General features: G+C 42.2%; 5 protein-coding genes across 5 annotated transcripts; 3 read left to right on the plus strand and 2 right to left on the minus strand.

Moving 5' to 3' along the window:
* Positions 1-1398: 1398 nt before the first annotated feature.
* LOC117469510 (olfactory receptor 52D1-like) lies at positions 1399-8105 on the plus strand. The gene is made up of 3 exons (XM_034113938.1): positions 1399-1671; positions 5602-5607; positions 7425-8105. The coding sequence occupies exons 1-3, from the start codon at positions 1399-1401 to the stop codon at positions 8103-8105; spliced, it is 960 nt and encodes a 319-aa protein (XP_033969829.1).
* A 4392-nt stretch (positions 8106-12497) lies between these two features.
* LOC117469511 (trace amine-associated receptor 3-like) lies at positions 12498-13574 on the minus strand. The gene has a single exon (XM_034113939.1). It carries the CDS (start codon positions 13572-13574, stop codon positions 12498-12500), a length of 1077 nt encoding a protein of 358 aa, XP_033969830.1.
* Positions 13575-28526: 14952 nt separating this feature from the next.
* LOC117469512 (olfactory receptor 5B17-like) lies at positions 28527-29477 on the plus strand. The gene has a single exon (XM_034113940.1). The coding sequence runs from the start codon at positions 28527-28529 to the stop codon at positions 29475-29477; it is 951 nt and encodes a 316-aa protein (XP_033969831.1).
* Positions 29478-34401: 4924 nt separating this feature from the next.
* LOC117469513 (trace amine-associated receptor 3-like) lies at positions 34402-35478 on the minus strand. Its single transcript, XM_034113942.1, has one exon. It carries the CDS (start codon positions 35476-35478, stop codon positions 34402-34404), a length of 1077 nt encoding a protein of 358 aa, XP_033969833.1.
* A 14959-nt stretch (positions 35479-50437) lies between these two features.
* Positions 50438-51388, plus strand: LOC117469514 (olfactory receptor 52D1-like). Its single transcript, XM_034113943.1, has one exon. The coding sequence runs from the start codon at positions 50438-50440 to the stop codon at positions 51386-51388; it is 951 nt and encodes a 316-aa protein (XP_033969834.1).
* The last annotated feature ends 951 nt before the right edge of the window (positions 51389-52339 follow it).

A 52339-nucleotide genomic window follows, 5' to 3' on the forward strand; every position in this document is an offset into this window, starting at 1 on the left:
GGACAGAAGGTGACAAAATGCTGACTAATTTACGGGTTTTAGGACTCATTCCTGCATCATTACATTTATATTCAACAGGCAAGTTATATACAAATGTAAACCTCGGTATAGCTGTTATAAATAGGCCAGAAAATTTTTTTTTCTTCCACCAGGCTGCAAACATGTTTGTATAGGGTTAGGGTTGGGCCTTTTACCATGGGGGTCTATGGGGATTATCTCACTTTCAGAGCCCTAAAGTGACCATTTAAAGATAACCGGAGGTTGCTGCTTGGTCAACACACGAGCAAACCCCAAGATATTTAGTCACTTAGCCACCCTTCCTGCCAATATCTTGAATGAACCTTCATTAGATACACATAATGAAGCTTCATTGTTGCCAAGTTACCATTGACCTATCAACGAGCGATGCACCAAATAAAAGTCTTCACTTCTAGTCGAAGGTGGAGGCAGGACTGTGTCTAAGCAGCTGCTGTTAGACATTGTGCTTATTTAATGAATGTACATTCACATATCTTTTATTTACTGTAGCAGCTTATAGGATTTCTCAGTGTTCAAGCTTCCTTTGAATGTTGGTTTACCCCAATTTTAACCAGCTACAGTTTCATTTCTCATGTCTTGTTGGTGTGTTTGTTTCTACCATCACTTTAATGCATTATATGAGAATGTAAAGTGTTTTTTTGTTTGCCATCCGTCTGTCCTGGAAGAGGGATCCCTCCTCTGTTGCTATTTCCTTTCACATTTTCTCCCCATTTCAAGGTTGTTATTGGAGTTTTTTCCTGATCTGATCTGAAACCTGTTCTATGTTGAGCTTAAAATTAACACTTTGTCTTTGCAGAATCAGTGTCTATGTTACTGTCAATAACTCTGCAAACATGTGTCTTTTGTAGAAACGACTTTCAGGTACAACTCTTCATTGTGTAACTTCATCAAATCTTTAAATACCATTTTAATCTTTAAAAAAAAAAGGTGAATCAACCATTTTATGAACTAGATAGATAGTACTAGGAGCAGTGTAGATGTTGACTTTGTAGACATATGAGAATGTAAAGTTGTTTTTTGTTGCTAATAGCATATGTTACTGTCAATAACTAACGACCTTCAGGAACAACTCTTCATTGTGTAACTTCATCCAATATTGAAATACCATTTTAAATTGAACTATTTCAATTTACGTGAATCAACCATTTAATGAACTGATATAACAAAAATAACCAAATGTATGCGTCTTATTTACAGTGAGTCATTGTTATTGTGATGTGAACACATTTAGATTCAGTGTGGTAACTTTATTAAGACTTTTTTTAAAGATCTTCAGGTACATGTCTTTGATTTTCTGCAACTGTAACTCTATATAACTTTGAACATATAAAAGTCTGTATTGCTACATGATATAAAGCTATGGAAAACAGCACTTTTGGTAAAGACATCCTGATCCTAGAAGGGTTCAATATCCCCTCCCAGTCTTATATTCCTTCCTTCATCCTCCTCCTAATCGTATACATCTTCATCATGGTGTCCAACATTGGCCTGGTGGTGCTGATCTTCAGGAGCAGCGGCCTCCACCAGCCCATGTACCTCCTGCTGTGCAACATGAGCATCAATGATGTGTTCGGGGCCACCGTCATCATCCCTCATGTTCTCCGGGGCCTCCTGACGCCGGACTCGCAGCGGGTCATCCGGTACAGATGGAGCCTCTTATTTTGGACCCCAGCATACAGCTTCCTGCCGACTGCCAGCCAGTTGCCAGCCAGTTGCCTGCCAAAGACCAGTATTCAGGAATGTTAGGCCCTCCCACTATTCTCCAATTTCAGGGTTTAACCAGGAGATGGCGCTATATATTAAATAACTAAGACTTAGTTTTTCACAATAGAAAATGCAGATATTATATAAAAAATTAAAGTTAAAATCTTGTTTTTAATGCCCCAAGAGCAATAACATCTTGTCACAAGCTTTTTGGAAGAAAAAGACTGACTCAAGAGACCTGTAGTTGACTAATTACAGGCCTCAATAAAGTTCTGCCATTGGTTGTGAAAAACAACGGTGGACATAGTGGAAAGTGAAATTGACATTGTCGAATTTAATAAAAATACAAAATAATGTATCTGTGTACGTGTTTTACTATGTGATCTGCACTTATCAAACATCTAATTAAGGCGAGACACCCCAGGTGAATAGGGTATTTTTAACTTAAAGATATCAGCTAAATATTTCTCCAGTTAATTACTTACAATAAGGCAATTGTTTTTTGTATTACAAGTTTTCTGAAATAGCATGTTTAAATATCCAAATGAACCATTATCTCATGAAATATGCGCATATTTTAACACATTTCAGGAACCGAAATCTGAACTTTGGATAAAGCCAGGATCAAAATTATTGTTTCATTTTGTAGTCATATTAGTATCTAAGGCTTTTACAGAAGGGATTTTGGATATCTCTTTGTATCACTCCATAAATCAGAAAATACTGTCAACAGCCCTAAAATATCAATTTTCACCATGTTTTTAGGTATAAAATGTTATATAATTCAGGCTATGAATTATATATGACCAAACCCTTCTGTAAAAGCCTTCATAATATTGATAGGAATATAACTTGAAGGTTTGGTGTATGTAACTGCTGAGTGATTCTACAATTTAGGGTACATTCCATGTCCATTGATGTCCATTGATGATAATTATAATTATTCTAACTATTTTCTTCAAAAATATCATATTTTGCCTATTATTGGAAAGCATGTTATAATATCACACAAACATTATGTGCATCCTATGCTTTATTTAGCTTGAAATGTGTCATGGTGTTCTTAAATTGTCAGTTTTTGCTATGTCCGTTTTTCAGTTGAGGGTGTCTTGGATTCAAAATAATGAATAAAAACCATTAAAGTAAATTTAAAAAATGATTCATTTATTTCAAAAGTCTAAATACTAAAGAATAATAACATATTTTTAATTGATTTCCCCCTTTAAATAATTTAAATATCTTAATATATGAATGTCCGCAAAAGTTCTGTCAACTATGTTACTAACAGAACTTCCCCCTTTAACTCAAAAATTGTTTGTCCCAATACCATGTCACCAGCATCACATGATGCCATGTTCCTCTTTGGCAGACATTTTGAACACACTGTGGTGATTGTCCTCTACATTTTTACAATATTTTATGTATAATAGCACATGGTCAATTAATATACTCATTGACAATCAACAATGTTACGTACATTGTTATGGTTTACAATTGTTTAATGATTTTAATTCAATTATATGTGCAAATGTGATGTTAACCTGTTCAAGAAAATGACATGTGGTCATCCAGGCAAGGCCTACCATTGAAATGATGGGTCAAAATAGGGAAATTGTCAACTAGGTTACCTGTCAACTGAGTTACCCAGTACTGTAATAACTGTAGTAACTTAGTTGACAGGTAACCTAGTTGACAATTTGTACGACATGTAGACGTCATTACACATCATTATCAATGGAATTTTGCACTTCTGCCTTGAAATTAACATAGTGCTGATGGTTAATAATGTGTCCAGTCAACTATGTTATTTGCGTCAAATGTTTGACTTTCATTGTCAACTATGTTGCACCTCATTTTTTCAAATTTAAAATATCTAAAATAGTGCTTCTGATATCCTTTATAGTATAATGTATATCTACACAGGTTGGAGTTTTACATGACATCTCTTAAAACTATCAAAATGACCTGTATGGTAGTTTTATAATACAAAATATCCCTAAACTTAATGACAGTGCTGAACATATCACATGAAAAAACAAAACTTTAATACAATTATTTTTTAAACTTTAAAAAATCTTTGGATATATGGTAGAATAGACTCAAGAGCCTTTCAAATTTGATTTTACTTGAAGTGCAGGACTTAATCAAATGATTGTAATGACATCAAGTTTGTCCGTAACATAGTTGACAAACTGAGTAGTGAAAACATCCTTTCCCTTAAAATAAAAAAATATATAAAAATGTTTAAGCTTTGCAACTAGTGGATATGTTACACTGAGGAATATACTAACTTGAACCACTGATTGTTCTATCTATACATTTTATTTGGCATTAGTAAATAATTATGCACATTTACAGATATTTTACATGATATGAGTGATAACACGTGTTATAAGGGCTATTTCGCACAATAGGTGTGCCTTGAGATTTTTACTTGTCCTTTGGTGTGCCTTGGGCACAAAAAGTTTGGGAACCACTGCTGTAGAGAAATGTAAACGTTCACCATCCCCCACCCGCCTACTGTATGTTGCTTTTTGACATGTAAATGGATAACTACCCCCCTCTGAGTGAATACCTGTTGTACCTGTCCGGGGCTAAGCCCATAGGACGATGCTCTGATGTCATCACCCTCGCACATTGGTCATATGTTTACAAAAAACGATGTTAACACTTTCTCGTTCTTAATATATGCTATATTTAGGGTCGATATGTGTTGAATTTACTTTAAAATAGCAGATCACTGTGATTCACTTCTCCGCGGCTCCTCCGTGCAGAGAGGCCCCCCCCCCGTTGACAATTCACGAGCGTCTAACTCTCTCCCCCCTGTGAAGAGATATCACAGGGGGGGGTTGGGACACACACATTCCGATGGCCAATTCGTTTTAAACAAAGAGTGGGGTGGGGGCTGGTGAACGGTATGGTCAATGTTTGTAAACACTGTGACATTTTGACTTTATTTGATCATTTCAGTTAAAAACTAACGTTCATATTTCATATTACTGTTTTGCCTGGCTGGACCTGTAATTTACAGGAAAGGAGTGCACGCTACTAAAGAGACACGCTACCATGGAAACCAAACAATGGTGTTGCTGTATTGAAGTCAGAGTGGAAACAGTCATATTTGGAGCGTTATGTTAGAATGAAACAGCGAGGTCGTGACTCACAAAAAAAAAGTGTTACTTCACTAACTGTAAGCTTGTCACTCAGAGTAACCTACAGTTAACTTAACTGTTGGAAAAGAAAGATCAGAGTTAGCAGTGTGAACACACAGCTGAGAGCTGCCGTTTCATTCTGACTGTTTAAAAAACGGTAACAACGGACTATTTTTCTTAGCGGATGCATGTAAATTTAAATCAATACATAGAACTATGTTTTAAATCAATAAAAATATTTTCTAAATCCATAAAAGCATTTTAATTAATATTGGGAGTCATGTCGTTACTTTGTTGAGAATGTGGCCATGTAATAAGCGGGATAATTTGCAGCGACTTGGTCATTATGGGGAAATAACACCCAGGGATCAAGATCCCTCCGCGACGCGGAGGGATCAGTAATTTTTAGTGAATTACTGAGTTTAGGCACGTTAATAACATTTTAATGAAGTTGAATACAGTATATTCATATTTGTCAGTGATTTCATGTCAATTCGGCAAACATAAACGATTAAATTAGGATTAAAAATCGAGAGCCGGCTGCTGTTCGTTACGGTAACCCAACTAGGACACTTGACACAGTGGCTTTTGGCAAAGCACACAAAGAAAACAAAAAAAACCGAGAGAGATGAATTATTGTTATTACAACGTGACTTCACTATTATTTAACAACTATTTTTATTGGGTTCTTTTATTTGGGGTTAAGTACATTGTCAGAATAAGTGAGAAATGGATTTAACTTCTGTTAGACAGCTATCATACTGAATAAATATTTATGCAAAAATGTATGGCATTAATAATGTATATCTAATTACATTTAAAAATGTATGGCATTAATAATGTATATCTAATTACATTAACTGTGAATGTCTTTCATTTTATTTAAAATGAAATAAAATTACATAAAACATTTTCCATAAAAAAGTTGATTCAAGAACAAATCAGTACTTTTCTTATATGACTATTATTGCTAAATTTGAAAGGTCTTTACCAGCTTTGGAATTATATATATATATATATATATATATATATATATATATATATAGCACCTTCTGCCATCCCATCTCTACTGACATATGGATCTTAACAAAGATCCGCTATACATTAGTACCAGATATACTGTACACGGACATTTTAGTGAACCAGACCAGCTGTTTCCGCCGGGTCTTCGCTTCCCGGGCATCACGTTGTTTACAAGTGTGTTCAGATGCTAAATGACAAGTGCAAGTGACAATTGTTGTCGTCTTCTCTGTGAACGTTTTTTTCTCCGTTATTTTGCCATTTTCAGATTTAAATTTCGAGCGGAAAGCTAACCAGGAAGTAATAATTACTTAAGCGGAGAACGGAGAAAGTAAACGTTACAGCAGGCATAACAACAGCCGGTGTTTATTTTATTATAATATTCAAGAACAAATCAGTACTTTTCTTATATGACTATTATTGCTAAATTTGAAAGGTCTTTACCAGCTTTGGAATTATATATATATATATAGCACCTTCTGCCATCCCATCTCTATATATAATATCTATCCGTGACATATGGATCTTAACAAAGATCCGCTATACATTAGTACCAGATATACTGTACACGGACATTTTAGTGAACCAGACCAGCTGTTTCCGCCGGGTCTTCGCTTCCCGGGCATCACGTTGTTTACAAGTGTGTTCAGATCGTTCAGATGCTAAATAAAAGTTTAGCTTGTACTTTTGATACCCCGCCTCTCGGCACCACAACATCCAGTTTACTGTATTTCACATGAGCGATGTCGAACATTGAAAAGTCCTTTTTCAAAAGATCAGTACTTTTCTTATATGACTATTATTGACTTGAACACTGAGAATGTATTTATTAACTTCAGACATTTGAAATATTTGAAATCAGATGAAAACAAACTGTAACGGACCCTGCCGTGTTATCTATGATTACTATGCCTTACTGTACATTCATAATTTCAGCCGGAGGTAGGTGGTAGGCGTTGCGGAGGAGCAGATTGCGAGTGAGGTGCCTGTTCTAAACGAACTATTCCAGCTGTTATAAAGCATTAAATAAAAAGTAAGCAAGGAATACAGAATGTTTCGTTACGTAACTTTGTTGAGAATGTGGCCATGTACATGTAATACATGGGATCATTTGCAGCGACTTGGTCATTGTGGGGAAAAATAACACCCATCCTGATCGTTTCAATGAAGTTGAATACAGAATATTCATATTTGTCAGTGATTTCATGTCAATTCGGTGAACATAAACATCAATGATGATGATTAAATTAGGATTAAAAATCGGGAGAGCCGGCTCGTTCGTTTTTTCCGACTAAACAACATCTATTATTTAGAAGTTGATTTCACATGACTCCAGTGTGGAACCCCACTGCACCCCCTGGTGGATCAATGATCCATTGCAGCTGGCTTCACAATAATTAAATGTATTTATCATGGGGGCGGTATCAAGTCTGACTGGGGGCCGGCCGGCCATCACGGAACGTGCATGAACCGATCACGACCCTCGCACTTTAAACTGTCCAAAATAAGACGCTTCATCTGTACATGGACTGCGTTGTCCAGGCCTTCTGCGTCCACCTCCACGCCAGCGCCTCTCACACCGTGCTCATGATCATGGCGTTCGATCGCTACGTGGCCATCTGCAACCCTCTGCGCTACGCCACCATCATGACCCACAGGATGGTGCTAGTTCTGTCCGTGTGGGCGTGGGTGATCCCCCTCCCCATGGTGGGGATCCTCATCGGCCTCAGTGTGCGTCTGTCTCGCTGCAGGTGGATTATGGTCCACTTCACCTGCAATAACGCCTCCTTATTCAAGCTGTCCTGTGAGAGCGTGCTCATCAACAACATCTACGGCCTTGGATACACCGTGGTCCTGCTGGGTTTGTCCATCGGCAGCGTCACGGTCACCTACCTGAGGATCGCCATGGTTTGTCTGCGCAGTAAGAACAAGACTCTGAACAGAAAAGCACTGCAGACCTGCGCCACACACCTGGCCGTCTACGCCATCCTGCTGGTGTCCGGCTTCATCATCATCATTCTGCACCGCTTCCCTCAGCTGGTAGCCCACAGAAAGGTGGCGGCGGTCATGCTACACGTGGTGCTGCCCGCCCTGAACACTCTGATCTACGGCCTGCAGATCAAAGAGGTCCGGCAGAGGGTTATGGCTCTGTTTCATAAGAGTAAAGTCGCTTTAATGGATGCTAAATGACACGGTGTTGATTATGTTGAAGTGACTGGATAGCAGTGTATCTACAGAAATACCCCTGACCCATAGTGTAAATCATGTTATTATAATTGAGGCTTCAATGAACTGCATTGTTCCAAAATATATCTTATATTTCAATGTATGAATGCATTAAGGCTGTAAATAGTGATTATATCCAGAATAATATTTAAATAAAACCTTATGAACTTGGTTTTTACGGATCGTTTCATGACTCTTATTACTCTGACAGTGTTTTCAGTTTGGTTTGTCTGTCTGTAGGATTACACAAACACTTTGAATGAAACTCAGCAAAAGAGTGTAGCATGGGCCAAGAAAGAAATTATTAAACTATACAAAATGTGATGCCCCCTAAAGTCTGAACTAGGCCTGCCATTCACATTTATTTTATTATAAATGAATGGTTTGGCCTGTAAATATCATAGTTTTAAAGTGAAAAGGCTGCACAGTTTAATAGGAAGTCATGTTACTCGTATTTATGAATCCAAAACAGCAAAACTAAAAAGTTTATTTTATATTTTCCAGAGGTGTTTCTATGTAGCACAGAAACACTGTGATCTTTAATGAAAGCCGTTGAGCGTGCAGCGACAGTGTTTCAGATTATAAAAAGGCGTTGCGGAGCTCCAGGTGAGACACACACACCACAACTCATCATCAGCATGGTCACATGACTTCACGTCACCACCGCTAAGCTAAAGGCCAGCTAAAATATTTCCTAGGGCAGCAAATTGGTCAGGTTGTGAGGAATACCCACCCGGTGCCTGACACCTTGGGAAACTCCGGAGAAGAATAGAGTCCAACCCCGATCAAGGAGTACGGTTCCAGAGCCGACGCTGTGCTTAGCAGTTAAATTAGCATCAATTAAATTATATAGTGTTACTTTTTTTAAATCTTTTTAAAAGGTTGCTTTTTTGGAATATAAACACAAGTTTGTTTAATGTTGTAAAAGAGTAATCACGACCAAAATCTACCAAAAAGGGTCTTATTATGATATAAAGGGCCGTTCCGGAATCTCAGGCCTAACGCAACTGCTTCACTTCAATGTTGTGCTTCAATCCTGCCAACTGATATTAAATAAATAAACAGATATAATCAACTTTTACTTTGCATTTAAAAGTTAAATGCATAAATGTGATGTATCTTAGATACTAATTAATGAATGCCTCATATCACATCATATCATATAAAGTCTTATCAGGGTATCGTGTCCCATTGCTATGCACTGTAACTATGACATAAATAAAAAAACTGGGTTAATACCATTTTATCTGATATATACTTTACATCAGAAAATCAGAAAAACATACACAGGTTTAGTGTCTATTATGTGTATATTATTATGTGTCTGATTACCATCATGTCAGGATTCGTGGAAAAATGTAGGACCCAAATGCAGAATACAAAAAAAGGCAAAAGGGTCAAGGAACAAAAGGCGAGCTTTATTTAAACAAAAGCTGATGACTGAAAAAACATGAATGAAAATAAACAGGTACTGTAGCACAAGGCAGCATCAAAACAAAAACTGACCGTGACCAACATGGAGGGAGACAGGAAAGACAATGAACCGACAAGGAGCACAGGGGACGACTATACAAAGAAGGGTAATCACAGGACAAGACACAGCTGGGCAGGGGAGGCAGAAACACATGGGCAACAGGTGAACACAATCAGACAATCAGACACAGGAGGGAAAACACAGGAAGGAAGACAAGACACCGGGAGAACAGAATTGCAAAATAAAACCCATGACAAGACAGACAAAACTAAGATCATGACAGAACCCCCCCCTCAAGGGACGGATTCAAGACGTTCAACCAAAGTCCAACACTTCCAAAAGGGTGGGTGGAGGGGGTCCGGAGGCCCGGAGGCCTGGAGGCACGGCAGAGGACCAGGAAGGGGTCTCGGGGGCGGACGACCCGGGGGCAAGGCAGAGGAACAGGAGGTGGTCTCGGGCGGACGGCCCGGGGGCAAAGAAGAGGAACAGGAGGTGGTCTCGGGCAGACGGCCCGGGGCAAGGCAGAGGACCAGGAAGGAGTCTCGGGCGGACGGCCCGGTGGCAAGGTAGAGGCAGAGAAGCGGCTAAGGCCGTCGCGGGCATAGTTAGGGAGCCGGGCACAAGGACGGACCGGGTTCGTGGCCGACTGGACCACCGGCGGAATAGGAACCAGTGTTGTCCGGACAGGAACCCTGGACGGGACATGGGCTGGTGTCAGTGGGACCCCGGACGGACAGGACATGGTGTTGGCAGGACCCCCAACAGGACAGGACATGGTGTTGGCAGGAAATCCGGCGGAGCAGGTGACGGCGGGACCCCCAACAGGACAGGATATGGTGTTGGCAGGAAATCCGGTGGAACCCCCAACGAAACATTACATGTTACTTGTTACTTGTTAGACGTTTTTAGCCAAAGCGACTTACATACTCAATACTGTGGATGATCCCCACAGGAGCAATTTTTGGTGAAGTGTCTTGCCCAGGGACACAATGACATGCTGACTGCAGTGGGGTTTGAACCTGTGCTCCCCCTGATCAAAACACCAACGCTATGGACACATGTGTCCATAGTGATGTGTCACGATAAGTCTATCAGATAAGTCTATGGAATCAGATAAGTCTAGACTTATCTGATTCCATTCAAATCTTCTCTTCTTATTATTGAAATTTAGCAGGGGAAAAAAGAACATACCACAGCCTTGATTGTCGCTATACACACATGAATGATTCAACTTCAAGATAGAGCCTTTCATATCCTAGACCCAGACATAAACAGTGGACGGTGACTGGCAGGTAGAGGATAGGTCTTTTCAAATTATTCCTGCAGTTCACACTTCTGGTTGAATTTAAAAATATAACAATGACACATTTATTGCAAAAAAGGTCCAAAGGTAAAATACTTAGAAGTGGAAATAGGAAAATCCTTTGTGACAGACGCAAAACAAAAGTTAGAATATCAAAATGTTGTTACCACAGAGCACACTTCCTTTACATGAAATAAAAACAGGTGATTTAAAACAATCCTTATTAAGGGTAGTTAAGCAGACCCACATCACAATTATTTGTTATTGTATTACATTTATTTTGATTTTAAACATATTTCTTTCTAGAAGTTGAAAAACATTTGCAGTTGAAGCACTCTTAACCTCTTAAGCCCTGAGCCTGTTTTTCAGGTCTCAGGCTCGAAAATGACTTTCCCAGAACAAATGACCATATCTTCCCTTCTAAAATGGTTAAATTAATAATCTTTATTCTCAAAGTAATGATAAACCTGTGAGTTGGATGTAGAAAAGTCAGAATCAATATAGATCTTTTTTATTTTAAAGAAAATTCAGATTTTACATAGTAAAAAACTGTAAATTATAGTGTCTGTCCAACAATTCTTTTTTACTTATAGTGAAAACTACCCTTGGATGATGGGTTAGTAGACTAAAAGCTTTAGGAATCCAAAGTACAACATATAATAAGTACCCTGTATCAAGATTGATGCAAAACAAGTGACATTTGACCTTTTTAGAGAGATTTAGCCAAAAACCCCCACTTCTGGGGTCATTTGGGTGGATTTGACCTATCTCTGGCCCCCCTTGGTCGATTTTGATGAATGAAATCTCTTTATAACCGCTAGAGCCAATGGAATCGAGGGAAAGTTATATACACACCAAAACGTTAACAAATAAGGAGTGAGAGTGACGCGTTACCAAAACCGGAAGCTGCATACACTCTGGTGGCTACTATTAGCAGCTAACTTTTCCGCTCCGATTTTTACATAAAAAATGGAATTATGGATTATAAATAATTTTTTAAAAGGCACAGGTACATTATCAACCTATGGATCAACAGTTGTAGAATTTTTTTTTTTCGTTTTAATGCCATTGAACACGTCTTTTGACCTAATTGACAGCTACAGTGAGACGATCTGCCGTAAAAGCTCCGTAAAGGTACGTGTTGTGATGTCTGTGTTTGCTTCCCCTGTCGCAAGTTCGGATCGCTCAGTGATGATACTATACCTAAATAATCAGTGGAGTCTCAGCTTTAATAGGCTATATTGTATGTGCAGCTACGATAAGTAATAAGGGTATCTTTATCTTGAATTGTGTGCCGCAGTGCGTTAGAATTTTTTCGCTCAGGGGTCATTTAGACCCTTCTTATGAGACTTGTGTTTTGTTTTGGTAGAAATGGTTCATATCTTCAGTTAGCTGAGATTCTTCCCGTTAATCTGGTGCTACACATTAATAGTTTCATTAATGTTAAGAAGCCCTGAGACATTATCTCGAAAACAAAACGGTGGGAGGGGTCCAATGGGGGGACCGCCGTGCTTAAGAGGTTAATATTGCCCTTGATTTACCAAAGGCAACACAAAATATACAGACACTTTCTTTAAATTCATTGTTGATCTGCACGTTCATTTGGGTCTTTCCTAGTGTGTGACAGATCCATCCAAGGGGAGTATCCAGGCAGGCATACCCTGCAGCCAATGAACATGAGGAATGCCCTACGGAAGGAACGGTTGAAGAAACCATATAGGAAGGGATTTAAAGAGGAGTTGATATATCCTAGCCACACAAATATATCCCAGACAACCACCTCTGTGCTGTATTCAATAAAAGGGTCCACAATGATGACTGTAAAGAAGGGCATCCAGAAGATTAGGAATACTCCCATGATGATACCCAATGTTTTTGCTACCTTTCTTTCCCTCTTCATAGTGTTTCTGTGTCTTTTTATCTTGCTTGAATCCTTTCCAACTCCAGAAGCCATTTGGCTTTCCATGGCGCTGATCTGCCTGGCCTGCCGCTTGGCAGCTTTGAAGATCTTCCAATAAGCGATTAGCATGATAGCCATATGCAAGTAAAAGGCTACCAAGGAAGCCATGACAGCATAAATGCGATTGACCAGGAACACGCATAAATCTTCAGGGATCAGGATGTCCACACCTGCCACATGAAGATCTAGCATTATGGGGCAAAAGGAGATGAGCATGGGAACAGCCCAACATACACAAATAAGGAGAGCTACTCGACTGTTGGACATTTTTAAAGAGTAAACTAGCGGGTTGCAGACAGCGTAGTAGCGGTCATATGCAATGCAGCTGAGATGGAATATAGATGCAGTGCAGAGCATGACATCAAGGCTAGAGTGAAGCTTACAAAAAAGGACACCAAAGTACCAGCATCCCTCCACCGTCCGAATCATACTATAAGGCATCACTACCAGGCCAACAAGGCAGTCAGCCACTGCCAGGGACATGACGAAGGAGTTTGTGGGGGACTGCAACTGCTTGAAGTAGGCAATGGACAAGACCACCAGAAAGTTTCCCACCACTGTGCACACAATGCCAACAGAGAGGAAGGCATACAGAAAAATGCGAGAAGCCTGGTTCCTAAATGTAGTACAGGATTGAACTTCAATCTGAAGAGATGTGTTAGCCTTTTCGAACAATTCCAAGCTGCCGTTATCCATGGTCTAATCAAGCCTGTCAAAACACATAGATACAGTTGTGAGAAATTACTGTGGATTTAGCAGATTAAGTGAGGCATTTTATCACAGTTTGCCTACACTGTTGTATGGTACATTAACAGCGAAATATTTGACGAACCACCCAGAATTGTGTTTGTTATGACCCAATTGCTGCTCCATGGTTACTTCTCATTAGTTAATCTCTAAGTACATTTTAGTTCGATGAAGGAATCACTAAAGTCTGTGGGCTTAAAAATACCTTGTTTTAGTGGAGTTGCCTAATCTAAAATGCCATCTCTATGCTTTGTTTATGTGGCAGTAGCCGCAGAGGGGAGGATAGGTGAATGTATTTGTTAAAGTTGGTTTGATTACACCATTCACAATTCCGACAATGCCACCTTGGGTATTTCACCCAAGGAAATATTAACACTTTTTTCAGTTATAGAGTGGACACATAGGTTTGAATACTAATGGAGCAGGAGACGTGGTTTCAATTTATCAAAAATATACAATTTTATTTAGCACAAGTCAATAGTTAAAATGTAGTTCAAAACAGTCGCACAGGGCTGTAGCACAAAGGGAAAAAATGAATTAGGGGCTGAGGCTTACCAGTGGGGGGATAGGGTCGACGAGTGAGTGGAAGGATCCCCAAACAAACCAAACTTAAATCACCCCAGTCATACGTGCAGGAAATCAAATCCTGGGGGAGCACATCACACACAAAAGAAGGGAGGAAAACCACCACCTTGGACACCAGCACCACCAGCTTCAGCTCTCAGTAACTAAGTAGGGAAACAAAGAGGCAAACGCAGTTAATGGGGGCAAAATACGTAAATCAAAGTAATAAACAAACACAATATCAAATATGTTCTCATAAACAGATGATAACTGTTGGGGAAATATTTTCCAAGGTCCATAACTTTGACCCAGTGTATCAGTTCATACTGTCCTGACTGAGCACACGCACCTGTAACCTTGGCTGCTGTGCTCTCAGTGTTTTGTCTCCCTGTTCCAGCCTGTTGGCGTCAGCTGATAGAGGTGTTATGATTCTATCTTGTTATGCACAATGTTGATTATTCTCTCAGAACTAGCTAAACACATGGGTCTGGGGGGGAGTTCTTCAGATTTAACGTGGCAACTCTACCGTGAAGTCAGAACCTCTGGCTCTTGGACTTGTGATGTGAATTCTCCGGCCGAAGCTCCTAAATAAACCATCAGTGTTTGACATCAAAGCTCCAGCTCTCCCCGTGTCTCCTTTGAGTCGGTGACTCCCACTGCATTGCTACACAGAAGTTTCCCCCACAATAACAATTGTGTAAACATTTAAAAATAGAACAAATCACAAGAGAAAAGGTTCAGTCAAACAAAATAAACAATTAACTAGAATAAAATAAACAAGCTAGTTTAAATCAAGTTGGCCAAAGTAAGGACAAGTTATAGAGGGAGTTAGCCCCAGAGTTCAGTGACTTCCACACTTCAAGTGTCGGCCCAAGCAAGGCAGCAGGAAGGCGTACAGTTAAAGCAGCATTTTACTGGTGAGCGAGCATCCGCAGTAGGCGACGCAAAGCTGGCCAGAAGCAGCAATCAGAAGCAACGATTATGTAGCGGTAGCCCAAACATTTAGGCAGGATCAGCAGCAGTTGTGACGTTACTGCCGATAAACACACTTTCTCCGGTGAAGCAAAACAGCAGATGTCCCTTAAACATTGGATTGGCCCTAGGTTTATGAATAAATACAAATATAGCGTTAATATCAATACAAGTAATGAGGTGGATTGACTAAATAGATCGCCGTACAGCGCACATACCGATCAGGCTTTCCTATCGATGACGCAGAGAGGGGAGAGCTTCACGCTCTTTATGGCTGTGTTGACAGGCTGCACCGGGAGGATCCTCCACTAGGTGAGTCAAAGCAGGGCTAAGTATCAATACGCTGGCAAATTGCAGAACCTTTCCTGAAGCGAGCAATGCTACTGCAACATACCTGCACCGGTGGCGGAAGCAAACACGGCAAACACGCAAGTGGGGCGGGTCTGTGTACCAACAAACAAGAGACAGCCAGCTAGAAACCTCTGCCCTTTTATAGGGTGCCCCCTGGTGGTGATATGCTCACAAGAGCCAAACGAGGAGAATATGCTTTACAAGGGATTAGGACTCTCATCCTGCTACACTTAGAAAGAAAAGACAGGAGACTTCCGGTTTGATGAGGGAGTGAGCAGACGTGTGTGTGGAGGGCTCCTGACAAACTTTTCTATACCTTTCAAATACCTTTCAAAGCCGATTTTGTAACCGATTCAAACCACGCTCATATTTAAGGGAACTATGAAGTAATGACTAGGAAACAGAAACAGCCATCGACATCAACCACACAAACAACCAGAGCTGCGACCACAGCAGCTAAGATAGCAGCTAACATGGCTGCCGCTTGCCCAGTTACCAAGGGGGACTTGGAGGCTCTTCTCAGCAAACAAAGTCATAGTTTCAAATCCGACATGGCTAGACTGATACAAGAATCAACGGATTCCCTGGAGAGGTCGGTAAACTCACTAGGACAACAAGTGGCATCGTTCAACAGCCGTCTCGACAAAACCGAAGTAGTGGTGGGTGAAAACGTTGGGAAACTCACCGTGATGGAAGCCGCTGTTCAGTCCCTACAGTCCCAAACCATCACATTCCAGGAGCGGGTGGACAACCTCGAAAACCGGTCCAGGCGGTCCAACTTTGGGATAATAAACATACCCGAGGGGCGCGAGAGGGGTCAGGACCCGACAAAGTTTGTGTCTGACTTGATAATGGAGGTGACGGGTCCCGGTGTTCTCAGCAGTCCTCCGGAGATAGAACGAGCCCACTGTTCCCTCGGTCCCAGACCGGGAGACTCCAACAACACGGGGAAGCCTCAGGCCTTCATTGTCAAATTTCTCAGTTTCCAGGAAAAGGAGGCAGTCTTAAAATGGGCCAGACAACACAAGCTGTATTACGGCGGCACCGAGTTGAGAGTGTATCCTGATATCAGCACTGTCCTAGCCAAAAAGCGAGCTGCGTTCAACCCCATCAAGAATTCTCTTTACCAGAAAGGAATACAATTCCGCCTGTTGCACCCAGCTCGTCTTCATGTTTCATTCAGAAATGACGATTACTACTTTGACTGTCCGCAAAAAGCCCAGGACTTCTACAACCAACGCATTGTCCCGCCCGAGTAGTGGGAGGCTGTGGAGCACGGACTTTCTCTGGACTGAATGCACGGCAAATAAACACTCACAAACGGACATCTCAGGAAAGGGTGAAGTTGAAATGTTTAACCTGAGTCTGTTTGTATTAAGATATCCTGATATGGATCCACTGTGAGGTATGGATGTTGTTATCCAGCATGTGCACTAGATTTCCTCTGTTGTTGTGTGATACTGTGGCCACTTCCGGTGTTAAAGGGGCACGGTCCGGGGGAAACAAGACTTGCTAGGAACCTTTTTTGTTTCATTTCTGGTTTGTGCGGTTAACTTTATATTGGCTACAAACAACACTAGACTGTTTACTCTACATGTCAGACCAATTGTAGAGATAGGAGCCCTGTCTGCTCAGGAACATTAGTTAGATTATAGGTTAATGTCATACGGAAGTGACATATTTTTTTGGAGTCCTGCTGCTAGTTCTCGTTTTCGGAACAAGCTTAGGAAAGGGAATATGTGTTTGGCTCTCCTTTTTGAGAGCATTTTTTTTGGGGAGAATTTGGGTGTTAGGTCCTACTATGTTTATTTTTGATTTTTGTTGTTCGTTTCTCCTGCTTTCCATTAAATAGGCCCCATGCTACCTCTTCATATACTTCTGGGTCACATTTTGATGATGGTTAATGTAGGACAGGAAATGGTGGAGCATGTCTAAGACTTGTCTCTTGGAATGTTAAGGGCATGAATGCCCCAGTTAAAAGAGGCAGAATATTTCCCCCATTTTCCAAACATCTTAAAACTGAAATTGCCTTTTTACAAGAAACTCATCTGACCACCAAGGACTACCATAGGTTAAAGGCATCATGGGTTGGCCAAACCTTTCATTCCAATGTTAGTAGTAGAGCAAGAGGCGCAGCTATTGTGATGCATAAAAAATACAGTTCAGCCCGACTAAGGTTATAGCGGATCCTCAAGGTCGCTTTGTGATAGTCTCTGGTTCCCTCAATAATGTCAATGTTGTTCTCGCCAATCTATATGCGCCCAACTGGGATGATGAAGCATTCATGGGAAAGGTGATATCATTATTACCCAACCTAAACTCCCACCATTTGATTTTGGGCGGTGATCTCAACTGTACAATGGACCCGCTTTTAGACAAATCTAGCCCAAAACGGGACTACCCCTCTAAAATGGCTAAAGCCATCTCATTATTTATGAGTCAAACAGGATGTGTGGACCCATGGCGTTTTCTCTACCCCAAAGTGAAATAGTTTTCTTTCTACTCCTTGGTTCACAAAACATTCTCGAGAATCGACTATTTTTTTATCGATAACTATTTTCTTCCCGCTGTCAAAAGCAGAGAATACTCAACCATAGTGATATCCGACCACGCCCCATTACTACTTGACCTCTCATTCACACTGTTACTAAAGACACGTCCCCCCTGGAGACTGAACTGTACACTGTTAAACGATGATCGATTCTGTGAAACAATCTCTAAAGCTATTGATGATTTCCTTACAACCAATATGTCTGATGGGATATCACCATCTCTTTTGTGGGAGACGTTAAAAGCTGTGATCCGAGGAGAGACTATCTCTTACTCTGCAAGGCAAAACAAATTGAAAAAGCAAAAAACGGTTAGAAATGTTGGGCAGTATAGCAAAACTAGATAGCAAACTCTCAACATGTCCATCCCCTGAATTAGATAAAGAAAGGCAAAATCTTCAGATGGAATACAATTTACTTTCAATGCAAGAGACTGAGAAATTGCTTTTAAAATCGCGTGGATTTCAGTATGAACATGGGGAGAAGGCGGGTCGTCTCCTAGCGCACCAAATTAAGAGCCAGTCGGCTTCCCAACAAATTAAACAAATACGGAACCCTACTCGTGAACTCACAACAATCCTATCTGTTATCAATGACACCTTTAAAACCTTTTACTCTGGACTATATGCCTCACAAGCCCCCGTCGATAATGCGGACAGAACTCAATTCTTGGATGATCTGGAATTTCCGTCCATAACACCTGCTCAGAAGGGTGAGTTGGATCAACCTCTAAAGCCCAGTGAAATAGCTGACTCGATCAGGCTGATCCAGAGTGGCAAGGCCCCCGGCCCAGACGGCTATCCAATTGAGTTAAAAAAAAAAAGTATTGATAAATTGACCCCCCTTCTTTTGAGAATGTTCGAGGACTCTCTGGACCGGGGAACGTTGCCACAAACGCTCACTGATGCGGTAGTAATCGTATTATTAAAACCAGGCAAGGAAAATTCTGAATGTAGCTCCTATCGCCCCATCTCCCTTCTGAATGCGGACTATAAGATCCTAGCTAAAATACTAGCCATACGCCTTGAATCAGTCAAGCCAAACATCATATCATTAGACCAAACTGGGTTTATGAAAGGACGATACTCCTTCTCCAACATCCGTCGCCTTCTCAACATCCTCCTCTCTCCTGCATCCAAGGAGACACCAGAGGTGGTGGTCTCATTGGATGCAGAGAAAGCGTTCGACAGGGTGGAGTGGGGCTTTCTATTTGAGGTCCTTAAGAGGTTCAGCCTCAGATCCAAATTTGTGTCGTGGATAGCATTGTTATACTCTTCACCCAAGGCTTCAGTGAGTACGGGATGAATTCTCAATATTTTACACTAGGTAGAGGAACTCGCCAGGGTTGCCCTCTAAGCCCGTTACTATTCGCCATGGCGATCGAACCCTTATCAATTGCGCTTAAATCTGCCAGCTTTACACAAGGAATGACCAGATATGGTTCAGAACACATACTCTCGTTATACGCTGACGATTTACTATTGTTCATTTCTAACCCTATATCTACCATTCCTCAGATAATAGATCTGTTAACTCGATTCGGAACCTTTTCAGGGTACAAGCTAAACTTTTCCAAGAGTGAGTTCTTCCCTGTAAATGACCTGGCCCTTCAGATCCCCGATAGACTCATCACCTTTAAGATGTCCAGAAGTAATTTTAAGTACTTAGGTGTGAATATAAGTGGAAAACTCTCAGACCTTTACAAAAACAACGTCCCACCACTAATTGACAAGCTCAAATTTGATTTGGAAAGGTGGAATAATTTACATTTAAAGGAGAGGTGTCATGGCCATTTCTACTGATCATAATTCCATTGTTGAGGTATACTAAAATAGATTTATACTGTGCATTTTTCCAAACTCACATTGGCTTCTCATACAGCATCTCTGTCTGTTATCAGCCTGCAGCCAGGGAGGAGAAATCAGCTGAGCTACCTGCTCCCTGCACACAGATGTGTGTGTGAGGAAGTCCGTGGATTGGTCAATTTGGACCAATCAGCGGGGGCTTAAGGTAACGGCTCCGCGGACGTAACGTAACGGCTCCACGGATTGGTCCATTTCGTTCCGGGTACGGCATGACATCATGCCGTACCCGGAAGAATCAAATGGACAATGACGTATCTCCAACGAGGCGTTTTGGGGAGGTATTTTCTGTGTTAGAGTTTTACTCGCTATAGGGTGTACTTTGAGGGTTTTGACTCTGCACACCGTTTACATGCATAAAAACCTTCATAACACACAAGGGGACGGGTAATAACCAAAAAAGCATGACACCTCTCCTTTAAGTATCGCTGGGAGGGTAAACTGTATCAAAATGAACGTTCTCCCTCGCTTCCTGTACCTCTTTCAATGTCTGCCAGTCTTCCTACTCAAATCACTTTTTCGTAAAATAGACACACTAATCTCCTCTTTCATATGGCAAGGGAAGACTCCTAGAATTAGGAAAGAGCTTTTACAAAGGCACAGATCTACAGGAGGATTAGCGCTTCCAAACATAAGACACTACTATTGGGCAGCCAATATCCACAACATAATTTTATGGACTAAGGAACCAACATTGAGTTGGTGTGAGCTTGAAGCCAAATCCTGTCCTACTACCTCACTTTTGGCTTTGCTTACATCTATTACCCAGCCGGCCGACTCAATATTCGAATAACCCGATAGTTGTTTCCACCCTAAGAATATGGTCCCAATTCAGAAATGTTCATGGACTTAATGGATCCTCTATTCATAGTCCCATTCGCAACAACCATCTCTTTCTCCCCCCTTACACTGATGGGGCCTTCTCTATGTGGCAGAGATTAGGTCTTATCAGAGTAAGAGACCTTTATATCAACAATGTTTTCGGTAGCTTTAGCCAACTCTCTGACAAATGTTGCCTCCCAGGCTCTCATCTATTTCGCTACTTCCAGGTCCGTAACTGGGTTAAACTAAATAACCCTTCCTTCCCCAATATCCCTCCGGATTCAATAATTGACTCAATTCTGGACACTCTAACAACCGAAAAAGGTTTGATTTGAAGAATTTACAATTCCGTCTCCCGTCTCACAGAAACATCTCTTGGTAAAATCAAACAAGATTGGGAAGAGGAACTAGTCCAAGCAATAGATGATGATGTCTGGGATGGCGCATTAGCGAGAGTGAACAATAGTACGTCCTGTTCCAGGCTCAATCTTATACAACTTAAAGTTGTCCACCGTATCTATTACACCAACTCTAAACTCTCCAAAATATACCCAAATGTCACGGATACCTGTAACAGATGCCACACGTCACCAGCAAACATGACTCATATGTTTTGGTCTTGTCCTCGCCTACAAGGATACTGGACAAGCATTTTCAAACGCCTTGCTCAGGCCTTGGACGTGGTACTGACACCATGTGCAGAAACTGCCATTTTTGGAGTACTACCTGGCCACCGAATGATGAGGGGGAAAACTAAGGACAGTATAGCCTTTGCATCTATTTTAGCACGTAGAAGAATACTCCTAGAATGGAAATCTTCGATACCACCTAAAGCATCTCTATGGCTCAAAGATCTAATGATGTACCTGAACTTGGAGAAGATTAAATATAAGCTGAGGGGCTCTTCAGAACTATTTGAATCTGTCTGGGGCTCTGTGTTAGCCTACATAGCTGAACTTAAGACACTACATTAAGAAGATAGGGGGGAATTATGAATGTATGTTTTTTTTTTCTGTCTTTATATACATGTATGTATGTACGTGTATGTATGTGTATGTGTATATGTGGGTATACATATGTGAGTATATGGGTATTATTGTTATTATTCTTTATTTCCTTATCTATTAATTTTTTTACATTATCTTTTACATTACTTTATTTGTACCTATATGTATCTATTTACTTTACTAGCTAGGACCGGGAGGGGAGGGGGGGAAAGGGAAAAATATTGACTGTATAAATGTAAACTCATTGTGCGTGACTCAATAAAAACAAAATTTAAAAAAAGAAAAAAAAAGAAAGAAAAGACAGATGTTATTTTCATCCCAGATGTTGATATAATGAGGAGAACGATATGTATTTCCCTTTTTGCCTGTCTCTACATAACCAAGAAATGCTCTGACAGAGGGAAGTTATTGATTAGCTTAACGTGCATGGAATTATCCACATTAGCTATCAGGTCTATTGAATTGGAACCACAGTCACACTTTCTCAAAGAGGACAATGAAACCTGCATGTGTTATATTTATAAAAGTTTCATTTCAGCTCATACCAGCAAATAAGTTTCACTCCTCTGGCAATTAAGTTTTACTCGTCTGGATTCATGCATTGCTCATTACAGATTATCACACAGCAGAAGACATATGACTGTAATGAGCAGAATTGCGTGTAATTCTCAGTGCAAGCAAAGTGAGCAGGGAGCAGATGTCCAAGCTAACTTGTAATAGATTTTAATGAACACCACAGGGACTGTGTTAGGAAAATGATGCTTAATGAACATTTTGATTTTAGTTTGGCGTGTACTATGTATATAAATTAGTAAACAAATAAACATGAAATTATACCCATATCTAGGTTCAGGTTTGTAAATCTTACTTTTAGTACAACTTTACTCTATATGCTCTTTCATAAAGGCTGTTAGTGGGTAAAAAGTGCCTAATACTCTGCAAATCCCCCCTCAGTGAGGCGAAGGACACTTCGGCAGTCATCTTCACAGCCCCCAGCCCCCACACGCCATGTTTCCCTTTGTCCTTCTTATCATTTTACCTAATTGAGAAACATCACGTCTGCAAGAATCATCATTTTATAAGTCTGTTTTCTTTTTGTGTAATGGCTCTGCTATCATCCAAAAAAAGAGAGTAGACATCGATTAGTACATCTCTTTTTACATTTACATTTTGCAATCAAGCTTATAAAAAACAATACATTCAGTGTGATGATGTTGCCCATATGCTAGGTGATATTATAAATACCCTGATAAATGTTGTACAGAGTTAACAGCCATTTAACAGTTGGTTATGATTAAAATGCATTCTTGATGACTACATCTCAGTTTCATTTGTGAATATATAATATTAGAATGATGTTGTTATACAGATTAGGATCTATTATAAGATATTCAAAGAAAGAAGTTACAAAAAAACGTCTAATTTAAAAAATAAAGTTATCCTAAACCTGGAAAAGCCACTTATTAAATATCACACATTAAAAGGATTCTTCATCTTTCCATCTGATTCTATGAAGAGCAGCACAGTGACTACAGATTAGCTTATTTATAGATGTAAGCATTTCAAACAAGGTCTTGAATTTTGGTTTAACAACAAAAACCGGCATTACTAGAAGATTTTAAACAATGACACTCACCTGTAAAAAGGAGAGATGATTGTCTGTCTTCATGTCTGAATCATACTGCACCTTTTACAAAAAGACCAGGGGGATGGGAGGGCTGGGAAGTGGGCGCATGCAACAATAGTCACAGTACCAAAAAAACAGTCTCCTGCCATCTCCCCTGCCAATTCAAACGACTGACAAATATTGTGACATGTTGAGTAAGGACGGACCATTAACCGTATAACTTTGAAATGTGCAGATTTGTACAGCAGTGCGTACAGTGTACTATTCTAAAACATACCATTTATTTTCTCCAGAGTAAGCAGTGCAAACCCTAGATGTTTTTCTTATTTGTAGAATCACTTTTTTTAATGTAGTCCTAGTTCTAGGTAAGGCATTGCCATTAAGGCCACCATTTTTGCCCAGACTGAAGATACATATTTTTTGGCATACTGTACATGCATGGTCCCCAGAGGGAGTGATCTCTTGTAGTGCCACCAGCAAACTACATGTTTTGTTTTTTAGCGAAAATTGCCTACAACTGTAGAATGGAATGTAATGATATTTGATTCAATCAATCAATCAATCAATCAATGTTTATTTATATAGCCCAATATAAGACACCAAAAAGGAAATTTGGGGGAAGCTGGGTTATTCGGAACATGAGAGTACACAGGCACAGACAGAGAGAAGGAAGAAGTAAGGTGTCCCCCGACAATCTAAGCCTATAGCAGCAAAACTAGGGGCTGAATCTAATCAGCCCTAACTATAAGCTTTATCAAAAATGAAGTTCATAAGCGCACTCTTAAAAACGGATAGGGTGTCTGCCGCCCGAACACAAACTGGAAGCTGATTCCACAAAAATGGAGCTTGATAAGAAAAGACTCTGGCTCCCATTGTACTTTTAGAGACTCGAGGAACAACCAACAACCCTGCATTCTTGGAACGCAATGCCCTAGTAGGACAGTAGGGTATAATGAGTTCTTTAAGGTAAAGGCCGCTACACACCCACCTGAGACCAAAGAACGCGTACCGAAGGCGTCCCGACTTTTACGTCAGCTTCGTCCCCTGCGTCGGCTACGTCGCCCGCTACGCCGCCCGCCTACGAACACACCGCAAATACTTCAGTCGACGAGTGGCAATAACTGTCCTTACCAGCAGGCAGCGGTAGTGTGCATTCGTCATTCAAAAGAGGCAACAACTGGAAGACAGACTGCCTTTTATACACCAAGAGAAGAAGAACAGACTGAGTGATATAAACAAACAAACACAGCGTCTGGCCAGGCGGTTTGTTACTCCATTGTGGCAGATGAGGCATTTCCCCTGAAGGAGCACCTGATGAAGCCCTATCCGAACCGCAGGCTAGCTGTAGAGCAACGCATCTTCAACTACAGGCTGTCGCAGGCTCGGAGGGTGGTAGAAAATGCCGTTTTCGGGTCTTTCTCACCACCATAAACATTCAAGACACTGCCAAAGTGGAGGCCATTGTTTTGGCTTGCTGTGGTCTGCACAACTTCCTGCGCACAGAGAACTGTAGCGCATACAACAGTTGTTGACCAGGAAGGACCCGATCATGGCACTGTCCCAGGAAGATGGAGACAAGACCATGAACTACGGCAGGCCACCCTGCCACACACCACCAATAATCCAGCTTGAGCCAAGCAGCACAGGGATGAACTATGCCAATATTTTAATGGTGTCGGTGCAGTGCCTTTTCAGTGGGATAAGATATAGCAAATATGTCTAAAGCACTGTACAATGTCAACAATCGACTACAATACGATAAAAATAGTGTGCAATACAATAAAAAAAAGAGTTTGCCAAATATGTCTAATGCTGTGTTATCAATGGCTGTAGTATCAAGGTACGAAATAAAGTTTTGTATTGCCTATCCTGCTATTTGTGTTTATTCTTTTAATCACACAGCGATAATAAAAAATAAAAAATGTGCCTACATAACTGCCAGTAGCAGCCGCACATTATTATTGGTTTAACTACTAACAGTATATTTTTAACACATTTTAAAATGACCATCTTGAACAGCTACAACGTTAAAATACTTCTAGGCAGATTGTGGAGGATAATGGGAGAAAGAATAGAGGGGCAGACAGAAACACTATCTGAATAATGGCCACTTCTTGCAAAATTTACATGACTTTCCCGACGCCGCGGGAGGCGTCCGGAGGTGTGAAAAGGTGCCGTAAAGAGACGACGGTGCGGGACACACAAACCTGAGTAGGGCGCCGCGAATGCCCGACTGCCTCTGACGGCCTCTGACTCCCAAAATCGGACTGGTGTGTCCGGGCCTTAAGATGGCGCCTGCCCATTAAGGGCTTTGTAGGCGAGAAGAAGAATTTTAAATTCTATCCTGTGTTCTATAGGGAGCCAGTGTAAGGCAGCCAGAACAGGAGTAATGTGGTCCCTTCTCCTAACTCTGGTTAGTACATGTGCTGCAGCATTTTGAATCAGCTGAAGCGATTTAACTGACTTCTTGGTACACCCTGATAATAAAGAGTTACAATAATCCAGCCTTGAAGTAACAAATGCATGGACTAGTTTCTCTGCATCGTTTTGAGGCAAGATATGCCTGATTTTTGCTATGTTACGTAGATGAAAAAAGGCGGTCCTTGAGATTGATTTTATGTGGGCGTTAAAGGATAAATCCTGATCAAATATAACACCAAGATTCCTTACAGTCTCACTGGAGGCCAAATTAATGCCATCCATAGTTAATATATCTTTAGATAGTTTGTTTCGTAGATTCTTTGGGCCGAGTACAATAACCTCCGTGTTTAACATAAAAAAATGTAAGGTCATCCAAGTTTTTAAGTCCTTGAGGCAGTCTTGCATTTTATTTAGATGATTGGTTTCATCAGGCTTGATGGATAAATATAGTTGAGTATCATCCGCTTAACAATGAAAATGTACAGAGTGATCCTTATAATATTGCCTAACGGAAGCATATATAATGTGAATGGGTGATGCTGCGAGTCACCTGTTACTAAGTGACAGCTGACTTCCAGGTAAAAGCCTCCGATGCACTGAATAAAAGTGCTGCAGCTTTTACAAGTTGGGTCTTAAGGCCGCTACACACCCACCTGAGACCAAAGAACGCGTACCGAACGCGTCCCAACTTTTACGTCAGCTACGTCGCCTGCGTCGGCTACGCCGCCCGCTATGCGGCCCGCCTACGAACACACCGCAAATACTTCAGTCGACGAGTGGCAATAACTGTCCTTACCAGCAGGCAGCGGTAGTGTGAACAGCTAATCAGAGTGATTGCTTGGGCCGACTTTCTCTGACCTCCCGCATGTTGAATCGGCCGTGGGAGGCATCGGGAAAAGGTGCCGTAAAGAGACGACGGTGCGGGACACACCAACCTGAGTAGGGCGCCGCGAATGCCCGACTGCCTCTGACGGCCTCTGACTCCCAAAATCGGGTTGGTGTGTAGCCAGCTTTAGGTGGAGGGGGTGTCATGGTGCAACAAGGTAATGCTTACACCCCTCTGCAGCTGGAGATAGTATGTGTGTAAAAGTTGGGCGTGATGACGTTTAGTTGTCTCATTTAGACACTTGTTAGCAACCGCCATCTTGAAATTCACCACTAATTTACGGGTTTTAGGACTCATTCCTGCATCATTACATTTATATTCAACAGGCAAGTTATATACAAATGTAAATTTCGGTATAGCTGTTATAAATAGGCCAGAACATTTTTTTTCCTTCCACCAGGCTGCAAACATGTTTGTTTCTGCTGTATAGGGTTAGGGTTGGGCCTTTTAACATGGGGGTCTATGGGGATTATCTCACTTTCAGAGCCCTAAAGTGACCATTTAAAGATCACAAGGCCGTGTTGGCTTTATTTATTAGAACCGGAGGTTGCTGCTTGGTCAACACACGAGCAAACCCCAAGATATTTAGTCACTTAGCCACCCTTCCTGCCAATATCTTGAATTAACCTTCATTAGATACACATAATGAAGCTTCATTGTTGCCAAGTTACCATTGACTGTCAGCGCGCGATGCACCAAATAAAAGTCTTAACTTCTGGTCGGAGGTGGAGGCAGGACTGTGTCTAAGCAGCTGCTGTTAGACATTGTGCTTATTTAATGAATGTACATTCACATATCCTTTATTCACTGTAGCAGCTTATAGGATTTCTCAGTGTTCAAGCTTCCTTTGAATGTTGGTTTATCCCAATTTTAACCAGCTACAGTTTCAATTCTCATGTCTTGTTGGTGTGTTTGTTTCTACCATCACTTTAATGCATTATATGAGAATGTAAAGTGTTTTTTTGTTTCTCATAGCATTGAAAAAGGACATTGAAAACTGTTCAACAGGGATGTATCCGTCTGTCCTGGAAGAGGGATCCCTCCTCTGTTGATATTTCCTTTCACATTTTCTCCCCATTTCAAGGTTGTTATTGGAGTTTTTTCCTGATCTGATCTGAAACCTGTTCTATGTTGAGCTTAAAATTAACACTTTGTCTTTGCAGAATCAGTGTCTATGTTACTGTCAATAACTCTACAAACATGTGTCTTTTGTAGAAACGACTTTCAGGTACAACTCTTCATTGTGTAACTTCATCAAATCTTTAAATACCATTTGAACCTTTTTTTTAAAAAGGTGAATCAACCATTTTATGAACTAGATAGATAGATAGATAGAATCGGAGGGATGAAACCCTCTTTAAAGGTCACACATGCAAAGCACACAGCACACACAGTGACATTTGGCCTCCGCATTTAACCCATCCTAGTAGTAGGAGTCTAGTACTAGGAGCAGTGTAGATGTTGACTTTGTAGACATATGAGAATGTAAAGTTGTTGTTTGTTGCAAATAGCATATGTTACTGTCAATAACTAACGACCTTCAGGAACAACTCTTCATTGTGTAACTTCATCCAATATTGAAATACCATTTTAAATTGAACTATTTCAATTTAGGTGAATCAACCATTTAATGAACTGATATAACAAAAATAACCAAATGTATGCGTCTTATTTACAGCGAGTCATTGTTATTGTGATGTGAACACATTTAGATTCAGTGTGGTAACTTTATTAAGACTTTTTTTAAAGATCTTCAGGTACATGTCTTTGATTTTCTGCAACTGTAACTCTATATAACTTTGAACATATAAAAGTCTTTATTGCTACATGATATAAAGCTATGGAAAACAGCACTTTTGGTAAAGACATCCTAATCCTAGAAGGGTTCAATATCCCCTCCCAGTCTTATATTCCTTCCTTCATCCTCCTCCTAATCGTATACATCTTCATCATGGTGTCCAACATTGGCCTGGTGGTGCTGATCTTCAGGAGCAGCGGCCTCCACCAGCCCATGTACCTCCTGCTGTGCAACATGAGCATCAACGATGTGTTCGGGGCCACCGTCATCATCCCTCATGTTCTCCGGGGCCTCCTGACGCCGGACTCGCAGCGGGTCATCCGGTACATGGACTGCGTTGTCCAGGCCTTCTGCGTCCACCTCCACGCCAGCGCCTCTCACACCGTGCTCATGATCATGGCGTTCGATCGCTACGTGGCCATCTGCAACCCACTGCGCTACGCCACCATCATGACCCACAGGATGGTGCTGGTTCTGTCCGTGTGGGCGTGGGTGATCCCCCTCCCCATGGTGGGGATCCTCATCGGCCTCAGTGTGCGTCTGTCTCGCTGCAGGTGGATTATTGTCCACTTCTCCTGCAATAACGCCTCCTTATTCAAGCTGTCCTGTGAGAGCGTGCTCATCAACAACATCTACGGCCTCGGATACACCGTGGTCCTGCTGGGTTCGTCCATCGGCAGCGTCACGGTCACCTACCTGAGGATCGCCATGGTTTGTCTGCGCAGTAAGAACAAGACTCTGAACAGAAAAGCACTGCAGACCTGCGCCACACACCTGGCCGTCTACGCCATCCTGCTGGTGTCCGGCTTCATCATCATCATTCTGCACCGCTTCCCTCAGCTGGCGGCCCACAGAAAGGTGGCGGCGGTCATGCTACACGTGGTGCTGCCCGCCCTGAACGCTCTGATCTACGGCCTGCAGATCAAAGAGGTCCGGCAGAGGGTTATGGTTCTGTTTCATAAGAGTAAAGTCGCTTCAATGGATGCTAAATGACACGGTGTTGATTATGTTGAAGTGACTGGATAGCAGTGTATCTTCAGAAATACCCCTGACCCATAGTATAATTCATGTTATTATAATTGAGGCTTCAATGAACTGCATTGTTCCAAAATACATCTTATATTTCAATGTATGAATGCATTAAGGCTGTAAATAGTGATTATATCCAGAATAATATTTAAATAAAATCTTATGAACTTGGTTTTTACGGATCGTTTCATGACTCTTATTACTCTGACAGTGTTTTCAGTTTGGTTTGTCTGTCTGTAGGATTACAGAAACACTTTTAATGAAACTCAGCAAAAGAGTGTAGCATGGGCCAAGAAAGAAATTATTAAACTATACAAATGTGATGCCCCCTAAAGTCTGAACTAGGCCTGCCATTCACATTTATTTTATTATAAATTAATGGTTTGGCCTGTAAATATCATAGTTTTAAAGTGAAAAGGCTGCACAGTTTAATAGGAAGTCATGTTACTCGTATTTATGAATCCAAAACAGCAAAACTAAAAAGTTTATTTTATATTTTCCAGAGGTGTTTCTATGTAGCACAGAAACACTGTGATCTTTAATGAAAGCCGTTGAGCGTGCAGCAACAGCGTTTCAGATTATAAAAAGGCGTTGCGGAGCTCCAGGTGAGACAAACACACCACAACTCATCATCAGCACGGTCACATGACTTCACGTCACCACCGCTAAGCTAAAGGTGGCTAAAGTTGGGCTATAAAGGAACTGCAGCATGGTCACATGACTTCACGTCACCATCGCTAAGTTAAAGGCCAGCTAAAATCTTTCCTAGGGCAGCAAATTGGTCAGGTTGTGAGGAATACCCACCCGGTGCCTGACACCTTGGGAAACTCCGGAGAAGAATAGAGTCCAACCCCGATCAAGGAGTACGGTTCCAGAGCCGACGCTGTGCTTAGCAGTTAAATTAGCATCAATTAAATTATATAGTGTTACTTTTTTAAAATCTTTTTAAAAGGTTGCTTTTTTGGAATATAAACACAAGTTTGTTTAATGTTGTAAAAGAGTAATCTCTACCAAAATCTGGTTCAGGGTCTTATTATGATATAAAGGGCTGTTCCGGAATCTCAGGCCTAACGCAACTGCTTCACTTCAATGTTGTGCTTCAATCCTGCCAACTGATATTAAATAAATAAACAGAAATAATCAACTTTTACTTTGCATTTCAAAGTTAAATGCATCAATCTGATGTATTTTAGATACAAATGAATTAATGCCTCATATCACATCATATCATATAAAGTCTTATCAGGGTATCGTGTCACTGTAACTATGACATAAATAAAAAAACTGGGTTAATACCATTTTATCTGATATATACTTTACATCAGAAAATCAGAAAAACATACACAGGTTTAGTGTCTATTATGTGTATATTATTATGTGTCTGATTACCATCATGTCAGGATTCGTGGAAAAAAGTAGGACCCAAATGCAGAATACAAAAAAAAGGCAAAAAGGTCAAGGAACAAAAGGCGAGCTTTATTTAAACAGGTACTGTAGCACAAGGCAGCATCAAAACAAAAACTGACCGTGACCAACATGGAGGGAGACAGGAAAGACAATGAACCGACAAGGAGCACAGGGGACGACTATACAAAGAAGGGTAATCACAGGACAAGACACAGCTGGGCAGGGGAGGCAGAAACACATGGGCAACAGGTGAACACAATCAGACAATCAGACACAGGAGGGAAAACACAGGAAGGAAGACAAGACACCGGGAGAACAGAATTGCAAAATAAAACCCATGACAAGACAGACAAAACTAAGATCGTGACAGAACCCCCACCTCAAGGGACGGATTCAAGACGTTCAACCAAAGTCCAACACTTCCAAAAGGGTGGGTGGAGGGGGTCCGGAGGCCCGGAGGCCTGGAGGCACGGCAGAGGACTAGGAAGGGGTCTCGGGGGCGGACGACCCGGGGGCAAGGCAGAGGAACAGGAGGTGGTCTCGGGCGGACGGCCCGGGGGCAAAGAAGAGGAACAGGAGGTGGTCTCGGGCAGACGGCCCGGGGCAAGGCAGAGGACCAGGAAGGAGTCTCGGGCGGACGGCCCGGTGGCAAGGTAGAGGCAGAGAAGCGGCTAAGGCCGTTGCGGGTATAGTCAGGGAGCCGGGCACAAGGACGGACCGGGTTCGTGGCCGACTGGACCACTGGCGGAATAGGATCTGCTGTCAGCGAGACACCCAGCAGGACAGAGTTCGTAGCCGGCAGAGCCAACGGCGTAACAGGAACCAGTGTTGTCCGGACAGGAACCCTGGACGGGACATGGGCTGGTGTCAGTGGGACCCCGGACGGACAGGACATGGTGTTGGCAGGACCCCCAACAGGACAGGACATGGTGTTGGCAGGAAATCCAGCGGAGCAGGTGTCGGCGGGACCCCCAACAGGACAGGATATGGTGTTGGCAGGAAATCCGGTGGAACCCCCAACGAAACATTACATGTTACTTGTTACTTGTTAGACGCTTTTATCCAAAGCGACTTACATACTCAATACTGTGGATGATCCCCACAGGAGCAATTTGGGGTGAAGTGTCTTGCCCAGGGACACAACGACATGCTGACTGCAGTGGGGTTTGAACCTGTGCTCCCCCTGATCCAAACACCAACGCTCTATCCACTGCGCCACACGCCCCCCCGAAACAGGACATGGAGTTGGCAGGACCCTCAGCGGAACCCCCAACGACACAGGACATGGAGTTGGGACATGAGTTGGGACTAGAGAAGGGATTTGAGAAGGGACTTCAAAAGTGACTCGAGAGGGGACTTGAAAAGGGACTCGAGAGGGAACTCGAGAAGGGACTTGAGAGGAGACTCGAGAGGGGACTTGAAAAGGAACTCGAGAAGGGACTTGAGAGGGGACTTGAGAGGGGACTCGAGAGGAGACTCAAGAGGAGACTTGAAAAGGGACTCGAGAGGGGACTTGAAAAGGAACTCGAGAAGGGACTTGAGAGGGGACTTGAGAAGGGACTTGAGAGGAGACTCAAGAGGAGACTTGAAAAGGAACTCGAGAAGGGACTTGAGAGAGGACTTGAGAGGGGACTCGAGAGGGGACTTGAAAAGGGACTCGAGAGGGGACTCAAGAAGAAACTTGAGAGGGGACTCGAGAGGGTACTTGAAAAGGGACTTGAGAGGGGACTCGAGAGGGGACTTGAAAAGGGACTTGAGAGGGGACTCGAGAGGGGACTCGAGAGGGGACTTGAGAGGGGACTCGAGAGGGGACTCGAGAAGGAATTTGAGTCGGCGGGACCCCCGACGGTGAAGGAGCTTGAGTCGGCGGGATCCCCGATGAAGAAGGGATTTGAGTCGGCCGGTACGCCGACAGGACACGGGGGGCTGGCGTCGGCCGGAGAGCCAACAGGAGACGAGGAGCTGGAGTCGGCCAGAGAGCCACGGGGAGCTGGCGTTGGCCGGAGAGCCAGTACTGGAGCCGAAACTGGAGCCGGGACCATGGCTGCGTTGACCGGAACTGGAGCCGGAACCATGGCTGCGTGGACCGGAACTGGAGCCGGGACCATTGCTGCTGGGGCCGGTACTGGCACCATGGCTGCTGGGGCCGGTACTGGAGCTGGAACCGCTGGAGCACGGGCTGGAATCCTGGCCTTGCATCTTCCAGAAACCTTCCGGAGGATTCCCGGACCTCCCAAGGCCAGGCCAGACCCCAGGAAAGGGTTAGAGGCTTGAGACAAGTTTTCAGGACTACTTGTAAAAAGTTGTAGCCAGTCAGGCAACAAGCTCCTGAGCCAGGGCTTGCGGGCAACCTCCTGGCGTGCCTCCTTCAAAGCAGCCACTCTACGCCGTCTAGATGAGGCGTCATACCAGGTATAAAAAATGTACTCCAGAGAGTACCCAAGACGTCCTGCCTGTAGAGCCAAAAAATCTGAATCTGCTGAGTCCAAATTTGGTCGGTTCATTCTGTCAGGATTCGGATATATTATTATGTGTCTGATTACCATCATGTCAGGATTCGTGGAAAAAGGTAGGACCCAAATGCAGAATACAAAAAAAAGGTAAAAAGGTCAAGGAACAAAAGGCGAGCTTTATTTAAACAAAAGCTGATGAATGAAAAAACATGACATAAAATAAACAGGTAGCACAAGGTAGCATCAAAACAAAAACTGACCGTGACCAACATGGAGGGAGACAGGAAAGACAATGAACCGACAAGGAGCACAGGGGAAGACAAGACTAAATACAAAGAAGGGTAATCACAGGACAAGATACAGCTGGGCAGGGGAGGCAGAAACACAAGGGCAACAGGTGAACACAATCAGACACAGCAGGGAAAACACAGGAAGGAAGACAAGACCATAGTGATGTGTCACGATCTTAGTTTTCTGTCACGATCAGATAAGTCTATGGAATCAGATAAGTCTAGACTTATCTGATTCCATTCAAAGCTTCTCTTCTTATTATTGAAATTTAGCAGGGGAAAAAAGAACATGCCACAGCCTTGATTGTCGCTATACACACATGAATGATTCAACTTCAAGATAGAGCCTTTCATATCCTAGACCCAGACATAAACAGTGGACGGTGACTGGCAGGTAGAGGATAGGTCTTTTCAAATTATTCCTGCAGTTCACACTTCTGGTTGAATTTAAAAATATAACAATGACACATTTATTGCAAAAAAGGTCCAAAGGTAAAATACTTAGAAGTGGAAATAGGAAAATCCTTTGTGAAATAAAAACAGGTGATTTAAAAACAATCCTTATTAAGGGGTAGTTAAGCAGACCCACGTCACTATTATTTGTTATTGTATTACATTTATTTTGATTTTAAACATATTTTTTTCTAGAAGTTGAAAAACATTTGCAGTTGAAGCACTCTTAATATTGCCCTTGATTTACCAAAGGCAACACAAAATATACAGACACTTTCTTTAAATTCATTGTTGATCTGCACGTTCATTTGGGTCTTTCCTAGTGTGTGACAGATCCATCCAAGGGGAGGATCCAGGCAGGCATACCCTGCAGCCAATGAACATGAGGAATGCCCTACGGAAGGAACGGTTGAAGAAACCATATAGGAAGGGATTTAAAGAGGAGTTGATATATCCTAGCCACAAAAATATATCCCAGACAACCACCTCTGTGCTGTATTCAATAAAAGGGTCCACAATGATGACTGTAAAGAAGGGCATCCAGAAGATTAGGAATACTCCCATGATGATACCCAACGTTTTTGCTACCTTTCTTTCCCTCTTCATAGTGTTTCTGTGTCTTTTTATCTTGCTTGAATCCTTTCCAACTCCAGAAGCCATTTGGCTTTCCATGGCGCTGATCTGCCTGGCCTGCCGCTTGGCAGCTTTGAAGATCTTCCAATAAGCGATTAGCATGATAGCCATTGGCAAGTAAAAGGCTACCAAGGAAGCCATATCAGCATAAATGCGATTGACCAGGAACACGCACAAATCTTCAGGGATCAGGATGTCCACACCTGCCACATGAAGATCTAGCATTATGGGGCAAAAGGAGATGAGCATGGGAACAGCCCAACATACACAAATAAGGAGAGCTACCTGACTGTTGGACATTTTTAAAGAGTAAATTAGCGGGTTGCAGACAGCGTAGTAGCGGTCATATGCAATGCAGCTGAGATGGAATATAGAGGCAGTGCAGAGCATGACATCAAGGCTAGAGTGAAGCTTACAAAAAAGGACACCAAAGTACCAGCATCCCTCCACCGTCCGAATCATACTATAAGGCATCACTACCAGGCCAACAAGGCAGTCAGCCACTGCCAGGGACATGACGAAGGAGTTTGTGGGGGACTGCAACTGCTTGAAGTAGGCAATGGACAAGACCACCAGAAAGTTTCCCACCACTGTGCACACAATGCCAACAGAGAGGAAGGCATACAGAAAAATGCGAGAAGCCTGGTTCCTAAATGTAGTACAGGATTGAAGTTCAATCTGAAGAGACGTGTTATCCTTTTCGAACAATTCCAAGCTGCCGTTATCCATGGTCTAATCAAGCCTGTCAAAACACATAGATACAGTTGTGAGAAATTACTGTTTCAGTCTGATTTAGCAGATGAAGTGAGGCATTTTATCACAGTTTGCCTACACTGTTGTATGGTACATTAACAGCGAAATATTTGACGAACCACCCAGAATTGTGTTTGTTATGACCCAATTGCTGCTCCATGGTTACTTCTCATTAGTTAATCTCTAAGTACATTTTAGTTCGATGAAGGAATCACTAAAGTCTGTGGGCTTAAAAAGACCTTGTTTTAGTGGAGTTGCCTAATCTAAAATGCCATCTCTATGCTTTGTTTATGTGGCAGTAGCCGCAGAGGGGAGGATAGGTGAATGTATTTGTTAAAGTTGGTTTGATTACACCATTCACAATTCCGACAACGCCACCTTGGGAATTTCACCCAAGGAAATATTAACACTTTTTTCAGTTATAGAGTGGACACATAGGTTTGAATACTAATGGAGCAGGAGACGTGGTTTCAATTTATCAAAAATATACAATTTTATTTAGCACAAGTCAATAGTTAAAATGTAGTTCAAAACAGTCGCACAGGGCTGTAGCACAAAGGGAAAAAATGAATTAGGGGCTGAGGCTTACCAGTGGGGGGATAGGGTCGACGAGTGAGTGGAAGGATCCCCAAGCAAACCAAACTTAAATCACCCCAGTCATACGTGCAGGAAATCAAATCCCGGGGGAGCACATCACACACAAAAGAAGGGAGGAAAACCACCACCTTGGACACCAGCACCACCAGCTTCAGCTCTCAGTAACTAAGTAGGGAAACAAAGAGGCAAACACAGTTAATGGGGGCAAAATACGTAAATCAAAGTAATAAACAAACACAATATCAAATATGTTCTCATAAACAGATGATAACTGTTGGGGAAATAATCCAACCAATCCATAATAATGGGGAAAGGTCCATAACTTTGACCCAGTTTATCAGTTCATACTGTCCTGACTGAGCACACGCACCTGTAACCTTGGCTGCTGTGCTCTCAGTGTTTTGTCTCCCTGTTCCAGCCTGTTGGCGTCAGCTGATAGAGGTGTTATGATTCTATCTTGTTATGCACAATGTTGATTATTCTCTCAGAACTAGCTAAACACATGGGTCTGGGGGGGAGTTCTTCAGATTTAACGTGGCAACTCTACTGTGAAGTCAGAACCTCTGGCTCTTGGACTTGTGATGTGAATTCTCCGGCCGAAGCTCCTAAATAAACCATCAGTGTTTGACATCAAAGCTCCAGCTCTCCCCGTGTCTCCTTTGAGTCGGTGACTCCCACTGCATTGCTACACAGAAGTTTCCCCCACAATAACAATTGTGTAAACATTTAAAAATAGAACAAATCACAAGAGAAAAGGTTCAGTCAAACAAAATAAACAATTAACTAGAATAAAATAAACAAGCTAGTTTAAATCAAGTTGGCCAAAGTAAGGACAAGTTATAGAGGGAGTTAGCCCCAGAGTTCAGTGACTTCCACACTTCAAGTGTCGGCCCAAGCAAGGCAGCAGGAAGGCGTACAGTTAAAGCAGCATTTTACTGGTGAGCGAGCATCCGCAGTAGGCGACGCAAAGCTGGCCAGAAGCAGCAATCAGAAGCAACGATTATGTAGCGGTAGCCCAAACATTTAGGCAGGATCAGCAGCAGTTGTGACGTTACTGCCGATAAACACACTTTCTCCGGTGAAGCAAAACAGCAGATGTCCCTTAAACATTGGATTGGCCCTAGGTTTATGAATAAATACAAATATAGCGTTAATATCAATACAAGTAATGAGGTGGATTGACTAAATAGATCGCCGTACAGCGCACATACCGATCAGGCTTTCCTATCGATGACGCAGAGAGGGGAGAGCTTCACGCTCTTTATGGTTGTGTTGACAGGCTGCACCGGGAGGATCCTCCACTAGGTGAGTCAAAGCAGGGCTAAGTATCAATACGCTGGCAAATTGCAGAACCTTTCCTGAAGCGAGCAATGCTACTGCAACATACCTGCACCGGTGGCGGAAGCAAACACGGCAAACACGCAAGTGGGGCGGGTCTGTGTACCAACAAACAAGAGACAGCCAGCTAGAAACCTCTGCCCTTTTATAGGGTGCCCCCTGGTGGTGATATGCTCACAAGAGCCAAACGAGGAGAATATGCTTTACAAGGGATTAGGACTCTCATCCTGCTACACTTAGAAAGAAAAGACAGGAGACTTCCGGTTTGATGAGGGAGTGAGCAGACGTGTGTGTGGAGGGCTCCTGACAAACTTTTCTATACCTTTCAAATACCTTTCAAAGCCGATTTTGTAACCGATTCAAACCACGCTCATATTTAAGGGAACTATGAAGTAATGACTAGGAAACAGAAACAGCCATCGACATCAACCACACAAACAACCAGAGCTGCGACCACAGCGGCTAAGATAGCAGCTAACATGGCTGCCGCTTGCCCAGTTACCAAGGGGGACTTGGAGGCTCTTCTCAGCAAACAAAGTCATAGTTTCAAATCCGACATGGCTAGACTGATACAAGAATCAACGGATTCCCTGGAGAGGTCGGTAAACTCACTAGGACAACAAGTGGCATCGTTCAACAGCCGTCTCGACAAAACTGAAGTAGTGGTGGGTGAAAACGTTGGGAAACTCACCGTGATGGAAGCCGCTGTTCAGTCCCTACAGTCCCAAACCATCACATTCCAGGAGCGGGTGGACAACCTCGAAAACCGGTCCAGGCGGTCCAACTTTGGGATAATAAACATACCCGAGGGGCGCGAGAGGGGTCAGGACCCGACAAAGTTTGTGTCTGACTTGATAATGGAGGTGACGGGTCCCGGTGTTCTCAGCAGTCCTCCGGAGATAGAACGAGCCCACTGTTCCCTCGGTCCCAGACCGGGAGACTCCAACAACACGGGGAAGCCTCAGGCCTTCATTGTCAAATTTCTCAGTTTCCAGGAAAAGGAGGCAGTCTTAAAATGGGCCAGACAACACAAGCTGTATTACGGCGGCACCGAGTTGAGAGTGTATCCTGATATCAGCACTGTCCTAGCCAAAAAGCGAGCTGCGTTCAACCCCATCAAGAATTCTCTTTACCAGAAAGGAATACAATTCCGCCTGTTGCACCCAGCTCGTCTTCATGTTTCATTCAGAAATGACGATTACTACTTTGACTGTCCGCAAAAAGCCCAGGACTTCTACAACCAACGCATTGTCCCGCCCGAGTAGTGGGAGGCTGTGGAGCACGGACTTTCTCTGGACTGAATGCACGGCAAATAAACACTCACAAACGGACATCTCAGGAAAGGGTGAAGTTGAAATGTTTAACCTGAGTCTGTTTGTATTAAGATATCCTGATATGGATCCACTGTGAGGTATGGATGTTGTTATCCAGCATGTGCACTAGATTTCCTCTGTTGTTGTGTGATACTGTGGCCACTTCCGGTGTTAAAGGGGCACGGTCCGGGGGAAACAAGACTTGCTAGGAACCTTTTTTGTTTCATTTCTGGTTTGTGCGGTTAACTTTATATTGGCTACAAACAACACTAGACTGTTTACTCTACATGTCAGACCAATTGTAGAGATAGGAGCCCTGTCTGCTCAGGAACATTAGTTAGATTATAGGTTAATGTCATACGGAAGTGACATATTTTTTTGGAGTCCTGCTGCTAGTTCTCGTTTTCGGAACAAGCTTAGGAAAGGGAATATGTGTTTGGCTCTCCTTTTTGAGAGCATTTTTTTTGGGGAGAATTTGGGTGTTAGGTCCTACTATGTTTATTTTTGATTTTTGTTGTTCGTTTCTCCTGCTTTCCATTAAATAGGCCCCATGCTACCTCTTCATATACTTCTGGGTCACATTTTGATGATGGTTAATGTAGGACAGGAAATGGTGGAGCATGTCTAAGACTTGTCTCTTGGAATGTTAAGGGCATGAATGCCCCAGTTAAAAGAGGCAGAATATTTCCCCCATTTTCCAAACATCTTAAAACTGAAATTGCCTTTTTACAAGAAACTCATCTGACCACCAAGGACTACCATAGGTTAAAGGCATCATGGGTTGGCCAAACCTTTCATTCCAATGTTAGTAGTAGAGCAAGAGGCGCAGCTATTGTGATGCATAAAAAATACAGTTCAGCCCGACTAAGGTTATAGCGGATCCTCAAGGTCGCTTTGTGATAGTCTCTGGTTCCCTCAATAATGTCAATGTTGTTCTCGCCAATCTATATGCGCCCAACTGGGATGATGAAGCATTCATGGGAAAGGTGATATCATTATTACCCAACCTAAACTCCCACCATTTGATTTTGGGCGGTGATCTCAACTGTACAATGGACCCGCTTTTAGACAAATCTAGCCCAAAACGGGACTACCCCTCTAAAATGGCTAAAGCCATCTCATTATTTATGAGTCAAACAGGATGTGTGGACCCATGGCGTTTTCTCTACCCCAAAGTGAAATAGTTTTCTTTCTACTCCTTGGTTCACAAAACATTCTCGAGAATCGACTATTTTTTTATCGATAACTATTTTCTTCCCGCTGTCAAAAGCAGAGAATACTCAACCATAGTGATATCCGACCACGCCCCATTACTACTTGACCTCTCATTCACACTGTTACTAAAGACACGTCCCCCCTGGAGACTGAACTGTACACTGTTAAACGATGATCGATTCTGTGAAACAATCTCTAAAGCTATTGATGATTTCCTTACAACCAATATGTCTGATGGGATATCACCATCTCTTTTGTGGGAGACGTTAAAAGCTGTGATCCGAGGAGAGACTATCTCTTACTCTGCAAGGCAAAACAAATTGAAAAAGCAAAAACGGTTAGAAATGTTGGGCAGTATAGCAAAACTAGATAGCAAACTCTCAACATGTCCATCCCCTGAATTAGATAAAGAAAGGCAAAATCTTCAGATGGAATACAATTTACTTTCAATGCAAGAGACTGAGAAATTGCTTTTAAGATCGCGTGGATTTCAGTATGAACATGGGGAGAAGGCGGGTCGTCTCCTAGCGCACCAAATTAAGAGCCAGTCGGCTTCCCAACAAATTAAACAAATACGGAACCCTACTCGTGAACTCACAACAATCCTATCTGTTATCAATGACACCTTTAAAACCTTTTACTCTGGACTATATGCCTCACAAGCCCCCGTCGATAATGCGGACAGAACTCAATTCTTGGATGATCTGGAATTTCCGTCCATAACACCTGCTCAGAAGGGTGAGTTGGATCAACCTCTAAAGCCCAGTGAAATAGCTGACTCGATCAGGCTGATCCAGAGTGGCAAGGCCCCCGGCCCAGACGGCTATCCAATTGAGTTAAAAAAAAAAAGTATTGATAAATTGACCCCCCTTCTTTTGAGAATGTTCGAGGACTCTCTGGACCGGGGAACGTTGCCACAAACGCTCACTGATGCGGTAGTAATCGTATTATTAAAACCAGGCAAGGAAAATTCTGAATGTAGCTCCTATCGCCCCATCTCCCTTCTGAATGCGGACTATAAGATCCTAGCTAAAATACTAGCCATACGCCTTGAATCAGTCAAGCCAAACATCATATCATTAGACCAAACTGGGTTTATGAAAGGACGATACTCCTTCTCCAACATCCGTCGCCTTCTCAACATCCTCCTCTCTCCTGCATCCAAGGAGACACCAGAGGTGGTGGTCTCATTGGATGCAGAGAAAGCGTTCGACAGGGTGGAGTGGGGCTTTCTATTTGAGGTCCTTAAGAGGTTCAGCCTCGGATCCAAATTTGTGTCGTGGATAGCATTGTTATACTCTTCACCCAAGGCTTCAGTGAGTACGGGATGAATTCTCAATATTTTACACTAGGTAGAGGAAGTCGCCAGGGTTGCCCTCTAAGCCCGTTACTATTCGCCATGGGGATCGAACCCTTATCAATTGCGCTTAAATCTGCCAGCTTTACACAAGGAATGACCAGATATGGTTCAGAACACATACTCTCGTTATACGCTGACGATTTACTATTGTTCATTTCTAACCCTATATCTACCATTCCTCAGATAATAGATCTGTTAACTCGATTCGGAACCTTTTCAGGGTACAAGCTAAACTTTTCCAAGAGTGAGTTCTTCCCTGTAAATGACCTGGCCCTTCAGATCCCCGATAGACTCATCACCTTTAAAATGTCCAGAAGTAATTTTAAGTACTTAGGTGTGAATATTAGTGGAAAACTCTCAGACCTTTACAAAAACAACGTCCCACCACTAATTGACAAGCTCAAATTTGATTTGGAAAGGTGGAATAATTTACATTTAAAGGAGAGGTGTCATGGCCATTTCTACTGATCATAATTCCATTGTTGAGGTATACTAAAATAGATTTATACTGTGCATTTTTCCAAACTCACATTGGCTTCTCATACAGCATCTCTGTCTGTTATCAGCCTGCAGCCAGGGAGGAGAAATCAGCTGAGCTGCCTGCTCCCTGCACACAGATGTGTGTGTGAGGAAGTCCGTGGATTGGTCAATTTGGACCAATCCGCGGGGGCTTAAGGTAACGGCTCCGCGGACGTAACGTAACGGCTCCACGGATTGGTCCATTTCGTTCCGGGTACGGCATGACATCATGCCGTACCCGGAAGAATCAAATGGACAATGACGTATCTCCAACGAGGCGTTTTGGGGAGGTATGCATAAAAACCTTCATAACACACAAGGGGACGGGTAATAACCGAAAAAGCATGACACTTCTCTTTTAAGTATCGCTGGGAGGGTAAACTGTATAAAAATGAACGTTCTCCCTCGCTTCCTGTACCTCTTTCAATGTCTGCCAGTCTTCCTACCCAAATCACTTTTTCGTAAAATAGACACACTAATCTCCTCTTTCATATGGCAAGGGAAGACTCCTAGAATTAGGAAAGAGCTTTTACAAAGGCACAGATCTACAGGAGGAGTAGCGCTTCCAAACATAAGACACTACTATTGGGCAGCCAATATCCACAACATAATTTTATGGACTAAGGAACCAACATTGAGTTGGTGTGAGCTTGAAGCCAAATCCTGTCCTACTACCTAACTTTTGGCTTTGCTTACATCTATTACCCAGCCGGCCGACTCAATATTCGAATAACCCGATAGTTGTTTCCACCCTAAGAATATGGTCCCAATTCAGAAATGTTCATGGACTTAATGGATCCTCTATTCATAGTCCCATTCGCAACAACCATCTCTTTCTCCCCCCTTACACTGATGGGGCCTTCTCTATGTGGCAGAGATTAGGTCTTATCAGAGTAAGAGACCTTTATATCAACAATGTTTTCGGTAGCTTTAGCCAACTCTCTGACAAATGTTGCCTCCCAGACTCTCATCTATTTCGCTACTTACAGGTCCGTAACTGGGTTAAACTAAATAACCCTTCCTTCCCCAATATCCCTCCGGATTCAATAATTGACTCAATTCTGGACACTCTAATAACCGAAAAAGGTTTGATTTGAAGAATTTACTATTCCGTCTCCCGTCTCACAGAAACATCTCTTGGTAAAATCAAACAAGATTGGGAAGAGGAACTAGTCCAAGCAATATATGATGATGTCTGGGATGGCGCATTAGCGAGAGTGAACAATAGTACGTCCTGTTCCAGGCTCAATCTTATACAACTTAAAGTTGTCCACCGTATCTATTACACCAACTCTAAACTCTCCAAAATATACCCAAATGTCACGGATACCTGTAACAGATGCCACACGTCACCAGCAAACATGACTCATATGTTTTGGTCTTGTCCTCGCCTACAAGGATACTGGACAAGCATTTTCAAACACCTTGCTCAGGCCTTGGACGTGGTATTGACACCATGTACAGAAACTGCCATTTCTGGAGTACTACCTGGCCACCGAATGATGAGGAGGAAAACTAAGGACAGTATAGCCTTTGCATCTATTTTAGCACGTAGAAGAATACTCCTAGAATGGAAATCTTTGATACCACCTAAAGCATCTCTATGGCTCAAAGATCTAATGATGTACCTGAACTTGGAGAAAATTAAATATAACCTGAGGGGCTCTTCAGAACTATTTGAATCTGTCTGGGGCTCTGTGTTAGCCTACATAGCTGAACTTAAGACACTACATTAAGAAGATAGGGGGGAATTATGAATGTATGTTTTTTTTTTCTGTCTTTATATACATGTATGTATGTACGTGTATGTATGTGTATGTGTATATGTGTGTAGGTATGTACATATATATATATATGTGTATGTGTATATGTGGGTATACATATGTGAGTATATGGGTACATGTATTATTGTTATTATTCTTTATTTCCTTATCTATTAATTTTTTTATATTATCTTTTACATTACTTTATTTGTACCTATATGTATCTATTTACTTTACTAGCTAGGACCGGGAGGGGAGGGGGGGAAAGGAAAAAATATTGACTGTATAAATGTAAACTCATTGTGCCTGACTCAATAAAAAGAAAAGAAAAAAAAAGAAAGAAAAGACAGATGTTATTTTCATCCCAGATGTTGATATAATGAGGAGAACGATATGTATTTCCCTTTTTGCCTGTCTCTACATAACCAAGAAATGCTCTGACAGAGGGAAGTTATTGATTAGCTTAACGTGCATGGAATTATCCACATTAGCTATCAGGTCTGTTGAATTGGAAGCACAGTCACACTTTCTCAAAGAGGACAATGAAACCTGCATGTGTTATATTTATAAAAGTTTCATTTCAGCTCATACCAGCAAATAAGTTTCACTCCTCTGGCAATTAAGTTTTACTCGTCTGGATTCATGCATTGCTCATTACAGATTATCACACAGCAGAAGACATATGACTGTAATGAGCAGAATTGCGTGTAATTCTCAGTGCAAGCAAAGTGAGCAGGGAGCAGATGTCCAAGCTAACTTGTAATAGATTTTAATGAACACCACAGGGACTGTGTTAGGAAAATGATGCTTAATGAACATTTTGATTTTAGTTTGGCGTGTACTATGTATATAAATTAGTAAACAAATAAACATGAAATTATACCCATATCTAGGTTCAGGTTTGTAAATCTTACTTTTAGTACAACTTTACTCTATATGCTCTTTCATAAAGGCTGTTAGTGGGTAAAAAGTGCCTAATACTCTGCAAATCCCCCCTCAGTGAGGCGAAGGACACTTCGGCAGTCATCTTCACAGCCCCCAGCCCCCACACGCCATGTTTCCCTTTGTCCTTCTTATCATTTTACCTAATTGAGAAACATCACGTCTGCAAGAATCATAATTTTATAAGTCTGTTTTCTTTTTGTGTAATGGCTCTGCTATCATCCAAAAAAAGAGAGTAGACATTGATTAGTACATCTCTTTTTACATTTACATTTTGCAATCAAGCTTATAAAAAACAATACATTCAGTGTGATGATGTTGCCCATATGCTAGGTGATATTATAAATACCCTGATAAATGTTGTACAGAGTTAACAGCCATTTAACAGTTTGGTTATGATTAAAATGCATTCTTGATGACTACATCTCAGTTTCATTTGTGAATATATAATATTAGAATGATGTTGTTATACAGATTAGGATCTATTATAAGATATTCAAAGAAAGAAGTTACAAAAAACGTCTAATTTAAAAAATAAAGTTATCCTAAACCTGGAAAAGCCACATATTAAATATCACACATTAACAGGATTCTTCATCTTTCCATCTGATTCTATGAAGAGCAGCACAGTGACTACAGATTAGCTTATTTATAGATGTAAGCATTTCAAACAAGGTCTTGAATTTTGGTTTAACAACAAAAACCGGCATTACTAGAAGATTTTAAACAATGACACTCACCTGTAAAAAGGAGAGATGATTGTCTGTCTTCATGTCTGAATCATACTGCACCTTTTACAAAGAGACCAGGGGGATGGGAGGGCTGGGAAGTGGGCGCATGCAACAATAGTCACAGTACCAAAAAAACAGTCTCCTGCCATCTCCCCTGCCAATTCAAACGACTGACAAATATTGTGACATGTTGAGTAAGGACGGACCATTAACCGTATAACTTTGAAATGTGCAGATTTGTACAGCAGTGCGTACAGTGTACTATTCTAAAACATACAATTTATTTTCTCCAGAGTAAGCAGTGCAAACCCTAGATGTTTTTCTTATTTGTAGAATCACTTTTTTTAATGTAGTCCTAGTTCTAGGTAAGGCATTGCCATTAAGGCCACCATTTTTGCCCAGACTGAAGATACATATTTTTTGGCATACTGTACATGCATGGTCCCCAGAGGGAGTGATCTCTTGTAGTGCCACCAGCAAACTACATGTTTTGTTTTTTAGCGAAAATTGCCTACAACTGTAGAATGGAATGTAATGATATTTGATTCAATCAATCAATCAATCAATGTTTATTTATATAGCCCAATATAAGACACCAAAAAGGAAATTTGGGGGAAGCTGGGTTATTCGGAACATGAGAGTACACAGGCACAGACAGAGAGAAGGAAGAAGTAAGGTGTCCCTCGACAATCTAAGCCTATAGCAGCAAAACTAGGGGCTGAATCTAATCAGCCCTAACTATAAGCTTTATCAAAAATGAAGTTCATAAGCGCACTCTTAAAAACGGATAGGGTGTCTGCCACCCGAACACAAACTGGAAGCTGATTCCACAAAAATGGAGCTTGATAAGAAAAGACTCTGGCTCCCATTGTACTTTTAGAGACTCAAGGAACAACCAACAACCCTGCATTCTTGGAACGCAATGCCCTAGTAGGAGAGTAGGGTATAATGAGTTATTTAAGGTAAAGGCCGCTACACACCCACCTGAGACCAAAGAACGCATACCGAAGGCGTCCCGACTTTTACGTCAGCTTCGTCCCCTGCGTCGGCTGCGTCGGCTACATCGCCCGCTACGTCGCCCGTCTACGAACACACCGCAAATACTTCAGTCAACAAGTGGCAATAACTGTCCTTACCAGCAGGCAGCGGTAGTGTGCATTCGTCATTCGAAAGAGGCAACAACTGGAAGACAGACTGCCAACACCAAGAGAAGAAGAACAGACTGAGTGATATAAACAAACAAACACAGCGTCTGGCCAGGCGGTTTGTTACTCCATTGTGGCAGATGAGGCATTTCCCCTGAAGGAGCACCTGATGAAGCCCTATCCGAACCGCAGGCTAGCTGTAGAGCAATGCATCTTCAACTACAGGCTGTCGCGGGCTCGGAGGGTGGTAGAAAATGCCTTTGGCATCCTAGCCAACCGTTTTCGGGTCTTTCTCACCACCATAAACATTCAAGACACTGCCAAAGTGGAGGCCATTGTTTTGGCTTGCTGTGGTCTGCACAATTTCCTGCGCACAGAGAACTGTAGCGCATACATGGCGGGAGTTGTTGACCAGGAAGGACCCGATCATGGCACTGTCCCAGGAAGATGGAGACAAGACCCTGAACTACGGCAGGCCACCCTGCCACACACCACCAATAATCCAGCTCGAGCCAAGCAGCACAGGGATGAACTATGCCAATATTTTAACGGTGTCGGTGCAGTGCCTTTTCAGTGGGATAAGATATAGCAAATATGTCTAAAGAACTGTACAATGTCAACAATCGACTACAATACGATAAAAATAGTGTGTAATACGATAAAAAAAAGAGTTTGCCAAATATGTCTAATGCTGTGTTAGCAATGGCTGTAGTATCAAGGTACAAAATAAAGTTTTGTATTGCCTATCCTGCTATTTGTGTTTATTCTTTTAATCACACAGCGATTATAAAAAATAAAAAATGTGCCTACATAACTGCCAGTAGCAGCCGCACATTATTATTGGTTTAACTACTAACAGTATATTTTTAACACATTTTAAAATGACCATCTTGAACAGCTACAACGTTAACATACTTCTAGGCAGATTGTGGAGGATAATGGGAGAAAGAATAGATGGGCAGACAGACACACTATCTGAATAATGGCCAAAATTTACATGACTTTCTCGACGCCCCCGATTGAACATGTTGAATCGGCCGCGGGAGGCGTTCGGAGGTGTGAAAAGGTGCCGTAAAGAGACGACGGTGCGGGACACACAAACCTGAGTAGGGCGCCGCGAATGCCCGACTGCCTCTGACTGCCTCTGACTGCCTCTGACGGCCTCTGACTCCCAAAATCGGACTGGTGTGTCCGGGCCTTAAGATGGCGCCTGCCCATTAAGGGCTTTGTAGGCGAGAAGAAGAATTTTAAATTCTATCCTGTGTTCTATAGGGAGCCAGTGTAAGGCAGCCAGAACAGGAGTAATGTGGTCCCTTTTCCGAACTCTAGTTAGTACACATGCTGCAGCATTTTGAAACAGCTGAAGCGACTTAACTGACTTCTTGGTACACCCTGATAATAAAGAGTTACAATAATCCAGCCTTGAAGTAACAAATGCATGGACTAGTTTCTCTGCATCGTTTTGAGGCAAGATATGCCTGATTTTTGCAATGTTACGTAGATGAAAAAAGGCGGTCCTTGAGATTGATTTTATGTGGGCGTTAAAGGATAAATCCTGATCAAATATATCACCAAGATTCCTTACAGTCTCACTGGAGGCCAAATTAATGCCATCCATAGTTAATATATCTTTAGATAATTTGTTTCGTAGATTCTTTGGGCCGAGTACAATAACTTCCGTGTTTAACATAAAAAAATGTAAGGTCATCCAAGTTTTTAAGTCCTTGAGGCAGTCTTGCATTTTATTTAGATGATTGGTTTCATCAGGCTTGATGGATAAATATAGTTGAGTATCATCCGCATAACAATGAAAATGTACAGAGTGATTCCTTATAATATTGCCTAACGGAAGCATATATAATGTGAATGGGTGATGCTGCAAGTCACCTGTTACTAAGTGACAGCTGACTTCCAGGTAAAAGCCTCTGATGCACTGAATAAAAGTGCTGCAGCTTTTACAAGTTGGGTCTTAAGGCCGCTACACACCCACCTGAGACCAAAGAACGCGTACCGAAGGCGTCCCGACTTTTACGTCAGCTACGTCGCCTGCGTCGGCTACGCAGCCCGCTACGCCGCCCGCCTACGAACACACCGCAAATACTTCAGTCGACGAGTGGCAATAACTGTCCTTACCAGCAGGCAGCGGTAGTGTGAACAGCCAATCAGAGTGATTGCTTGGGCCGACTTTCTCTGACCTCCCGCGTGTTGAATCGGCCGTGGGAGGCATCGGGAAAAGGTGCCGTAAAGAGACGACGGTGCGGGACACACCAACCTGAGTAGGGCGCCGCGAATGCCCGACTGCCTCTGACGGCCTCTGACTCCCAAAATCGGGTTGGTGTGTAGCCAGCTTTAGGTGGAGGGGGTGTCATGGTGCAATAAGGTAATGCTTACACCCCTCTGCAGCTGGAGATAGTATGTGTGTAAATGTTGGGCGTGATGACGTTTAGTTGTCTCATTTAGACACTTGTTATCAACCGCCATCTTGAAATTCACCAGTTGGGTATTTACTGACGTATTTTATGCCGGAGAATTCTAACCTCTTCAGCTTGTGTTAACCACAGACCTTATTTCAGGATAACAACCAAAAACTAAAACCATTGACCTACAGACCAGGGGACAGAAGGTGACAAAATGCTGACTAATTTACGGGTTTTAGGACTCATTCCTGCATCATTACATTTATATTCAACAGGCAAGTTATATACAAATGTAAACCTCGGTATAGCTGTTATAAATAGGCCAGAACATTTTTTTTTCTTCCACCAGGCTGCAAACATGTTTGTATAGGGTTAGGGTTGGGCCTTTTACCATGGGGGTCTATGGGGATTATCTCACTTTCAGAGCCCTAAAGTGACCATTTAAAGATAACCGGAGGTTGCTGCTTGGTCAACACACGAGCAAACCCCAAGATATTTAGTCACTTAGCCACCCTTCCTGCCAATATCTTGAATGAACCTTCATTAGATACACATAATGAAGCTTCATTGTTGCCAAGTTACCATTGACCTATCAACGAGCGATGCACCAAATAAAAGTCTTCACTTCTAGTCGAAGGTGGAGGCAGGACTGTGTCTAAGCAGCTGCTGTTAGACATTGTGCTTATTTAATGAATGTACATTCACATATCTTTTATTTACTGTAGCAGCTTATAGGATTTCTCAGTGTTCAAGCTTCCTTTGAATGTTGGTTTACCCCAATTTTAACCAGCTACAGTTTCATTTCTCATGTCTTGTTGGTGTGTTTGTTTCTACCATCACTTTAATGCATTATATGAGAATGTAAAGTGTTTTTTTGTTTGCCATCCGTCTGTCCTGGAAGAGGGATCCCTCCTCTGTTGCTATTTCCTTTCACATTTTCTCCCAATTTCAAGGTTGTTATTGGAGTTTTTTCCTGATCTGATCTGAAACCTGTTCTATGTTGAGCTTAAAATTAACACTTTGTCTTTGCAGAATCAGTGTCTATGTTACTGTCAATAACTCTGCAAACATGTGTCTTTTGTAGAAACGACTTTCAGGTACAACTCTTCATTGTGTAACTTCATCAAATCTTTAAATACCATTTTAATCTTTAAAAAAAAAAGGTGAATCAACCATTTTATGAACTAGATAGATAGTACTAGGAGCAGTGTAGATGTTGACTTTGTAGACATATGAGAATGTAAAGTTGTTTTTTGTTGCTAATAGCATATGTTACTGTCAATAACTAACGACCTTCAGGAACAACTCTTCATTGTATAACTTCATCCAATATTGAAATACCATTTTAAATTGAACTATTTCAATTTACGTGAATCAACCATTTAATGAACTGATATAACAAAAATAACCAAATGTATGCGTCTTATTTACAGTGAGTCATTGTTATTGTGATGTGAACACATTTAGATTCAGTGTGGTAACTTTATTAAGACTTTTTTTAAAGATCTTCAGGTACATGTCTTTGATTTTCTGCAACTGTAACTCTATATAACTTTGAACATATAAAAGTCTGTATTGCTACATGATATAAAGCTATGGAAAACAGCACTTTTGGTAAAGACATCCTGATCCTAGAAGGGTTCAATATCCCCTCCCAGTCTTATATTCCTTCCTTCATCCTCCTCCTAATCGTATACATCTTCATCATGGTGTCCAACATTGGCCTGGTGGTGCTGATCTTCAGGAGCAGCGGCCTCCACCAGCCCATGTACCTCCTGCTGTGCAACATGAGCATCAATGATGTGTTCGGGGCCACCGTCATCATCCCTCATGTTCTCCGGGGCCTCCTGACGCCGGACTCGCAGCGGGTCATCCGGTACATGGACTGCGTTGTCCAGGCCTTCTGCGTCCACCTCCACGCCAGCGCCTCTCACACCGTGCTCATGATCATGGCGTTCGATCGCTACGTGGCCATCTGCAACCCTCTGCGCTACGCCACCATCATGACCCACAGGATGGTGCTAGTTCTGTCCGTGTGGGCGTGGGTGATCCCCCTCCCCATGGTGGGGATCCTCATCGGCCTCAGTGTGCGTCTGTCTCGCTGCAGGTGGATTATGGTCCACTTCACCTGCAATAACGCCTCCTTATTCAAGCTGTCCTGTGAGAGCGTGCTCATCAACAACATCTACGGCCTTGGATACACCGTGGTCCTGCTGGGTTCGTCCATCGGCAGCGTCACGGTCACCTACCTGAGGATCGCCATGGTTTGTCTGCGCAGTAAGAACAAGACTCTGAACAGAAAAGCACTGCAGACCTGCGCCACACACCTGGCCGTCTACGCCATCCTGCTGGTGTCCGGCTTCATCATCATCATTCTGCACCGCTTCCCTCAGCTGGTAGCCCACAGAAAGGTGGCGGCGGTCATGCTACACGTGGTGCTGCCCGCCCTGAACACTCTGATCTACGGCCTGCAGATCAAAGAGGTCCGGCAGAGGGTTATGGCTCTGTTTCATAAGAGTAAAGTCGCTTTAATGGATGCTAAATGACACGGTGTTGATTATGTTGAAGTGACTGGATAGCAGTGTATCTACAGAAATACCCCTGACCCATAGTGTAAATCATGTTATTATAATTGAGGCTTCAATGAACTGCATTGTTCCAAAATACATCTTATATTTCAATGTATGAATGCATTAAGGCTGTAAATAGTGATTATATCCAGAATAATATTTAAATAAAACCTTATGAACTTGGTTTTTACGGATCGTTTCATGACTCTTATTACTCTGACAGTGTTTTCAGTTTGGTTTGTCTGTCTGTAGGATTACACAAACACTTTGAATGAAACTCAGCAAAAGAGTGTAGCATGGGCCAAGAAAGAAATTATTAAACTATACAAAATGTGATGCCCCCTAAAGTCTGAACTAGGCCTGCCATTCACATTTATTTTATTATAAATTAATGGTTTGGCCTGTAAATATCATAGTTTTAAAGTGAAAAGGCTGCACAGTTTAATAGGAAGTCATGTTACTCGTATTTATGAATCCAAAACAGCAAAACTAAAAAGTTTATTTTATATTTTCCAGAGGTGTTTCTATGTAGCACAGAAACACTGTGATCTTTAATGAAAGCCGTTGAGCGTGCAGCGACAGTGTTTCAGATTATAAAAAGGCGTTGCGGAGCTCCAGGTGAGACACACACACCACAACTCATCATCAGCATGGTCACATGACTTCACGTCACCACCGCTAAGCTAAAGGCCAGCTAAAATATTTCCTAGGGCAGCAAATTGGTCAGGTTGTGAGGAATACCCACCCGGTGCCTGACACCTTGGGAAACTCCGGAGAAGAATAGAGTCCAACCCCGATCAAGGAGTACGGTTCCAGAGCCGACGCTGTGCTTAGCAGTTAAATTAGCATCAATTAAATTATATAGTGTTACTTTTTTAAAATCTTTTTAAAAGGTTGCTTTTTTGGAATATAAACACAAGTTTGTTT

This window comes from Trematomus bernacchii, unplaced genomic scaffold (genome assembly GCF_902827165.1).
Source record: "Trematomus bernacchii unplaced genomic scaffold, fTreBer1.1, whole genome shotgun sequence".
Taxonomy (NCBI): domain Eukaryota; kingdom Metazoa; phylum Chordata; class Actinopteri; order Perciformes; family Nototheniidae; genus Trematomus; species Trematomus bernacchii.

Coding starts and splice junctions, on each gene's coding strand:
- LOC117469510 (XM_034113938.1), top strand. CDS start 1,399: ATGGAAAACAGCACTTTTGGTAAAGACATCCTGATCCTAGAAGGGTTC.
- LOC117469511 (XM_034113939.1), bottom strand. CDS start 13,574: ATGGATAACGGCAGCTTGGAATTGTTCGAAAAGGCTAACACATCTCTT.
- LOC117469512 (XM_034113940.1), top strand. CDS start 28,527: ATGGAAAACAGCACTTTTGGTAAAGACATCCTAATCCTAGAAGGGTTC.
- LOC117469513 (XM_034113942.1), bottom strand. CDS start 35,478: ATGGATAACGGCAGCTTGGAATTGTTCGAAAAGGATAACACGTCTCTT.
- LOC117469514 (XM_034113943.1), top strand. CDS start 50,438: ATGGAAAACAGCACTTTTGGTAAAGACATCCTGATCCTAGAAGGGTTC.